General features: G+C 38.4%; 1 long non-coding RNA gene and 1 pseudogene across 1 annotated transcript; both read right to left on the reverse strand.

Moving 5' to 3' along the window:
• Window positions 1-7,334: 7,334 nt before the first annotated feature.
• LOC132523051 (uncharacterized) lies at window positions 7,335-60,099 on the reverse strand. The gene is made up of 5 exons (XR_009541412.1): window positions 59,982-60,099; window positions 16,942-17,175; window positions 14,150-14,282; window positions 12,720-13,076; window positions 7,335-7,486 (listed from the first exon to the last, which is right to left on the reverse strand). It is a non-coding gene; the product is annotated as an uncharacterized LOC132523051 (long non-coding RNA).
• LOC132523101 (DNA-directed RNA polymerases I, II, and III subunit RPABC4-like) lies at window positions 24,729-30,802 on the reverse strand (annotated as a pseudogene).
• Window positions 60,100-66,121: the final 6,022 nt, after the last annotated feature.

Genomic DNA, 66,121 nt, shown 5'->3' on the forward strand with positions numbered 1-66,121 from the left:
TTTTTCCCACCCACCCTACCCCCAACCTGTTGCAACAACCAGTCTGTTCTCTGTATCCATGAGCTTGTTTTTGTTTTTGTTTTTTTTAAGATTGCACATATAAGAGAGATTATACGATAATTTGTCTCTCTTTGAATTATTTCACGTAGCATAATGCCCTTGAGGTCCATTTTGTCACAAATAATGTTTTGTTCTTCTCTATGCCCGACTAATATTTTACCGTATGTACATGATACATTTTCTTTATCCATTCATCCATCAGTGGATACTTAGGTTGTTTGCATAGCTTGGCCTTTGTAAATAATGCATCAGGAAACCTGGAGGTTCATATATATTTTTGCATGAGTGTTTTTGTTTTCTTCTGGTAGGTGCTCAAAAGTGGAATTGCGAGGTCACATGGTAGTTCTACTTTTAATTTTTTTTTTTTTTTTTTTTTTTTTTTTGCGGTACGTGGGCCTCTCACTGTTGTGGCCTCGCCCGTTGCGGAGCACAGGCTCCGGATGCACAGGCTCAGCAGCCATGGCTCACGGGCCTAGCCGCTCCATGGCATGTGGGATCTTCCCAGACCAGGGCACGAACCCGTGTCCCCTGCATCGGCAGGTGGACTCTCAACCACTGCGCCACCAGGGAAGCCCTATTTTTAATTTTTTGAGGAATCTGTGTACAGTTCTCCATAGTTGTTTTGTCAAGGTCCATTCCCACCAACACTGCAGAAGGCTCCCTTTTCTCCCCAGCCTTGCCAGCACTTGTTATTTCTTGTCTTTTTGATGACAGTCATTGTAACAGGTGTGAGGTGAGATCTCATTGTTTTGATTTGCATTTCCCTGATGGTTAGTGATGTTGAGGATCTTTTCATGTACCTGTAGGCCTTCTGTATGTCTTCTTTGGAGAAATGTCTATTCAGATATTCTGCTCATTTTGAAATTGGATGGTTTATTTTTTGCTTTTGAGTTGTAAGAGTTCTTTATATATTTTGGATGTTGGCCCCTATCAGATGTGATTTGCAATTATTTTCTTCTATTCAGTATGTTACCTTTTCATTTTGTTGATGGTTTCCTTTGCTGCGTAAAAGGTTTTTAGTTTGATGTAGTCCCACTTGTTTATTTTTGCTTTTGCTTTTGGTGTCAGATTAAGAAACTCATGGCCAAGACCAATGTCAAAGAGATTATCGCCTGTGTTCACTTCTAAGAGTTTTATGGTTTCAATTCTTACATTAAAGTCTTTAATCCATTTTGAGTTAATTTTTTTGTATGGGGTAAGATAGTGGGCCAGTTTCATTCTTTTGCATGTGGCTGTCCAATTTACCCAACACCATTTATTGAAGAGATCGTCCTTTCCCCATTGTATATTCTTGGCTCTGTTGTTGTAAGTTAATTGACCTTATATGCATGAGTTTATTTTTGGGCTCTCTATTCTGTTCCATTGATCTGTGTATCTGTTTATATGCCAATGAAATAATCTTTTATTTACTGTAGCTTTGTAATATAGTTTAAAATCAAGGAACTTGATGCCTCCAGCTTTGTTCTTTTTTTCTCAAGATGGTTACTTAGGGTCTTTTGTGGTTCCATACACATTTTAGGATTGCTTATTCTGTTTCACTGAAAAATGCCATTTGAATTTTGATGTTGATTGCATTGGGTAGTATGGACATTTTAAAACATATTAAATTAATTAATTAATTAATTAATTTTGGTTGTGTTGAGTTTTAGTTGCCGCACGCAGGATGTACGTTGTGGTGCTTGGACTTCTGTCTAGTTGTGGTGCATGGGCTCCAGAGCGTGGCGGCTCTGTAGTTTGCGGCACGTGGTCTCTCTCGTTGAGGTGCCCGAGCTCAATAGTTGTGGCATGTGGGCTTAGTTGCCCCACGGCATGTGGGATCTTAGTTCCCCAACTGGGGATTGAACCTGCATCCCCTGCATTGGAAGGTGGATTCTTTACCAATGGCTCACCAGGGAAGTCCCCTAGTATGGACATTTTAGCAATATTAATTCTTGTAATCCATGAGCACAGAATATCTTTCCATTTTTTTGTGTATTCTTAAGTTTCTTTCATCAGTGTCTTGTAGTTTTCATTATATAGGTCTTTCAACTCCTTGGTGAAATTTATTCCTAGGTATTTTATTTTATTTTTTGATGCAGTTGTAAATGGGATTGTTTTTTAAATTTCTTTTCTGTATAGTTCATTATCAGCATAAAGGAATGCAACCAATTTGTGTATATTGATTTTTTTATACCTTACATATTTACTGAGTTTATTAGTTTTAGAAGTTTTTTTGTAATTCTTAATTTTAATTTTATTTAAAAAAATTTTTATTTTATATTGGAGTATAGTTGATTAACCATGTTGTACTAGTTTCAGATGTATAGCAAAGTGATTCAGTTATACATATACATGTATCTATTCTTCTTCAAATTCTTTTCCCGTTTAGATTGTTACATAATATTGAGCAGAGTTCCCTATGCTAAACATTAGGTCCTTGTTGGTTATCCATTTTAAATATAGCAGTGTGTAGATGTCAATCCCAAACTCCTTTGGTGGACTCTTTGGAGTTTTCTATATGTGATATTTATATTACGTTGTCTGCAAATAGTGGCAGTTTTACTTCTTCCTTTCCAATTTGGATGCCTTTCGTTTCTTTTTCTTGCATAATGAACTCTGGCCAGTACTTCTAATATTACGTTGAATAAAAGTGACAAGGTTGGTCGTCTTTGTCTTGTTTCTGATCTTTGAGGAAAAGCTTTCAGCTTTTTACCATTGTCTCTGATGTTAGTTGTGGACTTGTCATAATGGCCTTTATTTTGTTGAGTTATGTTCCCTCTATACCCATTTTACTGAGAGTTTTTTATCATAAATGGATGTTGAGTTTTGTCAGATGCTTTTTCTGCAGGTACTGAGATGATCATATGATTCCCTTTTGAAAACATCATTTACTGCTATTTCCAGAAACCTCTTTCCACACAGGACTAAGGCAGATATTAATGTGGCCTGGAAGGAAAAGAGATATCATTCTATTGAGTCTGCATACCTCTCTCCTTCCAGGAATCTTTCTTTGCAAAAATTTTTTCCCTTTCCCCACATACAGCTGAACTTTTGCCAATAGATTAAGGCCAATATCATCCCTCCAACTCTGCACAAAGTACTTATTTCTATCAATGTAAAAAATATATCCACCAATCCAGCTAACTTTTTGATGCATTTCAAGTAAGTTACAAGCATCAGTACACTTGTCCTTAAGAATTCAGAATGATATCGTTAGAGTTTAATAGTTTCTTTTTATGTTAAAAATTTTATATACCATGCAATGCACATGTCTTGTGTGCCATTCAAAGAGCTTTGACAAATGCATACACCTGTAGTCTGAACCTTATCAAGATGATATTTACATCACTCCAGAACGTTCCTTGATGTCCTTTTCCAGTTGATATCTACCACCAAGTTTCTGTTTTCTGAGCAGCAGCTGTTATGTTTTATATTAACCACAGGTTAGGTTTGCTTGTTCTAGAACTTCATACATATAGTGTCTAATTAGAGTGTGTACTGTGCTGTGTAAGGATTTTTCCTTCCTGAGGTAATATTTTTAGATCCTTCCATGATATTGCTTGTATTTGTAGTCCATTCCTTTTTATTGCTGAGGGGTATTCTGTTGTGTGACTTCACTGCAGTTTTTAATCCATCGTCTTCCTAATGCACATCTGGACTGTTTCCAGTTTTTGGCTATTGTGATTAAGCTACAGTGAACATTCTTGTGCTAATCTTTTTGTAAAGATAAGCTTTTATTTCTCTTGGGTAAATTCTTATGAGTGGAGTTTCTCAGTCATAAGTTAGTCTTAGGTTTAGTTTTCTTTGTAAACAACTTTATTAATATATAATTCACGTTCCAAAATGCCATAAAATTCACCCCTTTAAAGTGTACAATTCAGTGGTTTTTAATAGATTCACAGAGTTGTGCAGCCATCACCACAATCAGGTTTAGCATTCTTCTTTATCACTCCCCGAAAAACCTCTTGTAGCAGTCACTCCCTGTATTAGTGTGCTAGAGCTGCCATAGCAAAGTACCGCAAGCCAGGGGACATAGATAACAGATATTCATTGTATCATAAGATCAAGATGTTAGCAGGGTTGGTTCCTTATGAAGGCTGTGAGAGAGAATCTGTTTTATGCCTCTCACCTAGCTTCTGATTTGCTGGCATTCCTCGGCTAATGGAAGCACACCTAATCTCTTTAGCACTTGTTGTCCAGTTACACCCTTAGAGTTCTCTCCATAGCGTGCCTTCTCATTTTTTTTTTTTTTCTCAATATGGGTAGGCAGAGAATTCTCCAGATCTTCAAGTTCTGGTTCTTTTTTTTTTTCTAAACAATTCTCTCTTTAATTTATTTCCTTCCGTTTGCATTTTAATATAAACAGTAAGGAGAAACCAGGCCATGCCTTCAACATTTTGCTTAGAAATTATCTCTGCTAAACACCTGAGTTCATTATTTGCAAGTTCTAATTTTCATTTAACAACACAATTCAGCCAGATTCTCTGCCACTTTATGACAAGGATCTCCTTTCCTCCAGATTCTTGTTTTTCATTTCTGTCTGAGACCTCACCAGAACTGCATCCATCATTTCTAACCTTCTATTCGTGATGACATATGTATTCTTTAAGATGACTGAAGCCTTCTCTACAGATCTCCCCTTTTCTTTCTGAGCCCTCCCTAGAATATCCTTTAATGTTCATATTTCTACCAAGATTCTTCTCAAGGCAATCTAGACTCTCTTTGTCATGCACCTCAAAATTCTTCCAGTTTCTACTCATTACCCAGTTACAAAGCCATTTCCACATTTGTAGGTATTTGTTATAGCAACACCCCATTTTCCAGTAGCAAAACCTGTATTAGTGTGCTAAGGCTACAATGACAAAGTACTACAGGCTGGGTGGTTTAAACAACAGAAAGTTATTGTTTCATTGTTCTGAAGGCTATAAGTTTAACATCAGGATGTTGGCAGGGTTGGCTGGTTGTGAGGGCTTTGAGAATCTGTTCCTTTTCTCTCTCTCCTGTCTTCTGGGGTTTGTAGGAAATTCTGGTGTTCCTTGGCTTGTAGGCCTCTGCCATCAGCTTCATACGGCATTCTTCTTGTGTGTATGTCTGTCCAAATCTCCCCTTTTTATAAGGACATCAGTCATATTGGATTAGGGCCCATCCTAATGACTTCATCTTAACTAATTATATCTGCAATTGATCTAATTCCAAATAAAGTCACATTTCGAGGTACTAGGAGTTAGGAGTTCATTATATGAAATTTTGGGGACATGAATTTAGCCCATAAGACTCTCCATATCTTTCCATCCCCGCTCAGCCTCAGGCAACCACTAATCTACTTTTTGACGATTTGCCTGTTCTGCACATTTCATATATATATGGAATCATACATAGCATGCTATGCAATATATGCATGCAATATATGCTATTTTGGACTGGTGTCTTTCACTTAGTATAGTTTTTCAAGGTTCATCCACGTTGTAGCATGTATTAGTATTTCATTCTTAAGTTGCCAGATAGTCTATTGTATGGATGTATATTTAATTTTATAGGAAAACTTCAGAACTTTTTCCAAAGTAGTTGTACAGTTTACACTTTTACCAATAATGCATGAGAGTTCTGGTTTCTCCACATCCTTGCCAGCATTTGGTATTGTCAGCATATTTAATTTTTAGCCATTGGAGTGGGTATGTGTAGTGGTATCTCACATCATTGTAGTTGGCATTTTCCTGATGACAGTCACTTTTTAATGTGATTCTTGGCAGTGTCTATATTTCTTTTGTCAAGTGTTTATTCAATTTTTTGCCCTTTTTATCTTTTTTTTTCTTTTTATTATTGAATTCCTAATTCTTTTTTTTCTTCTTAACAGTATGTTTTGGTGATCAGTAGTTTTAAATTTTGTTGAAGTCAAATTTATACGTGTTTTTCCTTCTGTGGTTATTACTTTTTGTGTCCTAAGAAACTTTTGCCTACCCCCAAGTCACAAAAATATTCTCCTCTGTTCTTCTGTGACCTTTAGTCTTTACGTTCTGTTATGATATATCTAGAGTTCACTTTTGAGTATGATGTGAGGTAGGGTCATATGAACAAAGTAAATAAATATCCACATTCTGTATGAATATTAAGCAGTTCCAGCAGCATGTATTGAAGAGATTCCTTTTCCCCTTCGGATATCCTTGGCAACTTTGTACAAAGTCAAATGACAGTAAATGTTGATCAACTTCTGGGTCCTTTATTTGGTTCCATTAGTCTGTTAGTCAGTCTTTAAACAGTATCATGCTGCCTTTCTTAATATAGTTTTATAGTAAGTCTTAGATTCATACAGTGTTAGTTGTGCAACTTTTTTTTTCTATTCCAGTATCATTTAAAACTTCTAAGTCCCTTGCATTTCGATATCAATTTTAGAGTCAGTTTGTCAGTTTCTACAAAAATTCTGCTGGGCTTACGATTGGGATTGCAGTGAACCTACGGGGTCATTTTAGAAAGAATTGAACCTTAACAGTATTGAGTCTTCCAATTCATGATGAATATAGTCTATCCAGTCATTTAGGTCTTCTTTTATTTATTGCAGTAGTGCTTTGTAGCTTTTAGTGAAGAGATCTTGCACATCTTTTCTCTCCTTGTTCGTCCAGTTCCTATTACTTCATATCCTTGTCAGCATTTGCTGTTGTCAGTATTCTGGATTTGAGCCATTCTAATAGGTGATGTTTTAATTTTTAATTATCTGATGACATGTGATATGAAGCATCTTTTCACATGCCTATCTGCTATTTCTACTTCTGTGGAGAGGTGTCTGTTAAGATTTTGGGCCTGTTTCGTAATTGGGTTGTTCATTTTCTTATTGTTGAGGGTTTTTCCTCCTGCTCTATTGAGGTATTGCTGACATATAACATTGTATAAATTTAAAGTGTACAAAGCAATGATATATATATATATATATATCTCAAAATAATTACACAGTAGGATTAGTTAACATCTATCACTCACATAATTACATTTTTTTGTGTGTGTGGTGAGAACATTCAAGGTCTACTCTCTTAGCAACTTTCAAGTGTGTAATACAGTATTGTTAACTGTAGTCACCATGCAGTACCTTAGACCCCCAGAGCTTATTCATATTATAACTGGAAGTTTGTATACTTTGACTGACATTTCCCCATCACCCTATTCCTCAGCCCCTGGCCACCACCACTCTACTCTCTGTTTCAATGAGTTTGGCTTTTATATATTCCACATATATATAAGTGATATCATAAAGTACAATATTTGCCTTTGTTTGTCAGACAGATTTCACTTAGAATGATGCCCTTGATGTCCATCCATGCTGTTGCAAATGGCAGGATTTTCCTCTTTCTCATGGTTGAATAATTTTCCATTGTATATATAGGCCACATCTTCTTTACCCACTCGTCTGTAGACAGACACTTAGGTTGTTTCCGTATCTTGAATGTCGTGAACAATGCTGCAATAAACAATTGGGGTACAGATATCACATTGAGATTCTGATTTCAGTTCTTTTTGATATGGGATTACTGGATCATATGGTAGTAATATTTTTAATTTTTGAAAGAACCTCCATACTGTGTTCCATAGTGGCTGTACAAATTTTCCTTCCCATCAGCAGTGCAGAAGGATTTTATTTTCTCCACATCCTTGCCAACACTTATCTCCTGTCTTTTTTATGATAGCCATTGTAACAGGTATGAAGTGAAATATCATTGTAATTTTGATTTACATTTCTGTAGTGATTAGTGATGTTGAGTATCTTCTCATGGACCTGTTGGCTATTTGTATATCTTCTTTGGAAAAATGTTTATTTAGGGCCTCTGCCCATTTAAAAATCAGATTATTATTCTTACTATTAATTTTTGCTGTTGAATTCTATGAGTTCCTTATATATTTTGGATATTAACCACTTATCAGATACATGATTTGCAAATATTTTCTCCCATTCAAATTGAAGAACTTGGGGTGTTTAACATGTAGTGTTTCCCTACTCTTGGAGAAATTAGCATGTGTCCTCCATATTTTCAGCAAATTGGCAGCTGGATTCAGAGGCTTGACCTGACTCATGTTTGAGTCCTTTAGCTGTCTGTACTGTAGCTGGTGGGGTGTGTGTGTGTGTGTGTGTGTGTGTGTGTGTGTGTGTGTGTGTGTTGTATCAGGAGGCCCATAATGTCTGGTTGTCTGTCTTTCAGAGATAATAGCAGCTACTGATGCCCAATGACTAGATTCATTAATACAATGGGGGTTGTATGTTGGTGATACTGTAATTAATATGTCTTTTTCATTGTTTAATTGTAATGTATACAACTCAGTAAGTTTGGTGACTAGTTTATACCTGTGAAACCATCACCACCATCAGGACCATAGACGTATTCATCACATACGGAAGTTTCCTCTCACCTCCTTTATTATTGTTGTTGTTGTTGTTATTATTACTTGTGATAAGAATACTTAGCATAGGATCTAGCCTCAGAAAATTTTAAATAGATAACTCTGTATTGTTAGCTATAGGTACTGTGTGTAGCAGAACTTCAGAACTTATCTGTCTTGCATAAATGAAACTTTGTACCCTTTGACCAATGTCTGCCCGCTTCCTCCACCCGTCAGGCCCTGTTACTATGAGTCTGACGTTTTTGGATTCCACATATAAGTGAGACCACACAGTATTTGTCTTTCGCTGTCTGATTTATTTCACTTAGAGTATGTCCTCCAGTCTATCCATGGGTCACAAACAGCAGGATTTCCTTCTTTTTTAAGGCTGAATTTATTTTGTATATTGATGTATATCACATTTTCTTCCTGTGTGTTTGTGTTTTTCACCTTTATTGAGGAATGACTGACTGATAAAAACTGTATACATTTAAGGTATACAATGCAATGTTTTGATATAATATACATTGAATTGATTACCACCATGAGATAATTAACATATCCAACACTTCACATGGTTATCCTCTTTTATTGTATGGTAAGATCACTTGAGATCTACTCTCCTAGCAGATTTCAAGTATATAATACAGTATTATTAACTATTTTTATTAACTATAGTCACCATGCTGTACATTAAGTCTCTAGAACTTGTTCATTTTATAACTGGAAGTTTGTTCCCTTTGACTAACATCTCTCCATTCCCCCACCCACCATACCTTGGCAACCACCATTATACTATCTACTTCTTTGAGTTTTACATTTTTACGTTCCACATATAAATGAGATCATACAGTATTGGTCTTTCTATGTCTCACTTACTTGACTTAGCATAATGTCCTTCAGGGCATTTGTCCATGTCATTGCAAATGGTATAGTTTCCTTCTTTTTAAGGTTGAATAATATTCTGTTGTGTGAATATACATACACATATATATATACACATATATGTATGTGTATATATATATCACAATTTCTTTACCCATTTATCCATTGACAGACACTTTGGTTGTTTCTGTATCTTGGCTAGTATGAATAATGCTGCAGTGAACATAGGAGTACAGATATCTCTTCAACATCCTGATTAAACATCATTTCCTTTGGATATATACTCAGATGTGGAATTGCTGGATCTTATGGTGGTTCTGGCTCTAATTTTTAAAGGAACATTGATAATCTTTTTCATAATTACTCTTTCAATTTACATTTCTCCTAAAAGTGTACAAGGGTTCCCTTTACTCCATATATCTACAATATTTGTTATTATTATTATTTTGGTAATAGCCATTGTAACAGGTATGAGGTGATATCTCATTGTGGGCTTGATTTGCATTTCCCTGATGATAAGTGACATCGAACACCTTTTTTTGTATCCCTTTTGGCTATTTGTATATCTTCTTCGGAAAAATATCTATTCAGGTCCTTTGCCCATTTTTAATTGCTTTGTTATTATTTTGGGCTGTTGAGTTGTGTGAGCTCCTCATGTGTTTTGCGAGGAACTTATAAACCCTTACTGAGTATAGGGTTTGCAAATATTTTCTCCTATTCCGTAGGTTGTCTTTTCACTCTGTTGACTGTTCCTTTGCTGTGCAGAAGCTTTTTAGTTTGATGTAGTCCTACTTGTCTAATTTTGCCTTTGTTGCTTGTGCTTGTGCATATCCAAGAAATCATTACAAAGACCAGTCTCATGAGCTCTTCCTCCATGTTTTCTTCTAGAAATTTTACAGTTTCAGGTCTCATGTTTAAACCTTTAATCTATTTTGAATTGATTTTTTCTATAAATGTACTCTTTTGCATGTGACTATCCAGTTTTCCTAACACTGTTTGTTAAAGAGACTATCCTTTCTCCATTGTATAGTCTTAGTACCCTTGTTGAATATCAGTTCTCTCTCTGTGGGCTTATCTCTGGGCTTTCTCTTCTCTTCCACTGTTCTACATGTCTGTATTTATGCCAGTACCACACTTTTAAAATTATTATAGCTTTGTAATATATTTTGAAGTCATGAATTGTGATGCCACCAGCTTTGTTTTTTTTGCTTAAAATTGATTTGCTATTCAGGGACTTTCGTGGCTCCATAAGAATTTAGGGCTCTCTCTTCCTTCCCTCTTTCCTTTCTTTAAAAATTATTTTATCTGTTTAAAAAAATTTTTAAACTGTTCTAGGATTGTTTTTTCTATTTCTGTAAAAAATAACTTTGGGATTTCCACAAGGATTTTACTGAATCTATAATTTGCTTTGGGAATTATGAACATTTTAGAAGTATTCTTTCAGTCGATGAACAGGGATTGTCTTCTGTTTATTTGCATCTCCTTTAATTTCTTTCATCAATATTTTGTAGTTTTCAGTGTACAAATCTTTCACCTCCTTGGTTAAGTTGTATTCCTCAGTACTTTGTTCTTTTGATGCTATTATAAATGGGATTGGTTTCATAATTTCTCTTTTGAATAGTTTGTTGTTAGTATATAGAAATGCAACTGGTTTTTGCTTATTGATTTTGTATTCTGTAATGTAGTGAATTTTTTTTTTACTAGTTCTAAATTTTTTGCGGGCATCTTAGGGTTTCCACATATAAAATCATGTCCTCTGCCCACGGAGATAACTGAATCTGAGTTGTTTCTCACTCAAACCTGGAAACATGTTCACTGGTACAGCAATGTCCAGTCAAATATTTTTTGAAAAAAGAAACAACTCAAAGAATGGGAGAGAATATTTGCAAACCTATATCTCTTAAAGGTTTAGTGTCCAAAATATACCAAGAACTGACAACCCACTAATGAAAAACAGCTAAATTAAAAAATAAGTAAAGGATTTGAGTAGACATTTCTACAAAGAAAATATACAAATGGCCAATAAAACACTGAAAAGATGTTCAACGTCATTAATGTTGCAAATTAGATGCAAATTAAAATACAAATTAAAACTACAATGAGATGACTATAATAAAAGATATGGACCATAGCGGAGTATGTGAGTATGTGGAGAAATTGGAACCCTCAAGCACTGCTGGTGGGATTGTAAAATAAAGGATGAAGCTGTGGAAAATAGTTTGGCAGCTCCTTAGAAATTTAAACATAGTGTAACCATAAAACACAGCAATATACCCAGGTATATATCCAAGAGAATTGAAAATATATCCACACAAAAACTTGGATGTAAATGTCCGGAGCAACATCATTGATAATAGCTCCAAACTAGAAACAATCCAAATGTCCATCAGCTGATGACTGGATGATTAAAAGGTAGTGTATCCATTTAATAGAATACTGTTCATCATTTGAAAGGGATTACTTATTGATGCATGCTACAACATGGATAAACTTTGAAAAACCTTGTGCTAAGTGAAAGAAAACACAAAGAGTCACATGTTGTTTGATTATATTAAATGTCCAGAATAGGTAAATCGATAGAGACAGAAAGTAGATTAATAGTTGCCAGGGTCTGAGGGGAGGGGAGAATGGGGAATGACTGCTCATGAATACAGAGTTTCTTTTTGGGGTGATGGAATGTTTTGGAATTGGATAGTGGTGATGGTTGCACAACTTTAGGAATATACAGAAAACCACTGAAATGGTACACTTTAAAAGAGTGAATTTTATCTCAATAAAAAGAACAAGAACAATGAGGGAAATCTTGAATTTCCAGGTATTACAGGTGATCTAAGGTAGTACATGCATCAGAAAAGATGTCAGTAGATAATAATACAAGTCCCAGTGATAAGCCCAACAATTAATATATATTTATTACGTAATATTGGTGGATTTTAAAATTAATTTGGGAGGGTTAGATTGATTATTCAATAAATATGCTTGTATAATTGGTTACTTGGTTAAGTGTGAGGATGGAATCTTAGCTCCCACCATACGTGAAGTAATTTCCACATAAACCCGTACATAGGTCAGTGATCAGAGTGTTCTGTAAACCACAGATTATGATGGAGCAGCCTCCTTTTCACCCTGGCCCTTCTTCTAATCACCACTCACTTTCCATTTCTTCAGTTCCCCAAATTTTCTGTGTTCTATAAACCTCCTTCTACCTTCTTCAGATCAAACACAGTCTTCAAGTAAGAGTTTATAGTAGGTTAAATCCCTGGGGGGCACCACCTTATGGATGTTGCCCTAACCATAAATTCTCCACTTCTCTCACATTCTTTGTCTTATGGTACAATCTTCCCTTGTCAAATTTATTTTCAAACTCTTGGAAGACCTTGTATTCTTTTTCATTTATATTTTCATAACTTTGAAATGAAAGGTTTCCTTCTTACCTTGAGGAACAACAAGGCAAGGACCCCAAGGATGGAAAGCCAAGACCCTCATGGTTGAATAAGTCAGAGAGAATCCGTAACTTGGATGAAGAGAACTTCTTTCTGTGTTCAGTACTCATGAAGTGAGTTGCTGTATGATTATTGAACCTTACAGTGGTAAGAACATTTCTGTGTTCCAATGAGCCTTCATTATCAGGAGATATCATGCAATGGACATGACCATCAGTCATTCAGAGTCCATTTGTCAAGTGTTGGCAGCGTGTAGGCAAAGACAGTAGGATGCACAGCACTTAAAGAGAAATAGCCATGGTGAAGGAAGGAGACATATTCTGTTGAAAAATCATTGTCTTATGGTTCCTGGAGGTTAAGGCAACATTTATAGAGTAAAAACATTCAATTTATTTCGCCAATAATAGGAAGGGAAGCACTAGATATAATAGCATGCCTATTTATTAATATTATTAATTTGGGGGAATGTACATTAGCAGACTTCAGCAATGAAACTGTATTTGAAGCCATACACAGGCTAGTGAGATACAGAAAAGCTTTTGTTTGATTGCCTCTTTGTCCAACCAACTAATGAGATCAACTAATTTTTATATCTAAAGTCTTAGTGAACACACACTGTTTACACATCACAGTCATATGCAGTGTGAGGGAGACCAGAAAGGAAGAGTGGACCTTAGATGCACTTGGGAAAGCAAATAATACAGGAAAGACAATGACAGTGCAACTTGAACATGTGTCTGACAGAGTGGCACAAGTACCTTGTAGACCCTAAAGAAATGAACACAGAGGAACACCGAAGGAGTTTGGGCGGCCTAGGGAATGATTAAAGAAGACATGAGCTGGCTCCATTGGCAAAATTCTCTGTACATTTTATGGGTTGAAAATGGTTTAAATCAGTATACATCCGAGCCAGGTGCAGGCAAGAGGAATGAACAGACTAATCAAGTCACAGTACTGGGTGGTAGAAGAGTCAATTCCCAAAAGTTCACTGCTGCAACATGATGCAGGATGTGTGAAATGAAGCTTGGAATGTCCATTTCAGTAAGCACAGTGGGTCCCTACAGCATGAAGCAAGCACTTTTTGGCTGGTGTGCATATAGCCCCTGGTTTTGCTATAATAAGCATGGTGACTTCTTCGGTAAAAGTCTCATTTTCTGTATTTCAGAAGTCTTTTAGCCTTGGAGCTATCGTAGAATTCAGAGAAGATTTCCTTCTTTTGACTAGTGTCACATTTGACCTAAGATTCATTAAGTATTTTTCAGTCAAACTCACTGAAAAACAGTCAGCTATTCTGGACTCATACTCACCACCCCAAGAGCTGCTCCCCTATCCTGTTTGTAAAGAAATAGGTCTCACTTTCCAAACCAGGATCAAAGCAATTCAGGAAGATACCCATGTAATTAAATTCAACAAATACTTACCGAGTAACTTCTGAGTCTAAAACACTTTGCTTCATTTGGTGATGACTTACACATTCCTTTTGTGCTGTGTTAATATATTTATATGCACTTGTTGTTGCACTTGTTGATTACTTGCTCAGTGAATAGTTTTTGCCTGTTTTAATAAAAAAGACATGAGTAAGAATGCCAATTTTAGAGACTGCAAAGCGCATTCACATTCATGATCTTATTTGGTCTTCGTAATTTCTTAGACGCTCTTACTCTGGGTTGAGTAACTTTTGTCAATACCAAGAAGGAAGCTCCTTTCTTCCATGGCTTCCTCTGGGTACCCCTTCCACTCCCAATGGAACATGTAGTTACATTATTTGAGCAGGTCCTCCCTGGCTATTGAGGCTTTGCAAATGACATCTTGAGCTAAGTCAGGGATGGAGGATTGGTGGGGAGATGGGGGATTGAGGTCCTGGAAGAGGCAACTTCACAAGCCTTAGCCTAAGGAGGGCCAGTGAGGGGGCTTAAAGCTCTGGGGATGACTTTCCCTAAGCCTGGGTTCAGGTTTTTTTTCTCCTCTGAGGTTGCTGGGGCAGTGGCATCTGGGAACAAGCCTCTCCCAGTACCCTAAAAACACACAGAGGGGTCTTCGGGTCATTGGGGAATGTGCTGGTTCCCGATGACTACTCCGTTTACTTAAATCTGACTGGCTGGGGATCTTTCGCACCTCTGATCATGAAAAGCTTTGGAAGCATAGGTTACATTGCAAAGGAATCACATTTATGAGCACACATCGTTGAGTTCCCTTATGGAACAGTAAGGGCAGAATTTTCATCGATGCTTTGACATTTTCTATAAAATTGTTTCTCGTCCAGGCAGATTTGGAGACAGGAGATGGGCTTGGAAGGCTGCCCATGGAGCCCAAGAACACTGGGTGACTCATGGGCTGGTAGTCAGGGACATCAAAGGAAAGGTCAGAGGAAGGTTCATTGCATTCAGGGGGTGGGTTGGTGGGCACCAGATGAGTGTTGAAAGGTAGCTTATCACCAGATTGCTCAGGGCCTCAGTAGAGAAAGATAAAGCACTTTGACAAAGCCCTTTCCTTAAAAGAACACAGAAGAGAAAATCAGATAGCTATCAAGCTATCAAAGTACAAATTGTTACAAAAGAAGGAAGAAAGGAGTTAATTTTCCATGAGATAATAAATTAGACTTAGGAATTATTGGGTTTTACTATTGAACTTAGCTCTCCAGGAAGTCAATAGATACTCAGATAATTTATAATCGAGTGTTCATTGTTTACCTTCCTTCCCTGTACTCAGTAGTATTGAAAGCTTTGGAGTCATTGCAGCATCAATTGTTTCTTTTTCTTCTCGTTGCTGCAATCTTTCTAAATTTATTGTTTCCTTACCTTCAGTCTGTAAACATCCTCAAGTTCCTGTGCTTTGAAAGCAAAAGATAAAATAACATTCCTCTCTTTAGTTTACTTTTTACATAAGACCCTAACGTTCCCCCTTTTGTCTCAGGAAAATAGTAGTATGTTCTCTGTTTCCAGTTCTTTCCATTCATCATTCACTCCTTCCCCCCCCCAATATTTATTTATTTATTTATTTTGGCCGGGCCGGGTCTTAGTTGCGGCATGTGGGATCTTCATTGCGGCATGCGGACTCTTAGTTGTAGCATGCGGTTCCCCAACCAGGGACTGAACCTGGGCCCCCTGCATTGGGAGCGTGGAGTCTTACCCACTAGACCACCAGGGAAGTCTCTCCGTTCAGTTCTTACCCTACAGGTTTCTGACATCTTTTATCTTTCTACTGAGTATACTTTTGTTAAATCGCTAATAACTTTCCCTCTGTGTAAAAACATATAGATATAATACATACACACATAAATATGTACATAGATACCTATGTACTATATGTGTATTTTATTTTTGAATTCTCATTCCTAAATAATACATTTTAATTTTAAAATTGGAAAACCCATAAAATTACTAAGATGATAATAAATATAATGCATTATTCTACCACTTAAAAGATCATTGCTCTTTTGGTTTATTTCTTTTCCATTAAAATAACAGATAGAGAAGTGTTGAAATATTATAGAATACTATGAACTCTCTATACCAAGTATCTGAATGAAGTGGACACTTTTGGGGAATTATATGTCAATAAAGTTGGCCAATAAAATAAAATTGCAAGTAGTTGAAGTTCTATCCTTTCATTTTCAAAGGGTGCTAGAATGAGCAAGATTTTATGCACAACCTTCAAGGAATAGATAATTTCTATTTTGTGATAATAATTCAGATGATAGAATAAGCTGGATGGCTACTCAACACTTTTAAAAAATAAATTTATTTATTTATTTATTTATTTATTTTTCGCTGTGTTTGGTCTTTGTTGCTACACATGGGCTTTCTCTAGTTGCAGCGAGCGGGGGCTACTCTTCCTTGCGGTGTGCGGACTTCTCATTGCAATGGCTTCTCTTGTTGCGGAGCATGGGCTCTAGGCACGTGGGTTTCAGTAGTTGTGGCACGCGGGTTCAGTAGTTATGGCTTGTGGGCTCTATAGCACAGGCTCAGTAGCTGTGGCGCACGGGCTCAGTTGCTCCGCGGCATGTGGGATCTTCCCGGACCAGGGCTCGAACCCATGTCGCCTGCATTGGCAGGCAAATTCTCAACCACTGCACCACCAGGGAAGCGCAACACATTTTATGAAACAGAATAGCCACAACATAGATATGTCACAAGGCAACATATTAGTTATATATTATTGCATGACAAAATACCCCAAGAGGTAGTGGCTTAAAACAACAAACATTGACTACCTCACGGTTTCTGTGGGTCAGGAATCTGGGTGTGGCATAGCTGGGTGCTGTTGGCTCAAGGTCTTCCCTGAGGTTGCAGACAAAGCTGTCATTGGGGTTGCGTGCTCTTTTGAAGGCTGGGAGAAGGCTCTTTCTAAATTCACTCACGTGGTTGTTGGCAGACCTGTCCTTTACCACATGGGCCTCCCCATAGAACTCATGGCATGGCAGCTGGCTGGCCCAGGAGCAAGTGATCTGAGAAGGAGTGAGAGAGCAAAGCCAAAATGAAAGTCAGCCTTGTAATAATCTAATTTTGAAAATGGCATCCCATCTCATATCATATTACTCTATTCATCATATCTAAGTTGGTAAGTCCAGGCCTCACTCAGGGGGACAGGTTTGCACATTGGTGTGGACCTAGGGGCGGGAATAGTTGAGGATTATCTTAGAAGCTACTGACCACAGACAGCAAAAGATAAAAATAGCCAATCTAACCTATGAACATAGATACAAATGCTACAGAAACTATTATCAAATTGAATCTAATCTCAAAGTAAAAGAATAACACATCATGACCAAGTAGTATTCATCTGGGAAGGAAAGGATGAGCCAACATTAGAAAATCAATTTATTTAGTACACTAAGTTATTCCATGTTTTGAGCACTTAATATGTGCCAGGCACTGTCATAAGTCCTGGGAATACGGTAGTGAACAAGGCAGAGAAAATTCTTGCCTTCAGAGGACGTGGAGAAAAGGGAACCTTCGTGCACTGTTGGTGGGAATTGGTGCAGCCACTGTGGAAAACAATATGGAGTTTCCTCAAATAATTAAAAATAGAACTACCATATGACCCAGCAATTCCACTTCTGGGTATATATCAGAAAAACAGAAAAACACTAATTAGAAAAGACACACGTACCCCAGTGTTCATAGTAGCATGACTTACAATTGCCAAGGTATGGAAACAACCTAAGTGTCCATCAACAGATGAATGGATAAAGAAGATGTGGTGTACATGCATACAATGGGACATTATCCAGCCATAAAAAGAAAGAAATTTTGCCATTTGCAGCAACATGGATGGACTTGAAGGGTATTACGCTAAGTGAAATAAGTCAGAGAAGAACAGATATATCACTTACGTGTGGAATAAAAAAAAAAACTAATGAATATAATAAAAAAGAAGCAAACTCACTGATATAGAGGACAAACTAGTGGCTACCAGTTGGGAGGGGGAAGGGGGCAGGGGCAACATAGGGGTAGGTGATTAAGAGGTGCAACCTATTATGTATAAAATAAGCTACAAGGGTATATTGTACAACATGGGGAATATAGCCAATATTTTATGGTAACTATAAATGGTATATTATATACCTGTAACTTATGACATTGTACATCAACTATACTTCAATAAAAAATTTTTTTCCAGTAAAAGAATTCTTGCCTTCATAGACTATATTTGTAGTAGTGGGGAACACTTCACACACACACGATTACTTAAGAAAAGATACCTTGTGTGATAACAATAAAATAGGAGCGTTTTCACAAATTTAGGATAAACATGGTTAATGGTATTCTTAGTATTTTTCTTAGATGCAAGCTCTGAGACAAGGATTTTAACACCAGGAGTTCTTTAGGAAGGTGATCCCAATAAACACCCATAGAAGAGTGGGGAAATGAGACAAGGAAGAGAAGAAACTGAAAAAGGATGACTTTGAAGACAGTTACCATTTTGGGCTACTGTGTATCATTCCCATGGTGAACTCTGGAATGAAGTGTAGATGATCCTACAGAGTTGTGCCAGTGAAGGAAGAGGAAGCAGGGGTGTTTATCTACACAACTCCTTATACATCATTGATTAACTGCTTCCAAGGAGACTAACTGCTTCTGGTACGCTGTGGTTCTCCAAAAGCCCTAAGGAAAAAGGCTCTGGGTAGTCACAGTAAGCACCCCCCTCTGTGTGGAGAAGAAAGCCAAGGGATAAGAACAGGACAGCAACAGTGTGTGCTAATGTCCACCCCTTGCACCACTCAGATTCTCTCTTGCCCCATCTTAAACCTATTTCGTCTTGTCCCTGATTTTTTAAGATTGTGGCTAGTTATAACTCAAAAATATTAAAACACTAGGGTTAGGAAAGTTACAGGCCTTGCTACTTGCAGTTGGTCTTGAGGCCATGGTTGATGTTCATTATCTTTCTTCATTATTCTTGATATCCCTCGCCCACGAGCAGCACTTCTGTTGATCTGTTGCTCGCCCTGTGTCGTATGCTTTCGTATGTTTTCATGTTACTAATTAGCATCTTTTCACTTCAGCTTGAGGAGCTCATTTCACCATTTCTCGCAAGGCAGTGCTAGTGGTGATCAACTCCCTTAGCTTTTGTCTCTCTGTTAAGTCTTTATTTCTCCTTCATGACTGAAGCATGACTTTGCCAGTTAGAGTATTCTTGGTAAGTTGGTCTGGTGGCTACATGCTCATGGTCATTATGCAGCAACATGGCGTGTTCCATCTGGTGGAGGTTTTAGTATCCGCAAAACAACTCAGGAATATGTGTTAGATACTGTTATCTATGTCCTTCAGGGAGGAACTAAATATCCTGTGACTGCTGTATGGCTGATCTATCATTTAAATTGTTACCAGTTCTCCTGGCCCAGCTGCCGTCTTTTTTTACTACATGTTCACATTCTCTCAATCATTAACTCTTGAGCCAGCCTTCTGTGACACAGGGGAGGCCTGGGAGACTAAAGCTGTTCTACAAACGAGGCAGGTATAGGACATAGGAGAGTCTGTCCTAGGAAGACCCCATAGCGTCCTGCTTGGTTAAACTGTGAACATGGGGGTGCAGATGTCTTTTTGCGTTAGTGTTTTCTCAAAACAGCTATTTTGATTTTTTTATCATCTAGATCACAATATTTCATGGATTTGAGCTAGGTTGTTGGAGAATTACTATTTTCTTTTTTGGTGATGGCGTATTTCCTTGATGATTTTAAAAATTCACCGGTTGGGGCTTCCCTGGTGGCGCAGTGGTTGAGAGTCCGCCTGCCGATTCGTGCCCTGGTCCGGGAAGATCCCACATGCCGTGGAGCGGCTGGGCCCCTGAGCCTGCGCGTCCGGAGCCTGTGCCCCGCAACGGGAGAGGCCACAACGGTGAGAGGCCCGCGTACCGCAAAAAAAAAAAAAAAAAAAAAAAAAAAAAAAAAATTCACTGGTTGTCTTGAGCTGGGAACTGCTCATTGGTGCAGCTGTGTCTGGGCTTCTCTAGGATTTTTATGGGCCGACCTGTTCAGGCTTCTTGCTCCCTCTTGTGGCCGAATTCTAAAGCCTTTATGTTTTCTCTTTTCTTACAACTCACCAGGCTGGCTGCTGGCAACTTGTTTTTGTTTTCCAGAAAGTGGCGCTAAAGCTCCAGTTTGTGCTGATCTGCATTTCTGCGAGCACTTTAGTCACTGGACCTGCTCTCCCTGCAGCACTCGGGAGCAAGTTCAAGGGTCTGGCTGCAGAGTTGGGGGAGGTGTGGGTTTAGCACTCAGGGTGTTGGGGTGCCCACGATCCTGGTGGGGAGACCCTTGGGTGGGGAACTCCCAGAGGCTTACGTGCAGCAGACTTCCTGCTCAAATCCTGAAGCAGCCAGCAGGGACTGTGTCCCTTTAATGCCCTTTGAAACTCTTTTAGGCTTCCTTCCCTCCCTCCCCACAGACAGGAAGCTGCAAATACCTCCTGGAGTCTTTGCCAGTTACCTTCAGTTGGGGTGTTCTGTTTGTGTTGTTATTAACTGAGGTTTTCTCTGTCTTTGTATCGGCACATTCTCCCCCCCCCCGCCCCCCCTCCCGCCCCAGCTCTTCTTGCTTTTCTCTTTTGGCAGAATTCTCAAGTTTTTATGTCTTCCTTGGTTTTTACAACTCACCAGGCCAGGCTAGCTGCTGGAAACCTCTCTTTGCTTTTACAGAAGGTGGTGGTGTACCTCGTGGTCTATTTTCTCAGCACACCCCCGTCCATGAATTTTGCATTTTCAAATGTGTGGGAGTAAAAGTGTACACTGAAGAGAAAAATGCATATGCTCCTCTAAACAAAGGAATCGGCAGATAGTTATTAGACGAAGGGAAAGGTAAAATTAAGGCACAGGGTTTTCCCAATTAGATAGTTCAAAATTAGTTGTAATAAATGCCTAAGGAATGTCACAAGCAGACAAAGCAGTGACCTTGAAATGATATGATTCCCATCAGAGATTGAACGTGGCTTTGTGTTTAATTCTAGGAACTACATAATTGAAGCATCAACCAATGCTTCCTCTTCTTAAGAAACTGACCCCAGTGGCTAAGCTCAACCAACGGTGAGGATTAAGGGTATCTCACAGGGATTGAGCCCAAGCACTAGACGGGTCTGGAGGTGAGAAATGTGTTGACAGTGATAATGCCAGGAAGTACAAAGCTGCCACCCCCGTGAGCTTATGTCAGATATGCTTTCAGCAACTTAAAGACATTTCCTTCTATCTCTATCTGATTAAGGATTTTGTTAAAGGGACGTATGCTGAGTTCTATCAATTGCTATTTCAGTGTATATTGAGATGATCAGAGATTTCTCTCCTTTAATATGTTGATATTCATTCCTTAATAGTTGTCTTAATAAACTGTGGTCTTGTGTTTCTAGGATAAACTCTTGGTTCCAGCACACTAGGCTTTCAATACAGAGAGTGGATGGCTCACATTGCTAATGTTTATTTAGGAGTTTTGCCCTTATTTTAATTGCCAGATTAATCATTTCTTTCTTCTTTGTGTGCTATCCTTTTGGATATCCTGTGTGCTTTTCCTTTTTAAAATTGGGTTAAAATACACATAACATAAAATTTACCATCTTAACCATTTTTAAGTATACAGTTCAGTGGTATTAAGTACATTCACATTGTTGTGAAGACACCTCCATAACTCTCTTCATCATGTAGATTTGAAATGGAGGTGAAACTCTATACCTATTAAAGAATAACTCCTTATTCTTCCTACCTCCAGTCCTGGCCATCACCATTATACTTTCTGTCTTTATGATTTTGACTGTTCTAAGTAACTCATATAGTATAGGTATATAAAATATATTATAATACAGGTATATAAAATATATCCATCTCCCTGTTGATACTATGTAAAAAAGATTTTGTTCTTCATTTGACTTGTTCTTTAAAATGTTATATAATTCAGTGTAACAAGATGGCTTTGCTAACAAAATATTATGCTCATCTCTTGTAAAATTTTCTGTATACATGAATCAACAAAATCAACCTAAATCTGAAAAAAAATATGTTCTACAAATATAAGCACTATACAATAACTTAAATTCAGTTTTAGTTATGTTTTCTCTTCCTGAGTTTACTTAATTAACCTAAATAAAAAAGTTTCCATTTACTTAATATAAACAACACTTGTTACTCCTTTTCTTAAATGTTTAATTTTCTGCAAATGTAACAAAGTTTGAAATTTAGGAATGTTGAAATTTTAACTACTTTTATATCCTACAGTATTTAACTCACATTTTTACCTAACACATTATGCTTGCATCATAAATATTTTAAAACCATTCTTCCATATGGGTACTTCTATTTAATCTTCTCTGCCTGTCCAGTAAGCGTTTGGGACTTGACAGTATATGTCTGTAGCAGATACTCCTTGCTAGCTATTAAAAAAATTGCCATTGAATTTTGCTTGGGGCTCATAATTAGACTATAATCCCACCCCTTCCATGCAGGGCGGCAAGGCCATGCCACTGAGTTCCAAACAGGGAATGAGAACAGAAGTGATGGGTATCCCTTCCAGAGCTGGCCCATAAGAAGCTTCTGTGCATATTCCTCCATGTTCTTTGTTCCTTCTATTTAGTGGGATAAAGATGACCTCTGTTACATTGGAAGCCACCTGTTAAAGACGGCAAAGTCTCTGTCAGCTGGCTTATGGAATGACCACATGGAGGTAAACTCAGACTGCCAGAAACACCTTTCCTAGACTGTTCATGTCAGCGTGAGATTGGTGAGATTTTGCAGCATGTTTATTACTCTGTATTACTATAACTAGTGTTACCAATTAGTGCCTCAATTCATTATTTGAGGTGAGACAAAAGGAGACAGTAGAATAAGGGTGAGTACAACAGAGTATTTAAGAATGAGGTCCCCCCCGCCCCCCCACTGTTATAACCTCTTTACTTACTATGAGAGGGGTACAAGTTTGGCTCTGAGGTGCCTAGCAATGATGAGATAAGGAATTATGGCTAGTAACCAAATCACAGTATAAGAAAATAAATGCAAGCAATTTCACAAGATGAAACATGAAGTATGATTCTGCAGGAATTTCTCTTGCCATTCAACCTAAAGAAGTAATTGTGTAAAAGTGTTTCCCAAAACCTTTGGGACAGTAATCTTACAGGGCTTCAAAGGCTGTTTTAAATAATAATACCCAATATATGGTGATGTCATTATACTAGAGCTCTTGGAGCATGATAGTACTTTGTATAGTATGGAATAAATTTATAGAGCTTAGTGTTTGAAAACACAGGTGTTTTCAAAAATAGGCATAGATAATTTTTTAAGTTAGAATGTATCTAATCTTCAAAATGAATGTTAAGGAGGCCAACATGACATTTCCAGTGATGGAGTCCCGAAACAAATGGAGTATAGGTGTGACCATCAATTCCATATCCCTAGGATCAAGGCAAAATTTTAAACATTTATCCAGTAATTCAGTGTAAACCAGTCCCTATTATTTTTGTATACTGAAAGCAGAAATTTTTCACCTGAGTCAAAGATTACGCCTCGCAGACTACACCTGCCTTAACAGTCAGCTTCATCCTCTTGTGGTTGATTTTGCCTCACAGAAAGCCACCATTACAGTTTCTTTCTTTTTTTTTTTATAATGTTGCTTTTTTTGTTTCTTTGGCTTTAAAAAAATTTTTTTTTAATTTATTTTTGGCCACTCCACGCAGCTTTTGGGATCTTAGCTTCCCAGCCAGGGGTCAAACCCCTGCCCCCAGCATTGGAAGCATGGAGTCTTAACCACTGGACCGCCAGGGAGGTCCTACATTTTCTTTTTCGTCTCCCAATATTAAAAAAAAAAAGTCAAGCACTGTATACAGATATACAACGGCCTACACCAAGTAACAAATGAAAAATGTAACTCGAAATTATGTATGCACACTGACAGTAGGTGCAGTGGTATATTCGACACAGAATGATGCTAGAGGGCTTACAAACAGTTGATGTCAGTGGTTTCCAAGGAACTTGATCAGACCTTTAGAGGCCCTAGAAACCTTTTTTTTTTTTTTTTTTTTTTTTGCGGTACGCGGGCCTCTCACTGCTGTGGCCTCTCCCGTTGCGGAGCACAGGCTCCGGACGCGCAGGCTCAGCGGCCATGGCTCACGGGCCCAGCCGCTCCGCGGCATGTGGGATCTTCCCGGACCGGGGCATGAACCCGCGTCCCCTGCATCGGCAGGTGGACTCTCAACCACTGCGCCACCAGGGAAGCCCCAGAAACCTTTATTTTTAACAAGGGCCCCAGATGATTGTAGGTTTCGATCAAAAGTGTGGTTTGGCAATTCACTTTTAACCTTCATTGTGTGTTAGATTACATATATAATAAAATTAAATTACAAATCATATAGTTGAATAAAAAGTAATTTTCTTATATAAGCTATTAATTGATACTTAAATATAATATGGCTCTTAAAATGAAATCATGTTGGTAGTTGTATTCTTAAGGATGCTAATAAAAAAGCCATACAGCAAAAAAACATTGACAGCAAATCAAAATACCAATGATGTTCCTCTGAATTCCATGTTTCATCCAGCATCAAAAACCACCAATCTTTTAGTCCTTCTCTTTACATTATTCTGTATCTACATGCTCTGCATCTGATTGCATCCCTGGATTTTATTTTCTGTGACATATTTTCTACAGATGTATATCATTGTCTGTTGCTTTGGGGGTTGAATGTCCTTCTGGATGTCCACTGTTAGTCTCCATGTAGCATGGAGAAACTTCTCACTCTGCACTTCCAAACAGATTCTGGCTCGCTGCTTTGTCGCTAAGATATTTTATTTTTATCAATTTGCAGAATCATCTGCCCACCGCCTTTCTCATACAAATACAATTCCAGACATTCTCTCCATGACTTTTCTTGTCTTTTTTTTTTTTTTACATCTTTATTGGAGTATAATTGCTTTACATTGGTGTGCTAGTTTCTGCTTTATAACAAAGTGAATCAGCTATACATATACATATGTTCCCATATCTCTTCCTTCTTGCGTCTCCCTCTCTCCCACCCTCCCTATCCCACCCCTCTAGGTGGTCACAAAGCACTGAGCTGATCTCCCTGTGCTATGCGGCTGCTTCCCACTAGCTATCTATTTTACGTTTGGTAGTGTATATATGTCCATGCCACTCTCTCACTTTGTCACAGCTTACCCTTTCCCCTCCCCATATCCTCAAGCATGACTTTTCTTATATTAATGCAATTCCACACAATAAAGAATACAAAAATAAATCATGTATTTCAGTATAATGTTGAACATCCAGTGAAATTCTCTGGTTTTGTTTATGTTTCTTATAGACTTACTCTAAATAATGGATGCAGAGACATTTGTATTTAAATGATTTTTACATGCTGATAAAATCCCATGACTTTTGGTCATTGAGGTAATGAAAAAATCCTAAATCAGATACTACTCTGTATGGAGTCTATAAAAGTAACTTATGGAGCAGCATATAGTTCAGAGCAGACCAAAAAAAAATCCTTTTCTTTTTAATGTCAGTTGGCTAGTTGGTAAGGGAACTGGTTTAACATTATTTATTTATTTTCCTTTATCTCATCAATTCTGATTTTCTACAGTAAGTTAACACTATCAATTCTTTGTGTTTTCTAAAGACTGCCTACCTTTCTATATACACAAAATGAAGTCAGTTATTTGTGTATTTGGTTACAGTAGACTGTTTAAGTTGAAATAAACATTTGCATTGTGACAGTTTCTGTCTTTTTTTTTTCTCTTGATGTTGAACAATTTTGACTGCTTTTAAAGGGCATACAGCCCTAGCTGTCTTCATTTCTGCTCTGTCAAAATCATCGCTGTCAGGGATAGACAGGTCATCAGTGCATTTTATGTGTTGGAATGGTTTGTTCTGCAGATTTGGTACTATGTGCAACACAGACTTGGAGTTCTAATTCTGATAAAAACTATGTGCCATGAACATCCAAACCCAGAAAGGACAAAATGTGATTTGGCGTCAGGTAACATGCTGAAAAACAGCATTCACACAACTGTATCTTATATCAAACATTGAAAAGATGGCTTTTGATATAAAATTTAAAGTGATTGAAATTGAAAATATGTTTAATATTATTAAATGATTAAAAACTTTATTCTTTAAACTCAGGTAGGTGGTAGCCTCCAGTTAAGATGATACTTTAATGTTTGAAATTACCTTTTGACACGTCACATTTATATAATCTAATCCCTTTTTACAGGAAATAGAATACTAAGCAAGAATTGTAGCTGTCAGCAAAAAATTTCACTATGATACTTGTATCTCTAGGAGTAAAAGAAGATGTAAGAATAATAAATTAAGAATATTCCCAGGGCTTCCCTGGTGGCGCAGTGGTTGAGAATCCGCCTGCCGATGCAGGGGATACGGGTTCGTGCCACGGTCCGGGAAGATCCCACATGCCGCGGAGCGGCTGGGCCCGTGAGCCATGGCCGCTGAGCCTGCGCTTCCGGAGTCTGTGCTCCGCAACGGGAGAGGCCACAACAGTGAGAGGCCCGAGTACCGCAAAAATAAACAAAAAACAACAACAACAAAAAAAAGAATATTCCCAGAAGGGCGACCTTCAAGATGGCGGAAGAGTAAGACGTGGAGAACACCTTCCTCCCCACAAATACATCAGAAATACAGCTACATGTGGAACAACTCCTACAGAACACCTACTGAGCGCTGGCAGAAGACCTCAGACCTCCCAAAAGGCAAGAAACTCCCCACGTACCTGGGTAGGGCAAAAGAAACAAGAATAAACAGAGACAAAAGAATAGGGACGGTACCTGCACGAGTGGGAGGGAGCTCTGAAGGAGGAAATGTTTCCACACACTAGGAAGCCCCTTCACTGGCGGGGACGGGGAGGGGGGGGCAGCGGGGGAAGCTTCAGAGCCACGGAGGAGAGCACAGCAACAGGGGTGCGGAGGGCAAAGCGGAGAGATTCCTGCACAGAGGATGGGTGCCGACCGGCACTCACCAGCCCGAGAGGCTTGTCTGCTCACCCGCCGGGGTGGGCGGGGCTGGGAGCTGTGGCTCGGGCTTCGGTCGGAGCGCTGGGAGAGGACTGGGGTTGGTGGCGTGAACACAGCCTGAAGGGGGTTAGTGCGCCACGGCTGGCCGGGAGGGAGTCCGGGGAAAAGTCTGGACCAGCCGAAGAGGCAAGAGACCATTGTTTCGGGGTGTGCGAGGAGAGGGGATTCAGAGCACCGCCCAAATGAGCTGTAGAGACGGGCGTGAGCCGCGGCTATCAGCGCGGACCCCAGAGACGGGCGTGAGACGCTAAGGCTGCTACTGCAGCCACCAAGAAGCCTGTGTGCGAGCACAGGTCACTATCCACGCCTCCGCTCCCGGGAGCCTGTGCAGCCCGCCACTGCCAGGGTCCGGGATCCAGGGACAACTTCCCCGGGAGAACGCACGGCGCGCCTCAGGCTGGTGCAACTTCATGCCAGCCTCTGCCACCGCAGGCTCTCCCCACATTTCAATTATAACTACCATACCCCTCCCTCCCCCTGGCATGAGTGAGCCAGAGCCCCCGAATCAGCTGCTACTTTAACCATGTCCTGTCTGGGCGGGGAACAGATGCCCGCAGGTGACCTACAAGCAGAGGCGGGGCCAAATCCAAAGCTAAACCCCAGGAGCTGTGCAAACAAAGACGAGAAAGGGAAATCTCTCCCAGCAGCTTCAGGAGCAGCGGATTATGAGCCTTGAAAACAAGTGGGGCTTAGGGAGAGAGCCAGAGAGCTATAGGAAATTGAGACTTTACGTGTATGGGCTCATGCACACTCACTTGCTCTGAGTCCCAGCTCAGAGGCAGAAGATGGAAAAGAACCTGGCATTGTAGCCAGCCTGCCAGGACTATCCTAGCATGCCCCCAGGCCCACAGCTGGCTCTATCTCCAGCCCTTCTGCCAAGGTGGCGGCCCCTGGCGGGCCCCAGGAAAAGTCCTGGCCCATGTCAGGATCCAGCTCCAGCCCTGTTGCCCAAACCACTGGGCATATGCAGTCTACATACGGGTGCACCTGCACAAGGCCATAACTTCAAGACTGGCAGAGGCAACTGTATTGCCTAATTCATAGAAGCAGACACAGAAAGTCAAACAAAATGAGAAGACAAAGGAATCTGTGCCAAAGAAAGAACAATAAAACCCCAGGGAAAAACCTTAAGAAAATGGAGATAAGTAATTATCTGATAAAGAGTTAAAAGCAATGGTCATGAAGATGCTCACTGAACTTGGGAGAACAATGGAGGAACACCGTGAGAACATCAACAAAGAGTAACTATTAAAAAGAACCAAGGGCTTCCTTGGTGGCGCAGTGGTTGAGAGTCTGCCTGCCGATGCAGGGGGCACGGGTTCGTGCCCCGGTCCGGGAAGATCCCACATGCGGCGGAGCGGCTGGGCCCGTGAGCCATGGCCGCTGAGCCTGCGCGTCCGGAGCCTGTGCTCCGCAACGGAAGAGGCCACAGCAGTGAGAGGTCCGCATACCGCACACACACACACACACAAAAGAACCAATCAGAGCTGACACATGCAATAACTGAAATGGAAAATACACAAGAAGGAATCGACAGTAGATTTGTGGGCCTTCAATTCACTCATATAAATGGACTGAGACTTTGAGGCATAGAACAAGTGACTGGGCAGTGAATGAAGTGGGAAACAAAGCAGTAAACCAAACATGAATACAGACCACAAACCAATGAGTTCAGAGCCAAGGCAGTGAAATGGCTTGTTGTTTAAAGACAAAGCTGAAGCTTCCACGTGACATGGTTTTTATTCTGGGTGGCCTCCCTGCCATTCCTATACAATAATATGTATATTGTCTGAATAGATTAAAACAAACCTGGTGAGGGCTTCCCTGGTGGCGCAGTGGTTAGGAATCCGCCTGCCAATGCAGGGGACACGGGTTCGAGCCCTGGTCCGGGAAGATCCCACATGCCGCGGAGCAACTAAGCCCGGGCGCCACAACTACTGAGCCTGTGCTCTAGAGCCCGCGAGCCACAACTACTGAAGCCCACGTGCCTAGAGCCCGTGCTCCACAACAAGAGAAGCCACCACAATGAGAAGCCCGAGCACTGCAGCAAAGAGTAGCCCCCGCTCGCTGCAACTAGAGCAAAACCCGTGCGTAGCAATGAAGACACAACCCAGCCAAAAAAAAAAAAAAAAACGAAAAACAAACAAACCTCGTGAAACAGAATTCACAGTCATAAAGTATAAGAGTAGCTGAGGCTGTTTTCCTGGATGAACACTATACTGTAAGTGAGTGTTCAGTGAGGGAAAATGTTTTTTTGGCAAAAGAGCAGGTAGAGAGCAAGAAAAAATGCTTTATGTAAAAATAAAATACTGCTTCATTGTATAGTTTTTTTTTGAACCATGGGTTCAAGCCCTGGTCCAGGAAAATCCCACATGCTGCAGAGCAACTAAGCCCCCTCTCGCCGCAACTAGAGAAAGCCCACACACAGCAACGAAGACCCAACGTGGCCAAAAATAAATTTAAAAAAATATATATCTATATAATGAGAAGTGGTAGGTAACACATTGTCATGCTCTCACAGTCACCATGAGAAAATGATATTCTTGTTAAAATAATGAGGAGAAAAGAGAAGACTCTTCTCCATGAGATACATCTTTTTTTCCCCCCAACTCCTTTTGCTTTCACATAATGAGAAGAGACAGAGAATGGCTTATTTTGTTTAAATTTGCCATTGCAGCTACTTCCAAGCAATACAAATACAATTTTTCTCTCTTATACTCAAATCCTTTAGAGGCTCTGGAAAAATTCTAGGGCATTTAAAATGGATTTTATTCTACCCTTTTTGATTTTTCTGTCTTTATATGTGCACACACACAGTGGTTAAACAGGCAGGCAAATTAAAAAATAAAACAAAGAAAACAGAACTAGTTGAATTTAGTAAAACAGCAGATTATTTTGTAAACAAGTTAACAAATGGATAAAAAATTATGTATTGACTGCTTAAATTCAAACTTTTGGGCAAGTTTTAGTCATTTTTGTATAAAAATAATTATGCATATTGGATCACTAATTGAGCAAGAAAAATGTCAAAAAGTTCTAAGAAATATCTAAAAACAATGACTTCCTGTGATCCAAGGATTTATGTTTATTTGGGAAAGTAAAAAAAAAGAAAAGGAACTCCACTGAATCTCAAAAAAAAGAACATTTTGAGTATACTCTATCTTGAAATATTTTTGATCTTTCCTCCCATTTTGAATTGGGAGACAGGGAAGCAGAGTCAAATCTGCAGCACAGTCATGGCCATGATACTGAACCTACGGGTGTGTTTCTCCAAAGTCAGGAGTGTCAACAAGGCTAGAGCTGACGCTAATAGCTATTCTTGAGAATTTCTGTTCGCCTGTTCTAATTTGTATAGGGTCTGTGTTATAGACAGAATGTGTTCCCCCCAAATTCGTATGTTGAAGCTGTAAAGCCCAATGTGACTGTGTTTGGAGATAGGGCTTGTGAGGAGGTGATAAATTTAAATGAGGTCATAGGGTGTGCTCTAATCCACTGCCATATGAGGGCACACTAGGGAGATAGATGGCTGTCCTCAAGGTAGCAAAGGAGCTCTCACCAGGAACTGCATTGGTCAACATCTTGATCTTGAACCTACCAGCTTCCAGAACTTCAAGAAAATAAATGTCTGTTGTTTAAGCTACCCAGTCTATGGTATTTTGTTATGACAGCCTGAGCAGACAAAGGCAACCTGGAAATTAAAATATCAAACCCTATTCAAAAATCAAGTTGCATACACATATATTGTCAAGTATGGTAGGTTGCCTTAGGATGGGAGAGTTCAATCCCTGAGGCTGGGTTTCAGGGCCCCCATTAGGAGAGTCATTGGAGGAAGTTTATAAAGTTCAGGCTCAGGCACTGACTTAGATCACATATGAGAATTCTGGATAGCTAGCAGAAATGTTTTTTAAAACGAGATCTAGCAAGGGAGTTGTTTGCTTATATAAGCTTCTAGAGTCTAGAGACTGCTGAGTTGCAGATATTAATGTAGAAATGACTTATTCATGAAAAACAAATACGCTAGAGGCCAACTAAACTGTGGCTCAAACTGGCTCTTTCATGTATTTGTTATAAGAAATTGGTGAAGGTATTAGGATTTTCTAGACCTCATTTTCCTTATCTATAAAATGGGGATAATACCTATGATTGTTGTGATAATTATATGAATTCATGCTTATAATATGCTTAGTACCATGTCTGGCACTAATAAATTCTATATGTAAATTTAAGCTAAAGAGTAGTCGTAGTAATAGCAGTATTATGTTCTTGTTTACTTGTTGAAGTATCCCTCTTATTTTTATTGGCAACTTTTTGGTAGAGTTTTTTTTTCATATCCTTTACCTCTCTGCTTTTATACAGCGTAAATCTTCTTACTGATCTGAGGTGTTGCAGAAGAGGTAAGGCTTTCTTTAGGGCATGCAGGGATCTTCCATTTCTTATTGTCATCATAGGTTTTCTGGTCACTTGGCCATCTTTCCACAAAGCCAACTTACTAGTCTTCTACAGCAGAAACCCCACTCAAGAGAGTTTTTCTCCCGATTCTAACTGAAAGAGCCAGTCATCCCCTGGGGGTGTGGCTTTGGGCATGTGGAGTATAGCTGATGACAGTCTGTCTATTTGCCCACTTGACTCCCCTTGACCCACTTCTTTCTCAGCTCTGCTTCTAACCTTGTGGTATTGTAACTGCACTGCAGCTTTCCAGGTCTTCCAATGTTGGTTTGGACTTAATTTTATTTTTATAAAAACCCTTGTCATTTCAATGACATTTTTGAAGGAGTGACTGTTAAAAGAAGTTTGTAGGTTAAAACTGAAAAATAATTATTTTTTTAATGATAAAATAACAATGATAAATAACAACAAAAATGTAGTCCTGAAACCCTTCAAGTCCGTGGTTTAAGGTGTGGCAAGTAGAGCAATAAATGCTTTAGGAGGAGGGGGAATGAGGCAGATAGCAAAGTTGTAGCGTAGTGAGGGGACCACAACTCAAGAGTCTTCACAGCCTAGGTTATGGTTTGTAAGGCTGAGGTGAGGATTCTGAGTGGAATAACAAGAAAAGGTCTATGCGATGGATATGTTCCGATACCTGGAGAAATGAACCAGGTGTTAGAAAGTAGAAAAGCAGCAGCTCTGAAGCTTTACTCTTTTTCTCTTTCTCCTGCCCTGACCCACGTTGTCTGGACTGCTTCTGAGTGAAAGGCAGGAAAGATACAGTCTAGGAACAAGGAACAGTATATGTAAAAAGAAGGATGAGGAGGTCAAGAAGAGCAAAGAAAAATGGTGAGTTTCTGTGGCCACCGGCTTGAATGAGCGGAGTTTGGGTGAATTTGAAGATACTTAATTAAAAAAGAAACATGGTAATAAATCCCAACATAATTACTGCTAATATTTTCTTCCATTTTGAGAAAGGCATAGATCCTCAAAGGCATAAGATATAATTCATTGAGGTATAATTATTCAGTGCAGAACATCAGTCATTTGAACAACACATTTATACTTCTGTTTTCATGAATCACTCACGTAGAACAGTATTCAGAATCTGTTGTACATTACCTTTCATATTTTCTAAGTTGGAAAATGCCTGATCTTTAATGATGTATCTTAATTTTTGAAATATCCAAAAAACACAGAGAATCATGTTAGAGGATAAGATTTTGATCAAACTCAAGTTATCAGTGTCATTTCCTTGTAAGGCTCATAAACTACCTTTGAAAACAAGTCCAAAAGAGGGCTTGCAGTAGTAGAAAATATGTATAGTGATGAAATAAATCTCTAAAGGTAAAATGCACAGCTTTCTCACCTGTTCTCTGCCTGGAGGTAGGTATTCAATATGTGCTGAATGAATAAGAAAAGGGAGAGAGAGAGAAAAAAAAGAGAAGAAGAAAAATAAGGAGTATAAAAAAGAAAGAACACATAGGCTAAATGATGGTTAATATCATTACATTGCTTTTTATATTACAGGCCACTTCTGTGCATGTTACCTCTGGGGTGTATACAAGTACAATGAAATAAGGACTTTGTAAAAACAGTATTATTCTGACATATTGTATTTTATTTAGTCATTTGGTTTTTATTCTCATGTAGTTGTAAATTCAGTCGTTAATACTTTAGAAAGATATGTAATACCTTAGAGCTTAAAGCAAAGTATGATTTGGGTTAGCATAATCAGATTTTTAAATTTTGTGGCAGAATTTGTTTAAGGACGAACAAGAAATGTGGTTGATTTAATTTCATCAGAAAATTTCATTTATCCAATTCACGGAGCTCTGAATCCAGATAAAGAACAGCAAACCTACAGCATCGTTGTTTCCCATTTTAATGTTAATTTCTTTGTTTCCTCTAAAATATAGTTCAATTAGAAACTATTACTGTTTTATTTATTTTTGGTTGCCTGGATAAAGTAAATGGAGATACATCTATATATCTAAATATCTATCTATATATATATAGATAGATAGATTTGACTAATTTCTTTTTCATATTTTCCTTTCTACTTAATTTTCCCCAGGTCTTTCTGGTTTGACCATCATCCTGAATATAAAGTATACCAGTGGCTACAAAGCTCTGAGATATTGACACTTTATATTTCTTATTGGTGATGAAATTCCATGATAATCTAAACTTTCTAAAAGCTCACAAAAACAGAACGTTTGTCATATGAAAGATAATACTGAGGACTCACTCTTCCAAAACTGAAATTGTTCACAAGACTATTCAAAAATTTTTGTGTGATATTGACACTATTACTCTGGGTTTTATTTTTACTCAGAGTGAAGTTATATGACATGGACATTGTTTTGAATTTAGGAGTATCTTGGGCAAAGCATGTTTGGAAAATTAAACTCGGCTTTCTGTAATATTTATATTCACATTCACATTAACATTCAATGAGATGTGTGAGTTTAGTTCAAGTGCCTATGTGCATATGTTAAAATAGCTGCATGTTTTCATTCTTCTCTAAAAATAAATAAGGATCCCAGAAAATAGTGTCATTGATTCAAAACTAACTTACACACATTGAAAAGAATTAACCGTGTTTCATCCACTGGGAAAATGCCTTCTTTTGATATCAGTGGATTAGTTTAAAAATACAACTTTTCAGTGGCACCTAATATGTAGCAAAATTTCACAAGGATCTACTTTTTTATTATAGAGGAAAAAATGTGAAATATTTATTGATTTCTAGTGAGGAGGCAAGAGTAAGAATTAAAATTTTTTGTTACTGTACTAGCCCAGAACTGCATGAGGCCTCTTGTAACCGTCCTGGGTTGAGTAGAAAACTCAAGAGATTAATTAACTATCTTCAAGTCATACAAATGGAATGTAGGTGAATGGGAATATGCATTTAGATTTATCTGCATATAAATCTGCATATAAAAATTTATCTGCCTCTGCTGTCGCTGCTGTATTGTGTTACACTCTCTCTTGTTTCTTTTTCTTTTTGGCATTTGGATGCATTTATCTTGATGGTAGCACCATTCTAAATATGTAATTTCCATTATTACATGACACATAAATTTATGAGAAAAGAAGAAAGAATGAAAGGGAAATGCGAAGGAACAAAGGAGAAGCTAGGGAGTGAGATCAAGAGAGAGAATGTGAGCTCATTTGCTTTCAAAAGGTAAAACCAGGGCAGCCAGTTGACTTTTATTTTTATTTTGCTTTAGGCAATGTTTTCAGTCATTTTGAGGAAAAAACCCTTATTTCCCACATATTTCTGAAGCCACCAGAATGCCCTTTCTCCTAGTGTACAAAAGAATTCCTCTGTCGTTTGCTTAAATAGATAGAAGGGCCTCTTCTCTACACATCCTTTCTCAAGTTGATACGAATACCCAGTGACTGTGTAGAAGCTTCTCAATGCCTTTGCATAAAAGGTTCTCTCTTTCTCTGAGGCAATATTCTACCAAGTTCTTACATTATCCAGTCTAAAAATGTCCTCTGCTCTCTTTTGTTGTTTTTTGTTTTTTATATAGATAAGAACTATAACATTTAAAAAGTTTCACTTCTACATTGTCATTTGACATACGTGTACAAATCCACAAGTGTCAGGGTTTTAGAAGGCTTAATAAAAAAGTCTCTGCATATATCATCCTTACTCATTAATCCATGTTTATGTAAATACCACTGCTTATCCAAATCTTCCCCAGCCTTCCAGAGTACAGAGATCTCAACTTGCCCAGGAAGTCCTTCAAGACAATTCCAACCGCAGTGATTTCTGTCCTCTCTGGACTTTAGTTGAGGGAACTACAGACAGTGGTCACTTAGGGATTTCCCTTTACCTTCTGGAATTATTATTTATCCTCTAGCTATCAGTTTCTCATCTCCCAAATAAGCTGTTACCTGATGATTTTAATGCTCTTCCTACCCATCCCACCTCTAAAAGCCTAACCCAGCATCTAGCAACTAGTAGGCAATTAACAAATATTTTCTGTAATATTTTTTCTCAACCCGTATTTAACACAGTAATGATGATGATAGAGGACAATAGTCTTTTCTGCAGTTCCTCAGTGACAATGTGTAAAAAATTATTAGGTTTGGAGAAGTGTGATACAGTCGAAAGCATATTAACTTGAGAGTCACAGGAGGCTCTTCACTGTTGCGGTCTCAACTTGTCAACTCAGCTCGGGCACTTAATCTCGCTGATACTTTTCCTTATCTTTAAAAAGAGAATGTGGAGACACATGTTCTTTAGTTGTTTTTTTTTTTTTTTTTTTTTTCTTTTGCGGTACGCAGGCCTCTCACTGTTGTGGCCTCTCCCATTGCGGAGCACAGGCTCCGGACGCGCAGGCTCAGCGGCCATGGCTCACGGGCCCAGCCGCTCCGCGGCACGTGGGATCTTCTCGGACTGGGGCACGAACCCCTGTCCCCTGCATCGGCAGGCAGACTCTCAACCACTGCGCCACCAGGGAAGCCCCTAGTTTTTTTTTTTTACTGGCACCAGCCTTCTGAAAAAAAAAAACCTGACTTTTTCCCCTTGATCTCTGTAAGCTGTAACTTTGGTCGCTGCCCTGTCAATTTGTAGTCAATATATATGGCTCTTTCCACACGTCAATGGATTTTCCTACAGGTTCAAACAGGCTCTGACGATGAAACTCTGCACTGTTGGCTACTGCACACAAGGGAATTGTGAGCTTTAAACTTAATGTTACCCTAGGGGTTTCTTAGAAGAATTTAAGGAGCAGCTGGTGTGCTTAGAAATTCTCAACTAGTCTGAGCCACCAGATACTACTTTACAGCTCTAGGAGAGAACTAATGTGGAGGGAACATAAAAAGGACCATTTCACGTACACTGTGGGGCTGGATTTTTCTATCATGTTTTCTTTACAAAGGTTAGCTCTCCCCTGGTTACTATGTTCTGTCCCTTTCGTCAGCAGTAAGGGACTCGGACATAGCTATAGCTTCCTGGAAGTTCTGTTTTCCTTGTCTCTTCTGAATACCCAGCATTGAAATGGGAGAGAGTGGTTGAGGGAGTAGGGATAGTGAAATTATCAGGAAGGAGCGAGCCAAAAGAAACATGTGAACTGCGTTCTTCAGCTGGAGTTTACAAAGCACCAGCACCAGTGGTAGATGTGACCTTCTCTGTGAAGGGTGAGAACTATGGGAGGGGTACAGGGGTCCAGCTTCCTTCCTTCTTTCCTTCTTCTCTTTCTCCTCTCTTCCTTCCCTCCCTCCTTCCCTTTCTCTTCCAATTCTTCCTTCATTCCATCCTTCTTTCCTATCTACCTTCCCCTTTTTCTTCCAGCTTTCTTTCTTAAAAAATTATTATTTCCTGGGCTTCCCTGGTGGCGCAGTGGTTGAGAGTCCGCCTGCCAATGCAGGGGACACGGGTTCATGCCCCGGTCTGGGAAGATCCCACATACCGCAGAGCGGCTGGGCCCGTGAGCCATGGCCGCTGAGCCTGTGCGTCCGGAGCCTGTGCTCCGCAATGGGAGACGCCACACAGTGAGAGACCCGCGTACCGCAAAAAAAAAAAAAATTATTTCCTTTCTTCCACAGCCATTTGTTCTTGGAATTCCTATGAGGTCGAAAATTCTGCATTTCTGATTTGTGCATTTTTACTTTATTCTTCACAGGCTCCAAATAATAAATTGAATTAAGAGTGAGCTGTTCTAGGATCTTGAAAAACACCATAATTTGGTTATTGTCTTGGTGTCTTGAGAGATACAGTGATTTGCTCAATATTTTTAAAACCCAAATAGAAAACACATAACCTAAAATAGTGTGTATGGTTGCGTTTGTGTGTGTGCTGTGACAGATTAACTTTCTTTTTTTCCTAACTAGAGGTAAAGAAAGGCTTTTCCATTTTTCTTAAAGAGTATAAGTCCTTAGTAATTATTCATGGTGCCTGTCATGTATTAAATTTAATAAAAATTAAATGTATTTATATCAATAAAATGTTTCTCCCTTTTTCAGTAGAGATATCTCTCTTTAACAGTAGGGGATAATTTGGCTGTCGGTTCCTTAAATTTATAAAATTAAGTCAAAAGAGAAGCTCACATCATTTTCCATTTAGTGCACTAAAAATTCTAATAGTTTTTATTTAGAAACTAATAAAAATTACTGAATATTAATTATATAATCGGAATTGAGCCAAGTGTTTAAAAAGATTCAAAGAACCAAATAATCTGGCTCTTGGTACAATAGATTTATATTCAAGTTGTGGAGATACGCTGACACACAAGCCACCATTAAGGGGTTGACAAACTGTAATAAAATGTAGTATATACTTAGAATGTTTTATGGTAATTTGGGGGGAGGTCAATATAAACCTGATTATACAGTTTTGCACTTCAGATAAATAGACATTAAAATAGATGAAAAATAATAAAGTTTTTTAACTGTAACTTTACCCTTGTCAATTAATGTTACTTGAGAAAAAGGTAGCTGGATTTGAATGATTCTGATAAAATTCCTAGTATTAATTCACATCACTGTCATATACATGTTATAATTGAGGATTTCTATGGCTGTCCTTTTTAATGCTTTCCTGTTTCCTAAACAAATAAGTCTATTATAATAGGTATTTATCAGGGAAGCAATGCTCTTCTTGACGGCGACACCATAGGAATCCCTTTCTTTTTCAGAGAGTGGTTCCTATTTTGCCATTTCTTCTTCACAGATGGTCATATACACACTCACAACTTCAGTTACTATCTGCACATTCACATATTTATGCATCCCTACTGTAGGGCCCCTTTAACATCCTTCTTTTGGTGTCTCATTCAAGCTCATCATATGAGAAACAACACACATGATCCTCTGTCCTCCACCTGACATCCCCAAAGCCAGTTTTTCCTCCAGCATTTCCTGTGACCATGATGGATTCCATCTTCCAAACACGTAGATAAGCCAAAACTGGGTTTGTTGAGCTGACCCTGACATTTCCCTCACTCTTACCCCTTTTCATATCATATACATCAGTAAATGCTGGCCATTTTTCTTTCCACATTTTCCTCAAACCTATATATTCTTTCCATTTACACCATCACCATCCTAGTTCTAATTACCAAGACAATTGCAACTATTAGCTGGACCCTCCATTCAGTCTTCATGAAAACCAATCTCTACAACCAGTTATTTTTTTCTAAAACATATATCTGCTCATATCAATTATGTTTGAAGCCTTTTATGCCTACCCCTGATCCTAAAGATAAAGTCCCAAATTCTTTTTATAGCCTACAAGACCCACCACGATTTGGTCCTTGCATGTTTCTCCAACCTTATTTTTTTTGTCACTTTTCTCCATGCTTCAGGCATATTGACTTTTAGTTTTTCTTTTTTTTTTTTTTCTTTTTTTGGTGGTACGCGGGCCTCTCACTGCCGCGGCCTCTCCCGCTGCGGAGCACAGGCTCCGGACACGCAGGCTCAGCGGCCATGGCTCACGGGCCCAGCCGCTCCGCGGCATGTGGGATCTTCCCGGACCGGGGCACGAACCCGCGTCCCCTGCATCGGCAGGCGGACTCTCAACCACTGTGCCACCAGGGAAGCCCTAGTTTTTCATTTTTTGAAAATAAGAGATTCCACATAGAACTGTGCAGGATCCTTTTTTTTTTTTTTTAACCTCCTGTTTTTTTCAAGCTGAAAACAATGCAGCAACTACCACAGAATTGTTAAAATGAAACAACCACCTCAGAATTATAAGGAATATTTTTAAAATGCATATTTCTGAGTTCCATTCCAAAACTACTGGACCAGACTTTCTGTGAATGGATTGTATTTTATCATATACCCAGGGAAATTTTATACACAAAAAAACTGAGAGCCCTTATTTTTTTTTTAACATCTTTATTGGAGTATAATTGCTTTACAATGGTGTGTTAGTTTCTGCTTTATAACAAAGTGAATCAGTTATACATATACATATGTCCCCATATCTCTTCCCTCCCTCCCACTTTCCCTATCCCACCCCTCTAGGGGTCACAAAGCACAGAGCTGATCTCCCTGTGCTATGCAGCTGCTTCCCACTAGCTATCTATTTTACGTTTGGTAGTGTATATATGTCCATGCCAATCTCTTACTTCGTCCCGGCTTACGCTTCCCCCTCCCCGTGGCCTCAAGTCCATTCTCTAGTAGGTCTGCGTCTTTATTCCCATCTTGCCCCTAGGTTCTTCATGACCTTTTTTTTTTTTTTTAGATTCCATATATATGTGTTAGCATACGGTATTTGTTTTTCTCTTTCTGACTTACTTCACTCTGTATGACAGACTCTAGGTCCATCCACCTCACTACAAATAACTCAATTTCGTTTCTTTTTATGGCTGAGTAATACTCCATTGTATGTATGTGCCACATCTTCTTTATCCATTCATCTGTCAATGGATACTTAGGTTGCTTCCATGTGCTGGCTATTGGAAATAGAGCTGCAGTGAACATTTTGGTACATGACTCTTTTTGAATTATGGTTTTCTCAGGGTATATGCCCAGTAGTGGGATTTCTGGGTCATATGGTAGTTCTATTCGTAGTTTTTTAAGGAACCTCCATACTGTTCTCCATAGTGGCTATATCAATTTACATTCCCACCAACAGTGCAAGAGGGTTCCGTTTTCTCCACACCCTCTCCTGCATTTATTGTTTGTAGATTTTTTGATAATGGCCATTCTGACTGGTGTGAGATGATATCTCATTGTAGTTTTGATTTGCATGATAACGCTTATTCTATATGTTAGTTCCTTTATAGTTGATGCTGGGTCTTCTCTTGCAATCAGTACTCTCAGCTTTGGCAATCTTATCTATTCCCTGACTTTAAACATAATCAGAAGAACCCACATGTAAATCTCAAGCCTCTCTTTTGCACTTTCGACTTAGACATTTAATTCCTCCTCGACATCTCTACCAGACGGCTCACAGGCATCTCAAATTAATAAACAGGGATGTACTCAACTTGTCACGGTGTCCCTACAAATCTTTCCCTTCTCCATTGTGTTTCCTCAAAAATCCACCCATCCACTTGCTCTTGCCAGAAACTTTTCTTTCACCTCTCACCAATCCATAACAATTTCCTGTCTTTACCTCAAAAAGTTCTGGTTTCTAAAAAAAAAAAAAAAAAAAAAAAAAAAAAAAGTTCTGGTTTCTATTCACTCTTTCTGTATAGAAAACTTGGCCATCTACCGGCAGGTTTTGTCTCTACTATGTTATACTTGGTTTCCCCACCTGCATAATTACCTCCCAGGCCCACCCTAATAATTTAATACATTACAGTGAAAGGAAACCTGCTGCTCTACTATTTTAAGATCCTTCAGAACCTTCCCATTGTATTAGTATAAAATTTAAAATCACTAATACAGCCAATAAGGCTCTGCATAATCTGGCCTTGTACTCCACCCTGGGCTTACCTCCTGTGGGCTCTTTCTGTGCTGCAGCCACATCTGCCTTCTGTCAATTCTTTCTGACCCGAGGCCTCTTGCATATTCTGTATCTTCCTTCCACCCTCTTCTCTCCACCTTTGCTCATCTAACTCCTACTTATGTTAAAGTATCTATGTGTGTACATAAATATTATATATATATATATATACATATTTATATGAGCTCTACACATTTTAAAACACACACACAAATATGTGTGTGTGCACAGCATGTGTATACATAGAGACCTTCAACAAGAGTAGGAATTACCTGTATGTGTGACGCTTTCCCTGAGCCCTAAATTTAAACCATACCTCTTTATTTTGTTAATTTATTTTTCTTCTTAGAATATATGCATCATTTTAAATTGTATATTTGGTTTGACAAATTAGTGATTTAGTACCTCTATCTAATCAGATGGCAACTTCAGCTGGACGGGGGGGGGGGGGCATTTGCATTTAGTTCAGCACCATATCCCTGATACCTAGTCCAGTGTTTGGTACGTAACAGGAACTCAATAAATATTTACTGAATAAATGAACAAACATGCAAATAGAATAAATACGAGACTCCTGACATGAAAAAATGGATCATCCCTCATCTTTTCCCCTTGTGATTTAATTTTTTAAGCTTTAGGGGATGGAGGGGGAAACTTTGTGTATCAAGATTTCAATGCACATTTTGGACATTTAGGAAGTTGTGGATCAAGACATTTTCAGGTTTCTTGGTAGAAATATGTTCATTCCGAACAAAGTTTTATGCTGAAAACATATCAGAAAAAAAGTGCAGCAACAATGCTGGTCAGTACTGCCAATTGACAAAATTATAAAGCGGGAGCAAACAACTGGTTACGTATTTAGTACAGCAAAGTTATAGTGATACCTTAAGGGCAAGATCAAAAGTGTTTACTTCATAGTTAATGTATCCCTTAACTCAACTGTGCAGCCTGAATATATAGTTAATGAGCACACAAACAGTTTCTCTTGTCTAAAAAGGTTTACGAGGTCAATAATGTGTGAATTGAGGAAGGTGCAACTACTGAATATTTTTGGAATGCCTAAAATTTTACAGTATTTATGTGGGAAGGTAAAGCCATCCATGATGATGTCATTGATATCCAGTTGTCCCAAGCAGATGGAAAACTGCATGTGGTTTTGTATCACAGCAAGTAATTAGACTTACACTGATCAGTAACTCTAGAATCATCTCTGCTAAAGATGCTCAGTTTTTTATGTTTTACCTTCCTCTCCACCTTTATTGGTATAACTAGGGACAACTATAAGATTTAATGCCAGCCTAAAAATTGTCCAAGGCTATCATTATTACATCTTAAAGCAATGGAAGGATAATCTAAACATGGGTTTGGCTGAGTCTCAGCTTTGGAGAATTGGACTGGGGGGGGGATCTACCGACTTAAAATATAAAACTACAATATGATCTTCGCTATTTTCTCAGTATCAAAATTGATGCATTATGGCTCTAACCTTAAAAGTGTTATCCTTGGACTATGTTAAAAAGAGAGATAGCATAGAGCCAATATTCAAATATTGCATATCTGTCAAAGTAGAAAATGTTGTACAAATATTTTCTTATTGTTTCGTATACAATTTATGAATGCTTTCTCTCATGGCATTTTCATTTTTTAAAATATAAATTATATTCCTGAAATTGAGATAAGGCTGTTCAGAAAGTAATGGAATAAATAGAACGTGGGGAGAAACCTGATTTCTAGATAAACAAAATGTATATTTTTTAGTTCATTTCATTATTTCATCTGAAAAAAGTAGTTGTCATCTAAAATGATTTTCATTTTAACATGATATTTTATATACTTTTTTATAACTTCACTTCCCAAACCCTGAAGAGATACAATGATTACATTTTAAAATTATTTCTATGACATTGTCTTCCATCTTAACTATTATCAAATGTAAATTTTTTTTTTTTTTAAAGAAGATGTTGGGGGATAGGAGTTTATTAATTAATTAATTTATTTTTGCTGTGTTGGGTCTTCGTTTCTGTGCGAGGGCTTTCTCTAGTTGTGGCAAGCGGGGGCCACTCTTCATTGTGGTGCGCGGGCCTCTCACTATCGTGGCCTCTCCTGTTGCGGAGCACAGGTTCAGTAGTTGTGGCTCACGGGCCCAGGTGCTCCGCGGCATGTGTGATCTTCCCAGACCAGGGCTCGAACCCGTGTCCCCTGCATTAGCAGGCAGATTCTCAACCACTGCGCCACCAGGGAAGCCCCAAAGGTAAATTTTTATAGTTTTATATGACTTTGATGGAAGTCCGTGCAGATAAAATGAAGGTGAGATCAGCATTTGCATAATTATTATTCCTTTTGGTTTTTTAAAAAGTAGTGTCCAGTAAAAATAAGATAATATTGCTCCTTTGCTTTTCTATAATAAATACAATTTATAGATATTATGGCCTTTTATTTAGCTTTTTAAGATCAAAGTAACGTCATTTTCAAGGTGAAGAATACCTAACCTGAATTACTCTGAAATAGCATGATATGCTATATTCAGTGCCTATCTTTTAATGATCATTGAAATACACATTTTCCTTATAAAATTGGTAAAAAGAAGTGGAAGAGGAACAAAACTCAATAGTACATGATTGTGATGAGCAGGAAAATATTAGTAAGATTAAAAAAATTGTATTGGGATTTGAAGCATCCTACATTTCAATTTTACTAATTCAGTAAAGACTTAGGACATGATACAGTGGATCAGCTAGTTTGTTAATTCCTGAGAATAGAAAGATAATTCATCTGTAGGATAATGAGCTTATAGTTTGGTAGGGCAGACAATCTTCAAAGCAGCTACTGAGGAAAATGCATTATAATGAGGGGTAAATAAATATGGAAATTATATTCAAAAAGTGGTGACATGAAATAGCTGTTACCTCTGCCATGGAATTTCAAGGAAAGCATCTCACATAAGGTGCTATGGACTTGACATTTTTTCTGGTGAGAGTAGGTGTCGGGATTTCTCGTGAGAGAAGGAACAGCTGATAAGGCAAGGAAAGTGACACAGTTGAGGTAAGCTGGAGAGGTGTATTGGGGCCAGCTTATGAAAAACCTATGAAGGAGTTTGACTGTACTGAGTGAAACCCCTGGAGAGATTTTCAGGAGGGAAGTCAACCTGTAAACTTCTGTATGCCAGAGCATTTTTTGATTTTTGCTTGAACTTTATTTATCATGGAATGAAAATAGATTCTTTGTCAACAGTTATGTTTCTGGACTTCTGAAGTTTGTTGTTATTTGTTTTATTATTTTTGTAATTGTTTTATTTCATCTTGTATTATGTTCCTTGAATTTAATAGTAAGAATCTTTTAGAGAATTCCTTAGCTAAATCTTCCTTAGCTAAGCCAAGGAAAAATGGAATTTACATACATCTAGTCAAAAAGATCGCCCTCGTAGGAAGGTGGTGGTGGTAGCAGCAGTTGTTAGAAAGAAAAGAGAAGACACAAGGAAAATTTGATCATGGAAAGCTATGCCTGCTTATCTTTCCTCTGCGGTACTCCACAGAAGAGAGTATTTATATAAATATTGACTTCCCTAAAAGTTTTCCATATATTGTGGGAAAAGTGCAACATTCAAGGTACATATTGTCACCATCAATGTGTTGAGTAACTTAATTGTCACACAACTGAGCAAATGTCTTTCACTTCTCATGTTTTATTTTAGTAAATATTTTTCTCCAGCTTTGTAGTACTTGAAAGCATTGAAGGCATAGAGATAGTATTACTGTCTAGGCATGGCATAATTCTCATTGACGCTGAACAATCTTTGGGGATGTGTAAGCTTGTCTTACTACCCTCCTTTCCCCTCATCACAGTGCTTAAAAGAAAATCTTCTCCTTCTTTTGGCACAGAGAGAAATGAATTCACAAGAGCTTGCCTCTGGCTCTTGGTTTGCTTAGCCTAAGCGTGTTTTGTTTTGTATGGTATTTGATGCCTAAGAGACACACCTGAATTGTTTCTCAAACTATTCGGTTTTCTGAGCTCAGTTAGCTTATTTAGGCAAAGCATTTGGAGAAATAAATTACCTAATGAATAGATGATATTTATGCATAAATGCTGGTGGGTAGCATTTTCTGTTTTGCTTTTGCACTAGCAGTAACACAATAAGAGTTTTATCAGGGTTGAACTCATTTATTTTACTGTTTGTATATTTCCTGGTGCAACAGAATGTTAAAATAACTGCATCATTGATTTGTTTTATTTATCTGAAATATTTAATTAATGTAAATAGATTATGAACTATGGGTCTCTAGGAGAAGAGAAGACAAATATGTATGTTTAAATTGAACTGTGTGTTGAGAGACTATGCAGAGTGAGATGCTATGACATCCAAAATTAACCAAGGAAATGGGGAAATCAAGAAAAAAATCAATTTTTCTTTTTTGCTAAAAAATAAGATAAAACCATAATGTGCTTTTATAACAAAAATAAAACATGCGAGGCAGCTATGTCTGCTGATGGTGAATTGAGAAACTGGCTTCAGGATTTCTTACAAAAAACTGGGCAAACAAGATCATTTACACAGTACTTAATGTCCATAAAAGAAAAGCAAACTAATTTTTCAGAAGTACGTCTGGTTCTTACACTGAAGGGAATTTTTCCCAAGGGTCCTCATAGAGTATATGCTGTGATATAGCGTGAACTCAGTTCTGAAAAATACCCCTGAACTCTCGGTGAGCTTCTTAGTGCTGCTCACAAAACGGCCTCCATGTCTGATGGTGGGAAAATGCTTATGTGTAGTTTGTTAATAGTTGCACTGCTGAGTGCATCTCAGGCAGCTCTTCTCAGGATTACTGTTCTTCCCGAGTTCATGAGTAGCACAGCATCAGCTTTGCTCATGCAATTCTTATTCCATTTTCCTAGTAAGATATCTGATTATGATTTTTAAAAATTATTTCATGCTTATTGTTAATGTCACATAGCCATTGCTAGTCTTAGGGTCATTGAGCAAATACTGGAGTTATTTTCTGTACAGATTGTTGAGACAAGAGTTGGAAGGTGGGAGACAATGACATAATAATGAATTAAACTGGAATAGTTTCAGAAGGATAGGCGTTAACTCTTCTCTAAATGCTTGGTAGACTTCACTTGTGAAGCCATCTGGTCCCAGCTTTTGTTTGTTGGGAGTTTTTAAATTACTGATTCAATTTCAGTACTGGTAATTGGTCTGTGCATATTTTCTATTTCTTCTGGTTCAGTCTTGGGAGACAGTATCTTTCTAAGAATTTGCCTATCTTTTCTAGGTTGTCCATCTTATTGGCACAGAGTTGCTCATATTAGTCTCTTATGATCCTTTGTGTTTCTGTGGTGTCAATTGTAAATTCTCCTTTTTCATTTCTGATTTTATTGAGTTGGGCCCTCTCTCTTTTTTTCTTGATGAGCCTGGCTAAAGGTTTATCAATTTTGTTTATCTCTTCAAGGAACCAGGTTTTAGTTTCATTGATCTTTACTGCCGTTCTTTTAGTCTCTATTTCATTTATCTCTGCTCTGATCTTTACTTCTACTGACTTTGGGTTTTGTTTATTCTTTCTCTAGTTGCTTTAGGTGTAAGGTTACATAGTTTACTTGAGATTTTTCTTGTTTCCTAAGGTAAGCTCATATCACAGTACACGTCCCTCTTAGAACTGCCTTTGCTGCGTCCCATAGGTTTTGGATCATTATGTTTTCATTTGTCTCTAGGTATTTTTTGATTTCCTCTTTGATTTCTTCAGTGATGCATTGATTGTATAGTAGCATATGGTTTAGCCTCCACATGTTTGTGTTTTTTGCAGTTTTTTTTCTTGTAGTTGATTTCTACTCTCAAAGCATTGTAGTTAGAAAAGATGCTTGATATAACTTAAATTTTCTTAAATTTACTGAGGCTTGTTTTGTGGCCTACCATGTGATCTATCCTGGAGAATGTTCATGTGAACTTGAAAAGAACGTGTATTCTTCTGCTTTTGGGTGGAATGCACTATAAAAATCAATTAAGTCCATTTGGTCTAATGTATTATTTAAGGCCAGTGTTTCCTTATTGATATTCTGTCTGGATGGTCTGCCCACTGTTGTAAGTGGGGTGTTAAAGTCCCCTACTATTATTGTGTTATGTCTGTTTCATATCATAACTAAGGTCTTAAAAGATAACTTCGGTTTATATTGAGATATTACTGTCATTGCTAGTTATGCTGTCATGATAAGCTTTGAAATGTAAGTTCCAGTGGTTTTTTTGTTTGTTTGTTTGTTTGTTTGTTTGCGGTACGCGGGCCTCTCACTGTCGTGGCCTCTCCCGTTGTGGAGCACAGGCTCCGGACGCGCAGGCTCAGCGGCCATGGCTCACGGGCCCAGCCGCTCCACGGCATGTGGGATCTTCCCGGACCGGGGCACGAACCCGCGTCCCCTGCATCGGCAGGCGGACTCTCAACCACTGCGCCACCAGGGAAGCCCAGTTCCAGTGTTTATCTGGGTCTGCCTGTCTGATATGATAGCCACTAGCCACTTATGCCTGTTTAAATTGAAACAGAAATTAATCAAAATTAAATAATATTTAAAAAATCACTTTCTTAGTTGCACCAGCTACATTTCAAGTACTAAATAGCAAGAAAGTAGAGCTATCTACAGGCTAGAATTTCCAAATAGTTGAAAGAATTACTTCTAGCTAGGGGGAGATGTGGGGCTGCTTATTTTTTATTTTTCTTTTTAAAGTGGGAAGAAATCTGAGGATGTTTAAAGGTTAACGTCAAGCAGCCTGCAGAGTGCAAGAGGTTTGTCAACGCAGGAAAGAGGTGGAAATATCAATATAAGTCCTTGAGAAGGTGGGAAATAATGAGTAGAGCACAGATAAAGATATTGTGTGTTGAAAATAGAAGGGAGACTTCGCTGTAAACAAGAGAAAGTGGGAAAGATGGGTTTTAAGATTGGTGGCAGGAAGTTTTTGTCCTTTGGTTCCTATTTTCTTTATCAGCTGGTGAATCACAGAATCTTCTGGGACCCACAGGGGAAACAGTGAGGTTAGACGTTGGATATGGTGGAAATTATAAACCAGGTGATGATGGCTGACATAGTAGGACTAAGGAGGAAGTAGCAGGATTGCTGGCCATGTTGATGGCCTGGTTGAGGGTGGTGCTGATCAAGTTGCAGTTTCAAAGGTCTGGACAGTGGTATGCTTTTCCTGCAGCTGTCAGCAGCCCCATGCAGGCCCTGGGAAGGAAAACAGTTAGGTTCCACCAGGATTAATTCTTTTTTAAAGTTTTGTTTTTCCCCAGATGTCCTAATACTAAATAACAGATTTGGGAAGAGTTGCAAAAGAGTTGGAGCATGGTGATATCAGGAGCTCAGCTTAACTGGAGAGAGAGATGAGCTGCCAGGTGTCAGAGCAGCCAATTAAAAATGAGCCAAAAATGAAAGTAACAGTCAAGCCTTTAATCATTTACTGTGATAGCGTCCACAAGAGGCTAACCCGGAGAAAGCTCCAACTCCCACCCTGCTCCCTTCTTCCCATGTTTGAGGGCCCCTGGTTTAGGGCAGGTGGATCAGTGCAGAAGTAAGGATCATCTCATTGCTGAGGGGGCCTCAAACAAAAGGTTCCAGAGGTTTTCTTAACCTGGGGGCCCAGGAGAGAGAGGGGATACAGTTAGCAGTCCTGAGCCCTGAGCTAGAATACAGAGATGTGTCTTCAAGTTTTTCCCACTTTCCCCTGTAAGGAGGTTTTCACAGAGTTGTCTAAGTACGGGCCTCTGTGGAAGGCCCCAAATAAAGCAGCCCTCAAACGAAGGCACTGGGCCAGGAATGCAGATATGCAGAAGAGCGAGGCCAGCCAGGAAGGCCTGCCACTCCCTCCAGGGCCTGCAGTGCACAGGCTATGCATGGAGCCTGGTGGGAGAGGGCAGCTCTCCCCTGTGAGGCCTGTCAGGAAAGCCTCTGCAATTGCCTCTGTTCAGGCCTGAAAAATCACACAGTTACTCTGGCCAGGAGTCGGATTCCTCATAAGATGGTTGACAAAAGGGTGAAGAGCAGTCTATGTGCTGAAATTGCCAGCAAAAGGTGAAAAAGATATATATTATGAATAGTTATTCAAAGTGAAGAAAGGATAAGTGATGAGGTCGGATTAGGTCAGATAGGTCAAAGGACAAGTCAGAGAGTGAAACGTGGTTTCCAAACTGCAGCTAAAATAATCCGAGGATTTGTTATGAAAGCATATTTCTAAGTCTCACCCACAGAGATTTAGATTCAGTCGTTTTGGGATGGGCACATAAATACCCACTGAAAGCACACATCTGGGTGATTTCTGCTGCCAGCAGTCATGACCACAGTTTTAGAAAGACTGTTCTAAGTATGGGTGGCTAAAATGGAGAGAAAGTGAATACTGTCAACATGAGATCATCACACCTATGAGAGGTGTAAACTGACAAACGGAAACCAAAGGAAATGGAAGAAGCTTCTCACCAACAAAGAGGGAAAAGAGAGGAGAGGAGTTTAACTGCTGATGTTATTAATAAGAGTCGGTAACACTGGCGAGCTCTTTTTCCATTTGCTAACACAAGCCTAATAACAATGCTACTGGCATCCTCCAGATGGCTAATTTTACACCCACATACACCCCTTTTTATAAATTAGGCCATTGAGGCTCAGAGAGTTTGAGCAACTTGTCCAAAACTGCCGCAGCCAGTAGGTAAAAATCAGGTTACAGTGAAAAGACCCCAACTTTGCCTGATGTGTTTCTTAATACACTCAACCTTGTGTCTGGGTCACCAGTAAGTGCATTTGGCTTCCTTCTTTGTGTACTTCAGCTAGAACAATTCTCATACATCAGAAACCTAGAGGTTTAATTTGAATCATCTTCAGTGACTTTGCTTTGCTTTCCTTCTCTCTCCTTACCTTCCTTTGTTTCTCCTGTGAGCCTCTGGTGCTGGGGTAGCACTACTTTAGCTTTTGTTCAGTCTCTCCCAGTGACATCGACTTTCTCGTCTGACCTCTCCTACCAGCAGGTTTCAATTTCCCACATTAAATAAGCAAACACACACTAAATTAAAATACTAAAGTCTATCATTGTATAAAGCTTCAGTGTCTCAGTTTGATTTTTTGTTTAAAAGAGAGATTGTCAGGCTTCCCTGGTGGCGCAGCGGTTTAAGAATCCACCTGCCAGTGCAGGGGACACGGGTTCGAGCCCTGGTCTGGGAAGATCCCATATGCCGTGGAACAACTAAGCCCATGCACCACAACTACTGAGCCTGCACCCTAGAGCCCGCGAGCCACAACTAGTGAAGCCTGTGCACCTAAAGCTTGTGCTCCGCACAAGAAAAGCCACTGCACTGAGAAGCCTGCACACCGCAACGAAGAGTAGCTCGCCCTCACCGTGCGCAGCAACGAAGACCCAATGCAGCCAAAAATAAAATAAATAAATTTATTTAAGAAAAAAAAAGCAGTTATACTGCAATGAAGATGTTATATATAAAAAAGGAGATTGTCCATTTCTAATGGAAAACAAAACTAAATTGAGGCCTTTGATAATATCTGTTTATTCCCGGTTTTAAAATGACATTCAAATATGTATCTCAGCCAAAGCAATCTTGAGAAAAAAAAAACAGAGCTGGAGGAATCAGGCTCCCTGACTTCAGACTACACTAATAAAGCTACAGTAATCAAAACAGCATAATATTGGCACAGAAATAAATATAGATCAATGGAACAGGATAGAAAGTCCAGAGATATATCCAAGTACCTATGGCAACCTAATCTATGACAAAGGAGGCAAGACTATACAATGGAGAAAAGACAGTGTCTTCAATAAGTGGTGCTGGGAAAACAGGGCAACTACATGTAAAAGAAGGAAATTAGAACACTCCCTAATACCATACACAAAAATAAACTCAAAATGGATTAAAAACCTAAATGTAAGGCCAGATACTATAAAACTCTTAGAGGAAAACATAGGCAGAACACTCTCTGACATAAATTGCAGCAAGATCTTTTTTGATCCACCTCCTAGAGTAATGAAAATAAAAACAAACAAATGGAACCCAATTAAACTTAAAAGCTTTTGCACAGCAAAGGAAACCATAAACAAAACGAAAAGACAACCCACAGAACGGGAGAAAGTATTTGCAAATGAAGCGACCGACAAGGGATTAATTTCCAAAATATATAAACAGCTTATGCAGCTCAATGTCAAAAAAACAAACAACCCAATCAAAAAATGGGCAGAAGATCTAAATCTTTGGATGTTTCTCCAAAGAAGACATACAGATGGGCAAAAAGCACATGAAAAGATTCTCAACATCATTAATTATTAGAGAAATGCAAATCAAAACTACAATGAGGTATTACCTCACATTAGTCAGAATGGCCATCATCAAACAGTTTACAAGTAATAAATGCTGGAGAGGGTGTGGGAAAAAGGGAACCCTCCTACACTGTTGCTGGGAATGTAAATTGGTACAACTATTATGGAGAACAGTATGGAGGTTCCTTAAAAATCTAAAAATAGAGCTACCTTATGATCCTGCAATCCAAGTCTTGGGCATATATCCAGATAAAACCGTAATTCAAAAAGAGCCATGCACCCCAATGTGCACTGCAGCACTATTTACAACAGCCAGGACATGGAAGCAACCTAAATGTCCAATGACAGATGAATGGATAAAGAAGATATGGTACATACATACAATGGAATATTACTCAGCCATTAAAAAGAACAAAATAATGTCATTTGCAGCAACATGGATGGACCTAGAGATTGTCATACTGGATAAAGTAAGTCAGAGAAAGACAAACATCATATGATATCTCTCATATGTGGAATCTAAAAAACGATACGAATGAACTTATTTACAAAACAGAAGTTGAGTCACAGACGTAGAAAAGAAACTTATAGTTACCAGGGGAGAAAGGGAAAGGGAAAGGGAGGGATAAATTGGGAAATTGGGATTGACATATACACACTACTCTATATAAAATAGATAACGAATGAACCTGCTATATAGCACAGGGAACTCTACTCAATACTCTGTAATGACATATGGGAAAAGAATCTAAAAAATAGTGGATACATGGATATGTGTAACTGATTCACTTTGCTGTACAGCAGAAAGTAACACAACATTGTAAATCAAATATACTCTAAAAACAAGAAAAGAAAAAAATGTGTATCTCTTTTGAACTTCAATACCTATTTTGAGAAAAGTCACTTTTTTTTTAACTCTCTGAGATTTCACAGGGAATCTACCATCCACTCAGTGACCTATAAACATATTTTATTGTATAGATCTGTGAAGGCTTTAACAAGAAAAGTAGGCCATTTATTTTCAGTGATAGAGTCAATTCACTACCCAAATAAACACTAATTTTTGCATCCCAGTTATTCTCAGAAAGTCAGTGCAAAACTACAATTTGTCAAGGGAAAGAAAACGAGTTAGCTGGACGCACACTGAAGTAAATCTTTATCCTGGCCTAAAGATGTTTGTGTACATGCTACTAAATCAGATCTATAGCCTACAAATTGAATTTCAGATTGCTTTAACTTCAGCAAACAGACATTCAATTTTCTTTCACAAAAGAGAGAAAATGTTTGCAAAATAGTATTTATTTATAGTCCTTCACGATCAAGAATAGTGTCACTGACCCACTTTTATCATTGATATTATTTGCTTTTAGCTATTTTTTGAATTGTTGGAAGGATTCGTAGCAATCCAGACACTGTGTCACTCATTCTCTATCTATCAACAAAAAAAATCCCCAAAGATCGTGAAGATTAAGAGGTTTGATATGCTTATACCAAGCCTAACTAACTTGGATTTTGGAAATTGAACTTGGCTTTATCTAGAGCATTGAGAGGCCCTCCTTGGCTTTCAGGATGCAATGCACACTTTAATTTTTTTCCTGGATGGCATTCTAGGGTACATTGAAGTTATTAAATTCACGATCCTCAAGCAAGGACTTCATTTCATACCTTGGAATTGGGAAACAGTAACTGAAGTTCAGAATATTTTTAAAACCTTTAGTTACTTAGTTACTCCGTGGCATGTGGGATCTCCGTTTAAAACAGGCTTAGTTGCTCCATGGCATGTGGGATCTTCCCAGACCAGGGATCGAACCTGCGTCCCCTGCATTGTCAGGCAGATTCCTAACCACTGTGCCACACCAGGGAAGTCCCAGAATCATTTTTTTTAAAATTCCATATATATGTTAGTATACAGTATTTGTTTTTCTCTTTCTGACTTACTTCACTCTGTATGACAGACTCTGTGTTCATCCACCTCACTACAAATAACTCAATTTCATTTCTTTTTATGGCTAATATTCCATTGTATATATGTGTCACATCTTCTTTATTCTAAGTGTCCATCGACAGATGAATGGATAAAGAAGCATATTTCAGATTGGACTTTGATTTACATAAAATGGATTTAGTTATTTATATGTGATAACCAAGAAATTTGATGAAATTTAATCTCTTCTGCATAACCTATTTCCTTCATTTTTCCTGTTCTACTTTCAATAGCTATTAAAATATATTTTGTTCTCAGAGAGCTAATGCTCTTCACTCTATACATTCCTCACCCATTAATGTTCACAAGGTATAAAGAAAGTCATGGGTGCAGGTATTAGCACTATTGACAGGTTATGAAATTGGGTGTGGTTTCTGTATTTATACTTTCCAGTAGGTAAAAGGGGCATGTTTTCTTGACTGTAAGTCATTTGAAAAGATCACTTCTTTTTCTTGTTTTTTTTTGTTGTTGTTAATATGAAATAATATGAAGACTGGAATTATAAAAGTATATTTTATCAAATGTACTTCAAATGAGATGTAAGGCATAGTTTGGTTTGATGGGATGATATTGATCATATTGGGAGGTAGGAATGCTCAAGCATATGTGCAGGTGATAGCGTGCATTTGGAACCTGATGCAAAAGAGAGAAATAATGTTTTGGAATCTCAAACAATGTTTTTACATATGGCCGCACTTCACTGCAAAACAGCTGACAGTTTAGATACAACAATCTTTTGCCTGACTGAATATTGTACTAATATAAATATTGTACTAATACAAATGGTTTGGGTTTAAGTAATCCAACATGGATTTTATTCCATACATAATCTTCCGCAAAATATTATTTCCTGGTTCAATATTTCTGTCCTAGTTTTCTTCAAAGTAATTTCCAATGCAAAATGTAGCATCTGGGTAGAGTTCATCAATTTGCTGGCTGAATTTGTCACCTTCTGCTAATTTTATGTTATTGTGCATACATTATTTAAAAGAGCGTAGCTAAATCTAAGCATGATTAACTCTGGAAATTTCACAAACACAACGGATTTGACTTATCTAAGTGGAAATAAATACTCCTTTGTTTTTCATAAAGATAATTTGGCCAGTTATTAGCATACAAAAATGCTACAGTGGAAGGTCTGTCAGTTTGAATAAACTGAAATCTTCACGTTTCAGGTTATATCTGAACTTAATCTCCTGTGAAGGGAACCACTTGTAAACCAGCTCCTTTCCTTTTTCTTTTTCTTACCTCCTGTTCCAACAGGGTACCTAGTAGAGAAATGCTCCCAGGATATACTGATTCCTCAAGTGAGACCTCGTAGCATTCAAAGATATAATCGTAGTAGTCAGGAGAGTGGAGCATGATTCCCACATGGGAGAGGCAGTGACAGAAATAAATTAAAGCAATAGAGGAACTCCTCTGCCTCAGTCTGCCTTTAAAAGGACACCTTGACCCAGGAAGCAGTGGTCTAAGTTCCCTGAAAAGCCCAAGGTAGGCTTCTTCCGAGGTCATCAATGTGACAATTACACTCTGGATATCTTTGTACAGTATTTTTTCTACCCTTCTAATTGAGGCTCTGAGACTTTGAGATATAGTCAATATAATTTGTTTAAATGAAAAATAAGAGATAATGAGTGAAAATGTTTAAAGGAGCGATGTTAGTAACAATTGTTTGTTTTTCTGTGTTTGGCCAAATATAATCCCTGAGGACCCCATTCCTCGATATTCAAATATGAAAACTAATTAGTATTAACTCAGGCAGGAAGTCTCCATGTCAAATCTTTGATTATATCTATTATGATATTGCTTAAAAAATGATGAACTGACACTTAGGAAAAATATAGATGTCTTCCAGCCTTTCAGTCTTAATGAGGCCATGTATCTTAAAAAACTTTAACCATCACTAAGAAAGGAAACCTAGTTGACAACCACTTATTTAGGCACAAAAGGGCAGTAAGTAATTGGGAGCTGAAGGTTCTTATAGTCTAAAGAGTTCTTATACTGACAAAAGACAATGATTAAATTATTGGGAAATAACTGGAACTGAATTGAAGTCAGCATCTGCAATTTTTTGACTAAATGGGCATGTCTTGGGTCATTATAGTATCTGGGATATATTAGTGGCAGGTGAAAAGACAAGGGAGAGTTTGTGAAACATTGAGATAAAGGGGTCAGACAATGAATGTGTCTAAACCTTCAAGGCAAATCAGTTTGAGGATTTATCTAGGGGAAGGTAGGGTGAAGGTGGGAAAACTCATTTGGAAAGTGTGGGTTTTCTAAGCCATCCTTGTGTGAAGGATGAGGTTCCATGGGATCCCTGCGGTCAGTTAGTATTTACAGAGGAATCTGCATCTTTAAGATCTTTCCTTATCTCTTTACCACATCTCATTTTCCTACTAGTTTTGTAATGTAGGTGAGACATTCTATTTGATGGATGGTCACATAATTTTCTGCAACACAGCAGGCCCTAAAAACAAGGTCAGTCATCTCCACGGCCCTATGCTCTTTTCACCACACTACACTAAACAGGATGTTTTGCATATTCTATCCTTTTCTAGGAATGGAACATTTCCCCTGCCATCAGTTAATATGCAATTTCCTATTCAAGCATGAAAGTATTGAGGGCTGCTAGCTCACCCCCAATTGAGAGAGCGCACAAGAAGCTTTGTTCTTCTCCAAACTTGTGTAAGCACATTCCTCAGCAATCTAGAAACAACTGAGCAGATGCTGTTTCTACTGAGCAAAATGCAGAGGTGGCAAAAAGGCCAGATGACCTGCGGCTTTTTGAGAAGCTGTGGTGGAACATTTGCTTAATCCCTCTTGAAGGGGACAAGTGTTCCTGCAAGGTATTTGCCTCCTCCATTTAGAAATGACTGTGTTCACTACAGTTAAAAAGAAGGCTAATATTAAAAAGAAAACAGTGGCTCTTCTAGGATATGTTTAGGTAAATATTCTTGCAGTGAATGTAAACTTTAAAAATAGAGATAGCTTACAGAACTGATATTCTGGTTTATTGAAAAGTATTTATCACATGAATTACCAACTTTCAAAAAACAGACTTTTGAAACTTTATAAGAAATGCCTATTACAGCTCTTTAATGAGCCCAATTTAATCTTTGTTTGGTATCTCCAAAGAAACCTGAGTATTCTGCTGTGTATTGAAAACATCATCATTACACAGTGTTAAGATCCAACTTCCGGCTCTTTGCATTATCTGTTTATTTGGGTTCTGGATTAACTGCAGTTTTTTTTTTTAACACTCTGCATTTTTATTTGCGCATTCATTCAGTTTATATTTACTGCCGTATTTTCAAACAATAGCATTTCATTACTCTGGAGAACAAATCATCCCTTTTATGTATATTCTTCCTACTTCAGGGTACATTTCAAGTAACAAGGTGCACGGGGAATGCTGTCCCTGTGTAGATCACCAGCTCAGATAGTTCTCTTAAAATGCTTTCAGTTAAGTACAGTTTCCAGGTTTTATCTTTGGAATACTATGGCATTGAATATTAATAAAGATGTGAGTTCACGCAAGCTAACACCAAATCATTAGCCTTCATGAGACCAAAGTTGAAATCAAGATAGAAGAAATCATGATACAAGTGGGAGCTCGACCTTCTGATGTTTTCAGGAAAAAAAAAAAAATTTTCATTTTTATTTTTCAAGTATTTAATAGTATCAATTTAAAGTAAACTTGAGTGCGATCTTGGTTTAAATATTCACTTAATTGTTCTAACTGATAAAAGTAAAACAAATTATTTGTAAGCTGTACTTGATCCTATAAACTGTATGAGCAGTAGGTCCATAACTGTCATTTACTTCCCTCTCCCTGACATTAGCCTGGAGCCTGGTGAAGCATACATGCTTAAAATGTTTCTTTAGTTTGATGACTAATGACATCTGATATCCAGAACAATAAGAGGATCAACCATAAAAAGGATCAAGTTACATATCTAGGGGATTTTATATAATTCTTATGAAGAGCTGCCAATAAATCCATTAAAAATTAAACCCCGGGCCTCCCTGGTGGCGCAGTGGTTGAGAGTCCGCCTGCTGAGGCAGGGGACACGGGTTCGTGCCCCGGTCCGGGAAGATCCCACATGCCGCGGAGTGGCTGCGCCCGTGAGCCATGGCCGCTGAGCCTTCGCGTACGGAGCCTGTGCTCCGCAATGGGAGAGGCCACAACAGTGAGAGGCCCGCGTACCGCAAAAAAGAAAAAAAATAAATCCCTGTCTTTTCTCTTTTCAAATAAGTTTACAGAGAGACAGAAATAGGAAGAGAAAAACAGATAAGAGTGCATAAGAGAACATGTGAAACAATGATAAAGAGCACCACAATTGCTATGATAAACCATCAAAAGTTGGCACTAAGATTTCTGGCAGCCAGAGCAAGAGGTTAAGAGCTTTGCTCTGATTATCAAAAGGGAAAAAAATGTCAGTTCTCAGAGGAAAGCAAGATGTTCTTGGACTGTATGTGTTACTAATAGCTGGCTATAGCTGGCTGTTAGTAACAGACACAGTAGAATGGCCACTTAACACATGAGGGTGAATCCTCACATGCGAGATGTTTGGGGATAGGCAGTCAAGGTGCTGGTTCTCCAGACAGGAACGTCAGGGCCAGCCCTCTGCAAGTCTCCTGACTTTTTCTCATGTTTCAAATAGGTTGCTGAGCTTCAGCCACCTAACTCCCAGGGAGATTAAGTTTGAGACCCCAGTAGTTGGTAAGTATTTAAGAAATTTTGGTATTATGTGGCAAAGTCCCATGTGTAGAAACTAGAGTTTATAGGGTAGGACCCTAAGCCCAGTCAGGCCGCGTCGCTAACCATGGAAGACAGGACTCACGCAGAAGGGGAGAAGCCGAGATTGTCCGGTGAGATCTGGTAGAAGAAGTCGTGGCTTGCTCACACACAGCAATAAAGAATGAGTCTAGCTGGGCTGACAGTACTGAGCCAATTTAAAGTCTGTACCTCCCTTTACATTTCCCAGACTAGCCATGAGGTTCTCCCCAGAATATGAGGTGGAGTCGAGTGTGCAAGTGGATCTAAATTGTGGGAACTGAAATACTGTCACAGAAGGAACCAGATGGGTCTCAATGTTAATTCACAGATGAGTCTCAGAGGCTTTGGTACAAAACCTACTATTGATAAGGCAGGAGAAAATGAAGGAAACACATTTTGTGCAGAGAGAATGGAATTTACAGGATAGATAGTCAGTAAATATAGTATATCCAGTGGCCCATCAAACATTATTCCTGTATGTATTTCTTCTAATACAATACTTAAATGTTGCTGCATATTTTCAGGTCTCTGCTCCTTAACACAAAACAGTAATTACACACAGTAGTACTTAGAAAATGTTAAAGTTGATCCATTCAATCTAATGGTATGTACAAGTGCATTTAAATTTAGAATTGTTTCCTTTGGCAATATCCTCACAAGAATTGCAACTAAATTTATGCTTTTGGATTTAGTATTCTACTTGGACATCTTGAAAACTGAAGTCACTGAACACATATACAAATCAATTCTTAAAGTATTGTTATAGGGAATGGTTTATGCATATTCTTGAAATTTCATCTGATCCTTTCTTGGTTTACAAGAAAATCCTAACAATTATAAAGCTATTACTGTTTTAAAGTCGCTAAGGTTGAAACTTCATATATCCTAGAGTTGGGGGAAAAAAGAAGCTTCTTTTATAATTTTGTAAAAGGCTTTCCCGTAGTGTATATCTTTGTGCTTTTGGAGGAAATGTTAATGTTAATAGACAGCTGTGCTTTCCACCTGAAAGGAGCATCTGTGCAATGCTAGCATTGTAAAAGAGTGAAAAGCATAACTTCATATCATTAAGCTGGTTGGAATCACAATGGAGAGGTTACTGAAGGAAATCATTTTAAAGCTGAGATTTTTGTTGCTGTTGATTTTGCTGTTGTAATGACCGGGAAAGTGCCCCCGAGGAAGTCTCTTAAATATATATACACCAGAATTTAGACAAACATTTTCTGCAGTGCTTGGCCATATAATACTTGTATCTTGTTTTGAGATGTGAGAATAAGTTTAAAAAGTAAGTACACATTTTGATAAATACTGATTTTCCCACCCACACCTCACCAGAAAATATTCTAGAGATACTGCAGGATCGCTTCAGCAAGAGCTACTCCACGAGGAATACCTCCTACCACCGTCAGAAGAATCAGGGAAGTAATTGAGCTGAAAAGAGGGAGAAAAGTGGCTGCCTAAAGGGTAGCCTTAACAGGAATGGAGCATGAATTTTTCATTTACTTTTATTCCTGTCCAAGGTGTCATGTTATCTCTGTCCATAGTGTCATGGCTTACCACTGAACATAACAGATTAAGCAATGCAGACAACCATAGGTATAATATTGAGTAAATACATATCAATATGAGGCATAGGGCTGGTATTTTAAAATTCTTCAATGTTAGATATAAGGAAGATCTCTACAGGATAACTTATCTACAAAATGAAAATAAATATCAATTGTTTTTTTTTTAATGAATATGAAAAGTATATCCTCAAGTGTCTTTGCCTATAGTGTTTGAATCAAGGAAGTCTTAAATGCTAAAAAAAAAAAAAAGACCCAGTACCCTGCCTGTCCTTGGCTTAACACAATAGTAATTAATTTCTCACTCACGTGACAGTCCGCTGGGATGTGTAAAGTTTGCCTTCCACCTGGTAATTCAGAAAGCCAGCTTCTTTCTCTCTTGTGATTTTGCCATCTCCTGGGACATTGGAGTCCTTTGCTCTCAGCTGGCAAATAGAATAAGAGAGGATGGACAAGGAGATGTCAGCCTAGAGGTGTAACGTATAACTTCCATTGACAGTGCACTGGCCAGAATTAGTTATGTGGCCACAATACAATTCCCCAGGAAGAGGAGTTGGGAAATACAGATGGGCTGAGCAGTCATTTTGCAGACACAGCTCTACACTGCAGAAGGAGCATGGGGATTTTTAGTGGACAGCTAACTGACTCTAAAAACTCAGAATGATTTGTTTCAGGTTGACATTCTAAAGTCTTGGAGGAAGATCAGAGTATGAGAAGGAGGTCTCTGTCTCAGAGACCTACAATTTAAAAACACATTGAAAGTCAAATCTTTTCTCTGAGATCAAGAAGTCAGCAGAAAGACATTAAGTTAGGCATGTATTCTTGTAGCCCAGACACCTAAGTTACCTGTCCGGACATTGCTAAACATACACTTCATAAATAGATTTTACATTAGCTATGTATAACACTGCATGTTTAATCAGGAAAGGTTTATAGAAGGTTCTTACAGAATTTCATAACCAGCAATCTTGCCTCTTCCCATTTCTTTAAAGTGCAGCAGGAAACCCTTGATCTATGTGTAAACAAACAATGCGTGACCATGCCTGCAGAGTTACGGAGAAGTTTCCCTGCCACATTATGTAAATTGAATCATCTGCAGTGGATTGGGTGTTCAGGCTCATTTTATATGACATGTTTTCAGAGTGTTCAAATTGGGTTTATGCTCTTCAATTTTCTGACTTAACATACACGGTATTAAACCAGTAGGGTTTTTTGAGAAGATACAGTCCATCCTGACTTTCTTTACAGATGAACTAAAGTTCAGAAGAAGTGTATGTTCACCAGACGTTAAACAACTAAGTATTGCAGAGCTGACACTGATGTATACAGGATCATGCCTTCTCCTCTGGGGCTGCTTTCTAATTGTTTTTTCTTCCTCACTGATGAAAATACATGAATGTTGACTTTGTTTTATTTAATTAACTATCAGCTGAAAGAATAAATCTTGACACTGGCATGGTTTTTCTTCATTATAAGCACATTCTTTTGAAATGTAATACTTAAATGGATACCAAGGTGAAAAATTGAAATCAAGACACACTTTATTTTTCTCAGCCAGCTGTTGAAAGGATTTTTAACTACCAGAGAAGAAATAATTAGAGCTATTCTTGTAGCATGAAACAGCTACGAGTAAATGTAGTTTATTTCTGAAATATTTTGTATACTTTTAGAAAGTCAAAGCTATGTTTAAACAAGAATGGCAAAGAACTTATCTCCAAAACTGAAAACAGCAAAATTCAAATTCAGAGACTCTTTGGGTGAAAACTTTCTTTACTGTGTCTAGAACATCACATAGCATACGGCATTGGGAAACTTGTATTCATCTAGTTTGTTCATTCATGTATTCATTGAATAGTCATCGCTAGAAGGATGTAAACGTGTGTATGAACACAAAATTACATATAAGTCCCATTGTGGACTATTTGTTTGTTATTTTAATTTGTAAGTTTATAGTGAAACCTCAAAAGGCCTAAGGTATTCAGCATGAAAGTGAGAATCTCATTAGAAATGGAGATTTTGAAGTAGCTTACTATTTCTGTTCTAGGAGAGATGTACAAGAATTGTATAACTTCATATGCTTAACAATTAGTTATATGAATAAAAGATCCAACCAACTTTTACTTCAACAGAGCATTAGTTTCTTTAAAATAAATACATAAATTTTAAAAATTTAGGCAAAAATCATAAAGTGGGAAAGGACTCACAAAATGCAAATCTGTAGTAAAAATATGAAGAAAAAAGAAAACCTGTTGATTATATTAAAAATTTGTGCTCTGATTTGATGAGGAGGGAAATTCCACCTTGGATCTATTACACTAGTGGGGCAGAGGTATTTTATAGCTGTTCTTCATCTTTCCAGATTTTGTAAATATTGAGAATGATATAAAGGTAGGAAGTTATCAGGGATTAAACAATACTATTTTATTATAGAAGTCATGCTTTATTCAAAAGAAATACACTGTGGCAAGACACTTTCCATATTTCTGTATTTTATAAATGCTTCTAAGTTACCTACATACTTACATTTCCTGGAAGGCAAATAAGAACAGAAAATTTTTATGTTTGATAATGATGAGGAATCCTTGATATACAGGGACATACAGGAGTAATATTTGATTTGGGGGCTTCTTTTTGTCATCACAAACCAGAGCATTTCTAAGTTTGAGTTTATGTGGTTAATTGTACTTTAAAAATGATTTTATCACAATTATTTCTTCCTTATTGTGATCTTTGGGGTGTGTTACATTCAGTAATGCCTTTTGCTTTGTGTACTCTTTACTAGGCAGAATTACCCATCTGCAACAGAAGCCCAATTATTTTGATTAGACTGTGAATTCTTGCACTGAAAGTCAGCTCCTTCAGACAGATTGTAGGGAAGGAGAGGACTTAAAGACTGAGAAATGTCTGTGCTCTTCCAGTACGAGCGTGTTAAGACAGTTTCATATTTATGCAACGGAGGTACTTAAGCACCACCAGCTGTTTGTAAACAATAAGATCTTCAGTAGCTGCCAGTGTCCTTGACAACAGCTTTTGTCAAAAAAAAGAAAACAAAATGCTACCGAATGTAATTATTTCTTAAGAGTTAGCTCTGGGAAAGAAACTAGTTTAAAATTACAAGCACACCATGGGCCTATATTCTTAAATTATTTTTTCTGGTGTCAAGAGAAACTTGGAATCTATTTTATTGATTTACAAGTTATTAAAACTGAATTTCTGAGAAATGTGTCCTCATTTAGTATCCCAGGTCAATTGATAAGGTCTCCCATTGCATGGGTTCCCCATGTTTGCAGGAATGGGAAACACTGGGGGCAGAAATAATTACAATTAAATAATTAATTTGAAACTATTTCTACTGACTTGTTTTGGTGAAAATGCATAATTTGAGTATACTTGTGAATTTTCAGTCCAGCACTAAAACACTGTTATAGAAAAGGGATTAATCTCTGCTACTCTGATGAACCCATTGTGACTAAAGATGAGAGCGCTAATCTCTGGAGTACAGTGGCAATCATAAAGTTTCTTTTGAAATGAACCCATTTTATTTCACTTAGTTGCCTTTTGAATCCTAAAATTTGAATCGAAACCCAGTCTAGCCTCTGATATCATAGAATTCACCTTATTTTACTACTGACTCTTTGTTGAAATGTTACCAGCTCTGTTTACTATTTCCAATTTCCGTGCCTATCTACTTCTGTGCTTCTTTATTGTCTACGAAAATCTCCATATGTTTCACATTCAGAGGATTCACTTTATTTGAGTTTACCTTGGATTTTGATCCAGTTACCCATGGCCAGATAGCAGGACCATGTGGGGCAAAGTGTGGCCTCTTGATGAGGAAAGAATCTTGATAGAACCTCATAGTATATTCAGTACAATTTGGGGACCATAGTTAAAAACTTTAAAGATTATTTTTTCCCTAACTTGTTCCTTTTCAGCCATTTTACAACAATTGGGCACACCTACTTACCATATCCCATTACATATTATATCATTCTGAAGAAGAACAAGACAGTGTCGTAAAGATCATTAACTCTATTTTATTGTAGAAAGCATGAAAGATCAGAGCAGTAGAAGGCTTGTCCTACGCTGCACTGTGAGAGACTATGTATAGCTGGGCTTATAGATAAGATCTCTTTACTTCTGGCCAGCAACATGTCTAATAACCTATTGCATATGCACTTTTAAAATTCTGGAATTAAAGACCTATAAAAAAATTAATAAACAGAAACCTCAATTAAATAGAGTTGAGAGACCAGAAGGGGGAGCTCTCATGCCCTGCAACATAGCCCAAGCCCAAGTGAAAGAAGACAGACTTCTCTCCTTTCCTGGCAAAGACTGACCAAAAAGCTGTGGGCTCTTTGTTAACTATAGCTCTCCCAACTTCCTTTTCCTTTCTATAAAAGTGCTCTCCTTCCCTTGCTGTGTGGGGACTTCCATGTGGGGACACCATGGTTGCAGACCCCAAATTGCAAGTCTCTGCTGATCCCCAGTATAACCAAGTTTGCTGGGGAAAGATCTGGCACTCTTATTTGTTTCAGGTAAACATTCTGGTGGCTCTTATGGGAACCAGAGAAGGCTCCCAACAGTGAACAAACAGGTGCGCTACCCCAACTTGAGCCCACTGTTGCTCACTGCTTTTCCTGCCATCCTGGAGTTTGAAGGTGTATCTTTCTCCTGGGTCTGAGAGCTCACACCTTCTTTGCTTTTAAAGCTCTCAGCCTTTATTCGGATTCCATTTACAGGTTTGTCTGGTTAAGGCCTTGTTCTGTATGCAAGTCCTCGTTTGGCACTTGGGTCTGACCTTGAGATCAGACTGTTTCAACTGAAGCTGGCTGAAAATGCCTTTGACCCAATTTTTTCAGGAAGGGGTTGCTTCAAATCAAGCTGCCAATTTTTCAGCCTTTGGCCTTCCCTTTGGCAGGGCTGTCCTCTCGAGACTGGCTAAAAGCAAGCCTTTGACCTGGCTTCTCTGGGACCAAGCTGTCTTCTTAATACTGGCTCAGGTTGGCTTGCTAAGTTGTTTGAGCTAAGCAGTTTGTGCTGTAAGCTGTGTGAGCTGTGTGAAATTTGTTCATTACTCTAGAGGGAAAACCTCTGGGAAATAGGATCCCAGTTATCTGAATATTATGAGCACCCCTCCCCACCCCTTATGGGGACTGATAATACTATTAATAGTTACTATCTGAAGCTACTTAGGACTTATTCTTCAATCACCAATGTATGCAGACATAAAATTAGGATAAGCTTCTGCAGGTAGCTTACAGAAGTGATTCCTTCAATGAGTTCTTTGTATAATAAAGTCCAATAGGTTATTTGGTGTGTTACTGAGTTAGTAAGCCAGCATGCTAATTAAACACTTAGGGATTCGTTTTGACTACTTTTCCTTCGCTTGGCATCATTTATAGCCTGAATTGTTTTGTTCAAACTAAGGTTAGAACATGGAAAACTACCTTTGTAGGTGGAGTGAATCAAGGGAAAATTGAAAATTTTATTACAGAATGTAAAGTATTTAGTGTCTGTAATCTTTGACATTGCTGACTCTTAAGGAAATTAAATTAACTTGGTTGATATTTAATAAAAAATTAGAAGTTTATATTTTCTATCAGTTATAATATTTCAATCTGCATAAAGAACTTTACGTTTAGTCTCTGCTACTACCAATATCAGATTTTATGTTCAAAGATAACTCATTGGCACACTCTTTGTAGCCATGTATACAAAGGACGTCAACAAAAATAAGCCAACAAATCCACTGATCTAACATTTTCTTACCTTCTATATGTTCACAACATCGTCTGAACAAGATGTTAAAATGATCTCATGAACTTGCTGCTCGGCTGTCTCCACACTGAAGTCTAATAACTGTAGTTAGTGAATGTCGAGAGTCTAGCTAAGCTACTCCATAATATTGCCACCTCAGCATCCATTTTGTTTGGCCACGTGGTCTGAGGGGGCCTTAAACTGACAAGTGCATGCAAGCCCACACCACAGATAACAGCCTGAAGAGTCACAAGCAAATATAAGTTCTTAATAGGACTTCCCCAACAGCCTCACCCCTTTGTGCTCCCCTTAGGCTCCGCTTAGGACATGCCCCAGGTCCTGTCTGGCTCTCTGTCCTGACCTCCCCATGGAGGTGGCTTCTTGGGGAGTGCCTTGTACCTCCTTCAGGACCTGTGAGTAATAAACTTCTCTATTCTAATTTCTCTTGTGGTCTGTTGTTGAACCACAACTCACTGTCTGGTACCCTGGGCTCTAATAAACAAATGTTAATTGAACGAAGTCATAATAGTGAATGAAACATGTTTATTCATATTGCACTGATGGTGATATTCTCATTTCAGATTTTTTTCAAGTTTCAGTTTAAAAAGTGATCTTGTCCCTTATTTATATGCAGTTTAACCTATTTGCACATTGTTGAATATTAAATTATTTGAAACTATGAACGGTAT

This window comes from Lagenorhynchus albirostris, chromosome 7 (genome assembly GCF_949774975.1).
Source record: "Lagenorhynchus albirostris chromosome 7, mLagAlb1.1, whole genome shotgun sequence".
NCBI classification, from domain to species: Eukaryota; Metazoa; Chordata; class Mammalia; order Artiodactyla; family Delphinidae; genus Lagenorhynchus; species Lagenorhynchus albirostris.